The 72,089-nt window shown below is 41.8% G+C and overlaps 1 long non-coding RNA gene across 1 annotated transcript; it reads right to left on the bottom strand.

Annotated features, from left to right (window-relative positions):
- Positions 1-17,289: 17,289 nt before the first annotated feature.
- LOC138787345 (uncharacterized) lies at positions 17,290-48,709 on the bottom strand. The gene is made up of 3 exons (XR_011362346.1): positions 48,620-48,709; positions 19,250-19,284; positions 17,290-17,386 (listed from the first exon to the last, which is right to left on the bottom strand). It is a non-coding gene; the product is annotated as an uncharacterized lncRNA (long non-coding RNA).
- Between the last annotated feature and the right edge of the window lie 23,380 nt (positions 48,710-72,089).

Below are 72,089 nucleotides of genomic sequence, written 5' to 3'. Positions count from 1 at the left end.
AATATACTGTAACGCCCACCATTCTGACATGTGACTATATGAGGTGACATGACCGAAGGGGCGGGATCTGAAGAAATGCCGATTAGGAGGCGTCCCTCTCCCCCTGAATCCATACCAAGCTAATATGAATGTAAGAACCGAATAAAGCAAGTATTTTTCTATTTAACCGGTGAGTGCACTCGGACTTTCTTCCTCTTTGTCAAGTACTATATGAATTTGTTGCACCACACAAGGTTACAGCTGTATGAATGAGCACAGCTAAATGCACACAACTGGTGAGGCTATCATTGCAATAGGAGCCTTAGTAGTGCCGACTCTTTCTATCTATGTATCGACTCTATCTTTGTTTCCTGTGTCTGTGTCTCCTGTGTATTTTCATTAAAAAAACACCTTTATTTGGACTCTGAATATTGTCAAAGAGGCGGAGCCTATTATTCCCTGGGAACTAGCACTACTACGCCTTGCTGTATGTCCGGCATAATCATTGACGTTTACTGTGCATACAGCACAGGGAGACTTGGCAGTGATAGGGCCCAGGGACCAAAAGGTTCCACCTTTTTGACATTATTCACATAAAAAAAGTGAGTTGTTATGAAAATAAAGAACAAACATATGTTCTAAATGTGTTCACTGATATCTATCCAGCTCTGCCGCCAGCTTGGTAAGCAGTTAAGAGGTCAGTGTTTCTTTTTAAGTCCTCCAGAGTGGGAGCTACTATTTGCAATTGACCTGAACATGTATAACAAATTGAATTTTGTGGGGAATAAGCTACTGAGGACAATTTTTTCTGAGCGGTCAACTATCCAGAGGGAAGAGAATTAGTATGAGCTGGTGTTCACAATATATATATATATATATATATATATATATATATATATATATATATATATATATTCCGCAACTTAAACCATACAGAGCAATTATGTTGCTTATTGACTTCCTAGGGGAACATTTCTAAGCTCCTCTTCAACAAGTTCATATCTGACTTTCCCCTGGAGGAGGTAAAGTATTTGAATCCAACACCCACATACGAAGACAAAGTTGCCCGTAGGGGTTGACATTAGCTAGAGGATTCCCCTACAGTGGAAGTGCATTGAGTGAGAGTTGCCTGATAACAAGATCTTATGACCTGTTTACATTTTTTACATTCCTTGCACGCAATAGTCCAGTAATACAATATCACCGAAACCGCAAGTGAATCTGACATATTATGTTTGTTCAACTGGTAAATAATTAATCCAACAGGAATAAAAAGACAAGAACTGTTCTACTGCGGTTGACTGATCTGCCAAAGCTTTGTGCATTTCTTAATGATATGTGGATATGAAACAAAAGCCACATAAGTGAGAAGGCAAATATAATGCAGCTGGGGTTAAGACACCACGTGGTCTATGGATTAGGACTATGTTTATATTAAAAGCTTGTAGCTCATAACTACAGGAGTGCATCAAAGGACATAATTAGAATCCCATCATGGGCCCTGCCCTGGGGCAAACTTTGCAGCTGCCCATATACAGTAGTTTGCCCCCTTTGTGTATCCACACAGTATTTATTTCCAGGGGCATAGCTAGGATTCATTGGGCCCCATAGCAAAATAGAGGCTTGGTGATGAGGCCAAATATAATAAAATCTCCTGTGGCCAGAGGCAGAATCCTGCCTGCAGCCACAAGAGTGACTGACAGAGCAGAGAGCCAATGGCTGCTTGCTTTGTCAGTCCACTATATTCAATTATAAGGGGCCATCGAGAGCCCTTATGGTTAAATACATAGATGCAGGAGCAAGCTACCTTCTACTTAAACCCCTTATATACTGCAGTGTGTAAATGACTTAAATTTCACTTACATGCTGCAACACAAAAGAGGGTTAAAAAGCAAAAGACAATGAGGTCTCTGCTTCACTACTTGTGTACTGATAACCCTTCACTTTTTAACCCCTTTTTGTTATGCAGCATGTAAGTGAACTTTGGCCCACTTACACACTGCAGTACATAAGGGGTTAAGCAGAAGGACACAGGATGGATCTTATCTTCCCAGTGCATGCCTGGGACACGGACCCCAAAGCAGCTGCCTGGCCTGCCATTATGGTAGCTACGCCACTGGTTATTCCAATATAGTAGCTCATTAGCTTAACCCCTTAAGGGCTCCTGCCCTATTCTCCTGCACCATGCAAGTCTGTAAGTGCTGGAGGTATACCATGGCTGTGTTCTGCTGTACACACAGTGACCCCACTCTAAGCGTGGCAACAAGAGTGTCCTACATCTTCCTCCCCTGTCTTAGTTGACCAAGGACACTCAATCTTTGTGCTTGACATCCCTTGGCATGCAGCAGATGCGTGGAGCATTAAAGTGATGTGGTGTGACGAGGTAAGGAACATTTGCACCTCTAGCCTAGGGGCCCTGTTGCAAGTGCGACCTCTGGGACCCCTATTGTTACATCTCTGATTGTATCTAAATAATGTCATCTATGTACAATAGAATTCATTCTTATGCAAAAGAAGAGCCTGTGGAGCCTCATTTAAGAGTCTCGAAACACAGGACTAGCCAGATATCCCTCTGGAAAGGACCCAGCCAAGGGGTGGCTCCTGTAGGGAAACCACCAAAACCACCATGTTAAGTGGCCCTATAAGTCAATGTAATGACAGGGGAAAAACCAAAGCCAGGTAACCATCCACAGACAGCTGTTTCGGGGTGTTTCCCCTTATCAGTGGGGAGCAGGATTCTGGCTAGGTGGGAGCAATGCCTAGTAGAGCCATAAGAGAAACAGATTGCTGATCTCAGGGAGACCAGCCAAATGATAACACTCCCGGCTGCCGGTTAAAGTGCTCAGTGCAGCGAAATTCTAGGTGCATTGCTCCCTGGGAAACATGAATATGCAAAAAAAGAGCCTGTGAAGCCTCATTTAAGAGTCTTGAAACACAGGACTAACCAGATATCCCTTCGGGAAGGACCCAGCCAAGGGGTGGCTTCTGTAGGGAAACCAACAAAACCACCATATTAAGTGGCCCTATTAGTCAATGTAATAACAAGGGAAAAACTAAGGCCAGGTAAGCATCCACAGACAGTTGTTTCGGAGGGATATCTGGCTAGTCCTGTGTTTCGAGAATCTTAAATGAGGCTCCACAGGCTTTTCTTTTGCATATTCATGTTTATCAGGGAGCAATGCATCTACGATTTCACTGCATTGAGCACTTTAACCTGCAGCCGGCAGTGTTATAGTTTGGCTGGTCTCCCTGAGATCAGCGATCTGTTTCTCTTATGGCTTTACTAGGCATTGCTCCCACCTAGCCAGAATCCTGCTTCATACTGATGAGGGGCAACACCCCGAAACAGCTGTATGTGGATGGTTACCTGGCCTTGGTTTTATCCTTGTCATTACATTGACTTATAGGGCCACTTAATATGGTGGTTTTGGTGGTTTCCCTACAGGAGCCCCCCCCCCCCCCCCCCCCCCCCCTGGCTGGGTCCTTCCCGGAAGGATTTCTGGCTAGTCCTATGTTTCGAGACACTTTAATGAGGCTCCATGTGCTCTTCTTTTGCATATTCATGTTTCCCAGGGAGCAATGCATCTAGGATTTCACTGCATTGAGCGCTTTAACCAGCAGCCAGCAGTGTTATCGTTGGACTGGTCTCCCTAAGATCAGCGATCTGTTTCTCTTATAAAATTCATTCTTAAAAGGGTGATGATGGTATGATTTTACATTGATGCTCCCCCCCCCTTTTTTTTTCTCAGCAGTACCCAGTGCAGTGACATTATTTCCTTGAAGTACACTGAGCTGCATTGCCAAGCATAGCTACGTTCCTATAGATGTTAACTCTTTGTACTGCTCATCAGTTAAAATCCTGGGCTTCAGACCCCACCAGTCATACACTGATAAAATCCTAAATAGGTTCACATGATTTGCTATTTTATTCCCCATTATTTATGTAAGATCAAAATATTCTGTACATAATGACCCCCATTAGTCCCAGAACCCTATGGAGCTCACAATCTAAGCTCACCATCTCAGGCATATTTTCATGCAAACATGATATGGTCAATTTCATAGGAATCCAATTCCTCTACCAGTATGTTCTAAAACAGTGCAAGTACTGAAAGGAACTCTGCATAAGTAAAGAAGGGACATGCAAACCTATTGAAGATGCCTTGTTTGTCAGTTCCAAATTAGTGATTTGAGTGCTCCAAGGCTATGCTGGTAACCACTAAGCCACCATGATGTCTATGTATAACTATTCACATAAGAGCCATGGCTCACTTTATCTCTCCCTATACAAATGACAAGTCACCCAAAAAAAGTCTTAGCAAGCTGAATTACTTTAAATCTATGTTCACACAACATACTTTTTTAATGAAAAGAGCATCCGTTGTTTTCAATTCACCCAATGGCTGTTCTTTTCATCATGAAATGACACATTGTAGCAAACAATGGCTGTTGTTCGTCGGAAACACAAAAAAAATGAACATGTAATTTTTTTCCGGCCATTGTTTTTAGTAATTTTTTTTACCTGTCCTTTGCATTGAAGTCAATGGAATTTTGTTACACGACACACCCAAACGGACAGCAGTCAATACTGAGCTAAAATAATATTCCTCCGGCTGATACTGCAATGTCAGCCATAGGAACATGCTAAACAACAGCCACTGCTTGTATACTTAGAAAATGATTTCAGTGTCTCTTAGGCCAGCAATATATTACATTAACAGGGTTTTCCAGAGAAAATCTTTTTTTCTTTCAAATCAACAGAATGTTTTATAGATTTGTAATTTACTTCTATTTAAAAACCTTCCTCTACTTATCAGCTGCTGTATGTGCGATGCCCGGTCCCCTAGGGGCCACTCCGCTGAAAGGTGTTGTTACTGGTAGGAATCGGGGCAGCTGCTGAGCAGAGGATTGTCACGGTTTTGGCACGAGGGCAACACAGCGGAGAACCGGGCTCCTGACCATGCGGAGGCTGGGCATGCGATTCCTAGTTGTCCTTAGTCAGGGCACCAATAATTACACCAATGCCAAGGTTCAGAAACAACGGTAGTTGTATATTTATTGTAACGGTGGTAACTGGTAGCAACAGTCTCTCCGGGTGCAACCGGTAATAAGGCAGACTTGAATAAAGCAGAGTAATGGGTGATGCTGCAATAGGCTGTGCTGATAGCGTACTGAATGATGGGAGTAGTAGTGATACTGAGAATAAGATGCTGGGTGGAATGAGACTGAGATAAATACTTGCTGTTGATGATCAGAGAAGATTATGAGAGGAATGACTGAAGAACGGCACCCAGATCTGGAGAATAGATGAGAATCTTGAGGACTTGAGAATAGCACACAGCCAGGAACACTTCTTGTGGAACTGGAGCAGCAGAGCACACGTATCTCTCTCCTGACAGGGGAGAGAGAACACACACAGAACCTATCCCCCTGATGGTGGAGGACAAGACTGAGGCAGAGAGGAAGTCACATGGTATTCCCCAGCCAAAGCTTGATGGCCATTGGAGTTAGCATGGAAGCAGGGGCAGTCACATGACATCCAGCCATTGCATCATCACACCATTTGGCATATACAGTGAAATATACAAGAGAAGTACCATACTTAAACACTGGTGGGCGACATAATACCCTTAGGCACTGATACCTGAATATGCATACAATAAATTAATGGAACACTGAGAGAAGTTACACAATACACACAGTTTGCAGTGAACCATAGCTTTCCAGAACAGGAACGGTTATAATAAAAGTGTGAGGATAAGAGGGCCTGTTCTGGGACACTGCATATGTCCTGCAGGAGGTGGCATATTTTCCTCAGCTCTCTGCTAACATCTCTGGCTGAGACAGGAACTGTCCAGAGCAGGAGAGGTTTTCTATGGGGATTTGCTACTGCTCTGAACAGTTCCTGTCTTGGACAGAGATGTTAGCAGAAAGCACTGTGCCAGACTGAAAAGAAAATATTTTCTGCATGACATACAGCAGCTGATAAGTGTGGGATATATATAACTTTCTGAAACCAGTTGATTTGAAAGAAACAGTTTATCACTGGATAACCTCTTTAAATTAAGACCAGGGACCATATGAGATACCCATCTTGGAAACTTCTCTCCATGGTCTTTTAAAGAAATTCCACATTTGCTAAGTAAGGAGGGACGGACAATTTTACCCATCAGCTGTATATGTGATGAATAAAACTATGTTATGTTTATACATGGGGATGCATGTCTCTATCTGCCTCACAAAATGTTACGTAATAGTAAACTCAATCACGTAGACCATCCCTAGTATACAGTAAGATATTTAGACTAAATGACTACTGTAGATTTAAATTGCAATAATAATGTTTGCCTGTAATTAGCCAATTTCCCAATAAGGTCTTCAAGTGACTTTTCACATTTGCAAAGATTTGCAAGATCACGTAAGCACATTAGTGCTTGAGAGCTAAGGAGTTACCCATTCTGCTTAGTTTCTGTGAAGGCCATTCAGCATGCATAAGGACATGATCACTGATCAACTCATCATCCCTTCCTTTCTATTGCTATCTCAGCAGAAACTTTAGAGTACCTGCAGTATTTTCTAATTTAGCCTCTTACTCCCGTTTTAATGTCTTCTATTTTAGAAAATAATTGTTTTAAAATAAATCTGTCAACTGCTATTGTTCCAAACGGCTGACACTGTTAAATAGCTGTTAGCGTAAGGAGACACATGGTACCTTTCATATATCTGTCTGTGCTTCCAGAAAAATTTATTTATTTTATTGCGAACAGTAGCAAAAAGGCTTTCCCAAGCCCCTGGAGTGCTGAATGCTGTTACATCTCCTCACATCCCCTCCTATCCTTATTCCTGCTTCATTGATAGTCTCCTACACCTGCACACAATTTGAAGGCACAGCACAGAGATAACATTTTGATATAGGGTTCAGCTTCTAGGTGACTGTCAATCAAGCAGTAATAAGGATAGGAGGGGGAGTGAGAAGGCTATCCAACTTGCAGCACTTAAGAGGCTTTGGAACACCTCTGCAATCCTTTGTACCAGAACCTAAAAACATTTGTCTACTTTCAGAAAGCACAGCCACATATATGAAAGGTACTGTGTGTCTCCTTGACCTAACTGTGAACAGTGTTAGTCGTCTGGAACTAAGATAGAAGTTTATAATACCATCAGCACAGCCGACATCTTGACCTGAATATTAACAGGCATATTCTTATCTAGACAAGTAAAAGAAACAAGTACTATGCAAATGGCAGGAATGCAGCTGGCACATATTTACATGCCTTTTTCCCAGCCTACTCCCATCATACTTTCTCTTATGTATAAAGGTTTTTGACATTCCTTGTGGCTAATGAAGCACCTAATGTGACTCAACCGGTGTTACCAGTCATTCCATCATAATTATTTAGTATACAGAAATCTCAGCCAGGAGTTCTGGGAAGATGATTTAAAATGGCAGAACACCATTCTCATGAATAAAAAGTATAGATGAAGGTATCAATTATTTGTATAGGAGAAGAGTGCCCTGATTTTCATAGTATTCCTGAACACATTGATGATAAAAAAGCAGGCCATCAATATTAAAATATTAAAGCCCCTTTAAAAAAAAAATGAGACATTTCAGTTTTAAGTAACTATGTCCTTCCATGCAAGGAATGATAGAGAGACCAGAGCTTGTTGCTGCCTAACCATCACCTGTATTTTACTAGTTTGGTATTGTTTCTGTAATTCAGGCAGTAGATTATACAGATTCCCATAGCAAAGAGGATCATCTTGAAATTGATCCCCTTTCTGCCTATTCCCATAGCTTAGGCCTCCTCTATATTAGCTCAGTGTAATATTTCAGTATGGGACATGGTGGTGGAAGTGCACATGGTGGTGGTGGGGATATTAAGAGTTTTGTATAATTGTATAAATCATATGAGCAGGGACAAAGCTATAGTGGGTGCATTAGTAGCAATTGCACAGGGCCCAGAGAACCCTATGTTGATTACCAAAACACCTGTATCGGCATATTGCAGATTGGGTCCCATGACCTTAAACTCTTAGAGGACTGGGCCAGTTTTGTTTTTTTCCTCCTTGTGTTTAAAAGGCCATAGCAGTTGCATTTATCCACCTAGAAACCCACATGAGCCCTTATTTTTTGCGCCACTAATTGTACTTTGCAATGACAGGCTGAATTTTTTGTTAGTAGGGACACTGCAAAACCAGAAAAAATTCAATGTGTGGTGAAATTGAAAAAAAAAACGAATTTTTTTTTATTCAGAGGGTTTTTGTTTTTACGCCGCTCGCCCTGGGTTAAAACTGTCTTGTTATATATGTTCCTCAAGTTGTTAGGATTATAACGATATGTAACATGTATAACTTTCATTGTATCTGATGGCCTGTAAAAAATTAAAACGATTGTTAACAAATATATGTTCCTTAAAATCGCTCTATTCCCAGGCTTATAACTCTTTAATCCTTTGGTCTATAGGGCTGTGTGAGGTGTCATTTTTTGCGTCATGATCTGTTCTTTCTATCAGTACCTTGATTGCGCATATGTGACTTTTTGATTGCTTTTTATTACAATTTTTTTGGGATTTGATGCAACCAAAAATGCGCAATTTTGCACTTTTTGCACTTTTTTTGCGCTTACGCCGTTTCCCATGCGAGATCAGGAATGTGATAAGTTAATAGTTCGGGCAATTACGCACGTGGCAATAACAAACATGTTTATTTAGATTTTTATTTATAACATGGGGAAAGGGGGGGTGATTCAAACTTTTATTAGGGGAGGGTTTTTTTTATTATTAATAATAACGCTTTTTTCTTTTTTTTCACACTTAAGCTAGGTTCACATGATGTAACTGTGCGGCTGTATTTTTTATGCGGCTGTAAATGTGCGGGTGAAACTCCGGCCGTGGGAAAAAATAGACATGCGGCTCAAAACATACGGTCATTTACTTGGAAATCTGGTTCAACTAAAAATAACAAATAAAATGTTAAGAAAGTGATGCAAACACCTCTGGATGCATCTGGGAAAGCAGGGAACACAGTTTACATGAATTGCTATTACCGGGGTTTGCGATCCTCTGCACTATAGCCGATGTCTCTCATGGTTAATATATTGAATTAATTAAACACATTTTCTTTCTAATAAAGTCCCTTTTATTGTTCAATAATTAAATGTAAACGATTCCATCATTTTGCAATTAAATATACTGTTAAATTAAATATATATATATATATAAATAAATGTATATTTATATATATATTAATTTTTTGACAGTATATTTAATTGCACAATGATGGATTCGTTAGAATTAAATTATTGAACAAAGAAACTGTATTTATTTCAACGAAAATGTGTTTTATTAATTTAATATTAATTAGTACAGGAAGCTCCATAAGCCGTTAATTCATATTCCCGGCAATAGAGCATTCTGTACTAATCATCACTTTACTTTAATTAAAACATCAAATGTTTCTTCTAATTATGTTATCACAATAGCATTATTAGAAGAAACATTTAGAATTATATGTGCGCTCAGCTGATTGGCTGTTCGGCTGAGCGCACGTATAATGAGCCGGTCCGCAGTACAGTGACTTCATTGTGCTGCGGACCAGCGAAGAGACAACATCGGGACATCGGATGGTGAGTATAGAGCTCTCCCCACCCCCTCCCCAGCACTGCACCCCTCCCAGCAAGGAAGGGGGGTCACTTAACCCCTTCCTTGCTGGTATGGGTGCAGTCTGACATCAGTCTGGCCCCCAGGGGGTTAAGGGGGATGCAATACATCCTCCCTTAACCCCTTGGGGGTCAGACTGTAAGCAGCGATCTGTAAAGATGCTGCATACTGTAAGGAGCACAACACCGCTCACAATGATGGGTGTTGTGCTCCTGTTTGTGTGTTTTTTGTGTGTTTCTCCCTTTTTGTTTTTCAGATATCGGTATCCTGGGGATTACGTCGGATTCCATGGACTACGTCGATGACCAGCGGTTGTTGTTTTAATTTTTTTAATAAAATGGTCAATGAGGGGTGTGGGGGTGTTTTTATTTGAATAAAAAAATTTTTAAACTTGTGTCTTGTCTTTATTTCTTTACTTTATAGACTTAGTAGTGGAAGCCGTCTAATAGACGGAATCCATTACTAAGTTGGGGCCTAGTGTTAGCCGGTATAAAATGGCTAACACTAACCCCCCATTATTACCCCAGTACCCAATGCCACCAGGGGTACTGGGAAGAGCCGGGTGGCAGTGGTCCCGGAGCGTCAATATTGGCGCTCCTGGACCGGGCGGCAGCAGGCTGGTAAGATTTAGGCTGGGGAGGGCCTAAACCAATGGCTCTTCCCAGCCTGGTGTTACCAGGCTGCTGTCGTTTGGTTTTTAACCCGGCTGGTTATAAAAATAGGGGGGACCCTATGCGGTTTTTTTTAATTATTTATTTATTTAAAAAAAACCCGCATAGGGTCCCCCCTATTTTTATAACCAGCCGGGTTAAAAACCAAACGACAGCAGCCTGGTAACACCAGGGTGGGAAGAGCCATTGGTTTAGGCCCTCCCCAGCCTAAATCTTACCAGCCTGCTGCCGCCCGGTCCAGGAGCGCCAATTTTGACGCTCCGGGACCACTGGCACCCGGCTCTTCCCAGTACCTCTGGTGGCATTGGGTACTGGGGTAATAATAGGGGGTTAGTGTTAGCCCCAACTTAGTAACTAGGCCCCAACTTAGTAATGGATTCCGTCTATTAGACGGCTTCCACTACTAAGTCTATAAAGTAAAGAAATAAAGACAACACACAAGTTAAAAAAAAATTTTATTCAAATAAAAACACCCCCACACCCCTCATTGACCATTTTATTAAAAAAATTAAAACAACAACCGCTGGTCATCGACGTAGTCAATGGAATCCGACGTAATCCCCAGGATACCGATATCTGAAAAACAAAAAGGGAGAAACACACAAAAAAAACACAAACAGGAGCACAACACCCATCATTGTGAGCGGTGTTGTGCTCCTTACAGTATGCAGCATCTTTACAGATCGCTGCTTACAGTCTGACCCCCAAGGGGTTAAGGGAGGATGTATTGCATCCCCCTTAACCCCCTGGGGGCCAGACTGATGTCAGACTGCACCCATCCCAGCAAGGAAGGGGTTAAGTGACCCACCTTCCTTGCTGGGAGGGGTGCAGTGCAGGGGAGGGGGTGGGGAGAGCTCTATACTCACCCCGATGTGTCCTCTTCGCTGGTCCGCAGCACAATGAAGTCACTGTACTGCGGACCGGCTCATTATATGTGCGCTCAGCCGAACAGCCAATCAGCTGAGCGCACATATAATTCTAAATGTTTCTTCTAATAATGCTATTGTCATAACATAATTAGTAGAAACATTTGATGTTTTCATTAAAGTAAAGTGATGATTAGTACAGAATGCTCTATTGCCGGGAATATGAATTAATGGCTTATGGAGCTTCCTGTACTAATTAATATTTAATTAATAAAACACATTTTCGTGGAAATAAATTCAGTTTCGGTGTTCAATAATTTAATTCTAACGAATCCATCATTGTGCAATTAAATATACTGTCAAAAAATAAATATATAGATAAATATACATTTATTTATATATCTATTTATTTTAACAGTATATTTAATTGCAAAATGATGGATTCGTTAGAAATAAATTATTGAACAACGAAAGTGTCTTGATTACAAAGAAAATGTGTTTTAGTAATTTAATATATTAACTATTAGAGGCATCGGCATTCGGCATCATTGCCGGCTATTTTTAAAGTACTCCGTACGGACCGCCTGTCAATCCTCGGCCGCATGTCCAGCCGCAAACAATGGTCTTGTTCATTTTTTACGGGTCCGTTTACGATAGGGCCGTAGATTCAGACATAGTGTGCACTGTGCAGCCGCATATCCTATACTTCCAAGCATACACACGAACCACCAAAAATACCGCCGCACAATTACAGCCGCAAATACAGCCGCACAGTTACAACGTCTGAACCGAGCCTTATACTAGAAGCCTCCCTGGGGGACTTCTAGTATAAGCACACTGATCTCTCATTGAGATCTATGCTGTATAGTTATACACAGTGTCGGACTGGAGTGCTTGGGCCCACCAGGGGAAATCATTCTTGGGGGCCACCCTTCTGCCACCATACTTATCTATGGTAACATTAATAAGGGTACATTAACATGGGGTGATATGGGGCATCATAGGGCTGCAAATGATTGCTAATCAGCAGGGCAGGGGATGTGCAGCCGACAGCAATGATCTTAGCCGCACAAAAGATCAAATCAGCCGACTATGGGGCATTTGCTGGCATGTCAGCAGATCTCTGGCACTTTTACATGGGCCGATCATCGGCTGAATAGACTTCCTAGGAGCACTTGTTACCGATTATTGGCCGGTGTAATTAGGCTATAAGACAATTTTTTTGTATGATAACGCTGTATACTTAGATACAAGTCATACAGCTACCAATAACACCAGTATACAAAGAGCAAATATCCCCACACATATTACCGCTATATAGTAACTGACCAAATCCTGTCTATCAAGACCGATATTGCCAATAAACCAGTATACAGGAGGGAAATACTATCACCATACATATTACCGCTATACTGTTACTGACCAAATCCTGTATACCAATATTACCAGTACACAAGGGGGAAATATTACCGCCACACCACAACCATTGCTAATATATTGTTACTGACCAAATCTGGTATACTAAGACCAATGAACACCGCACCAGATTACAAGTAACAAATAATACCACCACATACTGACTAACACCACCGCTGCTACTGAATAAAATCTTCTGAACAAAAGATCAATATCCCCTCATACAGTCATACAGAGGTGGCCCCAGCTCTACACCATATACTTTACAGTGCACATAGATTTAGTGACTCACAGGGGACGTCTTCTCTGATCGGAGTTCTTCCCTTTTCATCTTCTTCTCCATCTGTCCTGGGCCGTTATGAGAACTTCTCCAAGCCACGAATCCACAGAATCTGCCAGAGAAATATATTAGGCTCCTCGCTCTGTCACCATCCTCATCTCTCTACACACTGCACATCTGTACTGTCCCCTTTACACCTTCTCTTAGTGGTTAGCCCTGACTATTTGTAGCGTATATATATTATATATCCTTCCCTGTATACAGCCCCTTATGTTGTCCTTCCCTGTATACAGCCCCTTATGTTGTCCTTCCCTGTATACAGCCCCCCTTATGTTCTCCTCCCCTGTACATAGCCCCCTTATGTTGTCCTCCCCCTGTATAAAGCCCCCCTTATGTTCTCCTTCCCTGTATCCAGCCCCCCTTATGTTGTCCTTCCCCTGTATACAGCCCCTTATGTTGTCCTTCCCCTGTATATACCCCCCTTATGTTGTTCTTCCCCTGTATATACCCCCTTATGTTGTCCTCCCCCTGTATACAGCCCCCTTCTGTTGTCCTCCCCCCTGTATACAGCCCCCTTCTGTTGTCCTCCCCCTGTATACAGACCTCTTAATGTTGTCCTCCCCTGTATACAGCCCCACTTATGTTGTCCTCCCCCTGTATACAGCCCCTTATGTTGTCCTCCCCCCTGTATACAGCCCCCCTTATGTTGTCCTCCCCCTGTATACAGCCCCTTATGTTGTCCTCCCCCCCTGTATACAGACCCCCTTATGTTGTCCTCCCCCTGTATACAGCCCCCCTTCTGTTGTCCTCCCCCTGTATACAGCCCCCCTTCTGTTGTCCTCCCCCTGTATACAGCCCCTTATGTTGTCCTCCCCCCTGTATACAGCCCCCCTTATGTTGTCCTCCCCTGTATATAGCCCCCCTTATGTTGTCCTCCCCCTGTATACAGCCCCCCTTATGTTGTCCTCCCCCTGTATACAGCCCCCCTTATGTTGTCCTCCCCCTGTATACAGACCTCCTTCTGTTGTCCTCCCCCTGTATATAGCCCCCCTATGTTGTCCTGTCCTGTATACAGCCCCCCATATGTTGTCCTCCCCTGTATATAGCTCCCCTTATGTTGACCTCCCCCTGTATACAGCCCCCCTTATGTTGTCCTCCCCCTGTATACAGCCCCCCTTATGTTGTCCTCCCCCTGTATACAGCCCCCCTTATGTTGTCCTCCCCCTGTATACAGACCTCCTTCTGTTGTCCTCCCCCTGTATATAGCCCCCCTATGTTGTCCTGCCCTGTATACAGCCCCCCATATGTTGTCCTCCCCCCTGTATACAGCCCCCCTTATGTTGTCCTCCCCCCTGTATATAGACCCCCTTCTGTTGTCCTCCCCCTGTATACAGACCCCTTCTGTTGTCCTCCCCCTGTATACAGACCCCCTTCTGTTGTCCTCCCCCTGTATACAGACCCCCTTCTGTTGTCCTCCCCCTGTATACAGACCCCTTTCTGTTGTCCTCCTCCTGTATATCCTCCCCCTTATCTTGCCCCCTCTGATAAAAATAAAAAAAAACACAAGACAACTCACCTAACCACACGATCCCCCGTCGGACGCCGGCCTCCTCCAGATCAGCAGCTCCGATGTGAAGTCCCGGCAGCGCCATCACTGAGCTTAGTGTGCGCCGCGGTGGCTGGGACTTCCGGTATGCGCTCCATGACCCGGAAGTCCTAGCCGCCGCGGCGCACACTGAGGTCAGTGATGGCGCTGCCGGGACTTCGCAACGGAGCTTGCGACACTCTTGTGATCGCAAGCAAATCTCTGCTTGCGGTCACAAGAGTGATTGACAGGGCAGAACACTTCCTTACATTTAACTGGAAGCGATTGTTGCGATCGCTTCCAGTTAAAAAGGGAGGTGCGGCCCCCGGCCCCCCCTAGGAGCAGGGGGCCCACTCCTGCTCGGGGCCCACCGGGGGTTTCCCCGGCCCCCCGGTGGCCCAGTCCGAGCCTGGTTATACAGCATAGATCAATAAGATAGGCACTGGATTGCACTGACACTGCTCTGAGCATCCCTAGGGGGCCCAGGACGTACGGGTACGCCCAGGGTTGTCTAGGGGTTAAGATACACCCCTTTTTTTGTCATGTACCTGAAAAACATGGTTTTTGCAGTTTTATTGCATACACACTGCCATGACCCTTTAGTACAGAAAACTGCTGACACTGTTAGATAGCCGTTAGGTCAAGCAAACACGTGGTACCTTTTATATATCCATCTGTGCTTCTAAAATGTAGAAATATGTTTTTATTCTCCTGTGCACAGTGTCAAAGAGGCATTTATGTGCCCCTGATCACCTGCAAATAGGAAAGCTTTCTCATCCCCCACTCCCAGCCCCATCCCTGCTTGATTGACAGTCAGCTGAAAACTAAGCTCCAAGCAAAGTTAGGGATATCCTGTACCTACATGGGTCATGGGGTCCGTTACACCACTACTATCTTTCAAGGATCCCAACCAATATCAGCTGTGAATGTTCAGCGCGCACATAAACTTTTGCAGCAACAAAAAGTATGTTCCCAGGCCTAACAGGGCAAATACATTTCTAACAACAGAGCATGCTATTTCCTAAAGGACCACACAAGAATTTCTCTCAAGTTGTAAGATAACAGAGACGTTACAACAATAACTCACAGAAGACTTGGCAGGTTACAAATAATAACTCTTTCATACAACTTGGTTCTTAACACTCAGGAGGGAGAGGAATGTCTTAAAGGGGTTGTAACTAGGTTTTTAATTAAACATATTTCAAATGGACAAGCATTTCTTAAATGTATCATTTGAGAGATATAGACTCACCAAGCCCTCATGTACACAAAAACATAAGAAATGCAACAGCTTGCTACTAATGCCAAAACATAAACCCAATACAGATATGAAAATTGCAAAATTGCTAGAAACAGCCCCCTCTTCCCAACAAAATAATTAGGCTCTTGGCATACCATTTGCAAACAGTGTGTACAATCTCACCAATGTAAACTGTCCCCATATACGGGATAGAACTGACTCTGGCCTGGCCTGTCCTGGGCTTATACTTAGCCTTTATTCTGGTCATGCATGATCCAATTAATGTTGACCAAAATAACTCCGAAGGGTGGGATGGGTGCATGACCAAGTAAAGAAAGTAAAGACAGTCACTGCCTCCATCCTCCATGTGCCTGCTTTGTTTTGATAACCTGTTGTTCTTGTTATGGCCCACTGGGCATACACCAGGTTGAGTCACTCATGCTTAAAGGGGTTGGCCACTTTACACTAAAATAGTTCAGTATACAGTAATAGTAAGTGTACTCACTGCACTTACTGTGTACCTCATAGAGCTAAACTCAGACTGCTCTCCTCCAGGCTGTACTGTCCTGCTATGTGGTCATTCTGTTCATGGAATGCCAACATCGAGAAGCATTTTGACCATGCCCTGTCCCCAGTGTCCTCCCTCCTTAGGTATATACAGGTTTACTAGGGGGTGGGGCATGGTCATATGCTCCTCCATGCTCGGCCAACTCATGGACAGACTCACCACAGAGCAGGACAGCACAGCCTGGAGGAGGGGAATATGATTTTAGCTCTATGAGGTACGCAGGGAGCTGCTGTCAGTGAGTACAGTGAGTGCACTTACTAGTACTGTACACTGACCTATTTTACTATAAAGTAGCCAACACCTTCAGTTCAACTGAAGTCTCCTGATCTGTCTCTTTAGTATGGCCAGTTGGTTTTGACTTCTCATGCAAGCAAGGGGGATTGTGGGCAAGTGTCTGCGCTGTTGCATGGCAACATAAGGGTCAAAGTTCAAAGAGGAAACACGGAAGTGATCAGATACATTGGGGAGAAAATGGTATAGAGATGTAAGTTACCTTACTAAACAAAGCAAATTAGTTTTCCTTTATATAAATATGCATGTGGTCCACACCTTCTTTGCTTTATGACCCAACCCCTTTAAGGTGTCTGGTGTCTCTACAGTGGCACAGGTTTTACAGTCAGTCTACTGCTTATAGTCCATGTTGCCCTTCAGCCTAGGTCAAGGGGCTAGATCAAGCCTACTGCCTTGGGTGATGTTAGCCCCGAGGCCCCTTGGCACTATTCGATTTCTCTGCGTCTTAACCTTTACCTAGTCACAATTTATTACTGACAGCTTTATTAAACCTATTGTAATGCTAGAGTATAACTAGTCCCCTATACACTATATACAATAATATAACTGATTTATTGGATCAAGTTTTCTCGGACTCAGCATACAGTCTTTTTTATATAAGCACACATCTGGAAAAACAGTAACATAAAACATCTTTGTTCATGATGTATCGCAGTGTGGCAAACATCCATACATTAAAAAATACAGAAGGTAAAATCCAAACTTTAACTGCACATCTAAATTGTTGGATGTCTTGCCAAATCTCCGCTCTGGGAATTTTTGTATGCTGGGAATTTTTCGGAGCTATTTGCACAGTAATTATTCTTCTGCAGACGTTTAAGAAGTAAACTGTGAAGCAAAAAACGAGTTATTAGAATCAAGTTGTTAGATTTCTCCTTGGTTGATGTACTATATTACTTTTATATTCAGGCTTATTCAATGTAATAACAGAAGTTCATTATGCGTATGTTTCCATAGTTACTGGATGCTGGAACGGCGGGTTACCAAGGTCTCCAACCTAAATGTATTTTTACTACAGCAAAACTTTAAAAAAAAAATTAAATGGCATGTTCAGAGTGTTGCTGGGTAGATTAATGCGATCCAGCTTGTAAGAGTTTAGTCCTGTCTGTCAGTCTGGTTACTAGGGATAAACTGTCTCATAATGAGGCTATGTTCCAACATCTTTTTTTTTTTGCTGTTTTACAGACGTGTTTTTGAACAGTCGTCATTTTAAGACAAAATTATTGCTTTATTATTCAAATTGTGGCCGCTATTTGCATAATACAGCAGTATTACAGAAGGGTGACTTTGTTAATGCATCTTCTTGTAAAAGTGTCAAAATTGTTTAATAACAATGTTAAAAAATGTCAATCAGCCAGTCAATCATCCAATCTAATGAAACCCAACTTGTATAACACAGTAGGAGTGGAGTGCGAGCACTGAATATGTAAAGTGCATGCTCAGTTCAGTAATGAAACCAAATTTGTATAACACAATAGGAGTGGAGTGAGAGCACTGATTATGTAAAGAACACGCTCAGTTCAGTAATGAAACCAAATTTATTTAACACTGTAGGAGTGGAGTGCGAGCACTGATTATGCAAGGCGCACACTCAATTCACTGTTCCAAGGTATAAGCCAATAGGTGTTTACAGTGCTCAGTGAGTAAATAATATGGACTGTGTCTTCACTGGTTCCAGTGAATCCCTATAGGCACCCAGTTACTTGGTAAATTGGACACTTAGGGCCACATGTATCATCCGGCGAACGGATGATTTTTGGCGGAAAGTGCCGATTTGCATAGTTTTTTTTTACGCAAATGGCCGATTTGCGAATAATATATATTCGCAAATCGGCACTTTCCGCCGAGTACGCCAGGGGGCGGAAAGTAGGCGGGAAATGGGCGGAACGGAGGGCGCGGACTCAGAGTCCGCACGATTTATCATCCGTTCCGCCCAAATGTACGCCGAAAACCTACTCCAGTCCTCAGTTGGCGTAGGTTTTCGGCGGTGCGCACCGGCGCGCACAGGATTTATGTACAGGCAGTCCGCCTCTACATAAATCCCCGTACCGCCGGAGCTGCGGGGGCATTTTTAAGTCCGGCGTAAAAAACGCCGGACTTAATAAATGCCTCCCTTAGTTGGCAGCTACAACAAACAATCACCCACAATCAGCCCTTCTCTCCTCTCCTCGCTGTCCCTATATCACTGTTAGTCTCTCCCTGCTCTGCTCTAACTGCCTGCTGCCATCCTGCTCTCTCTTCCACACACAGCCGACTGCAATTGTAGAATTGCAAGTGTAGAATGCTGAAGACTGCTTAATATCCTGTTTTGAGCAAAGAATAGACCCTGTTCAGCGCTGTATATTCTTAGGTAGATAAAGCTATGTGTAAAGTTTCAAGCTATTTTTTTTTTATTGTTAATTTGTAAGTGCTATACTCCTATTACTTTCAGCCTTTGTGTAGTGAGTTACCACCATTTGCAATTGTAAGGTTGAAAAGCACAGTTATGTCCTTTTCCCTGCTTCTCTGCCTTATACCCTACTGTTAACTTTATACTTTTCAATTTATATTCACAAAAACCCATAAACTTCTTTTTTCTAATAATTACAGTAAATTACCAAGTAAACAGGAACAGATTTCCCCAGACGTTAATTGTAATGTATGTCAGCAGGCCTGTAATCATTAACTGTTGCTGAGCGCACATGGATTTACCTGGTACAGCATCAAGATTTCACAGGAAAGGGTTTCTGCAGAGGCAAAGAGGAAAACGCTGTGTTTGACATCTCTTTTAGTATTTTGTACAAATATTGGACAACAACTTTGTATATGGCGACACCATTATATACAATATATATAATTTTAATTTTTAAGCATTTTTTTTTAAACAAAAAGGCTATTTTTCAAGAAAACACTTTCAGCCACTTATGCATAAAAACAGCAATGTTTTAAAAAATAACACTGACCCCCAAAATTTGTCATCAACAGCCAAAAAAAAGAACATGCCACCTAATTTAATAGCCATAAAAACAACCTCAATATTGATGCATGTACTGTATGTATGTGTTTTTTACCGGATGGTAAGCTGTGATCACCCCTCTCCTTAGCTGTGACCATCACCTCTCATTAGTTGCCTTTCATGGCAATCCTGCATTAACTTTTTACAACCATAAAATTATGTATGTGTATGTTTTTTGCCCATTTTTTTTTAAAGCTGTAAAATTACTGTTTTAGGCCATGTTCATACACTATATGAGACCGGCCGTTCCGTGACCTGGCCAGATCACGGGACGGCCGGTCTCTGAAAAGATCATCCCGGCCGCTACTGCAGTACCGGCCAGACGATCCTTAGCACCGATTAGTTCTGATGCGGGTGCATTAATGCGCGCTCGCATTAGAACTTTCAACTGCACACTATGAAGCGTGCGGCTGCAGCCGCTCGCTCCACAGTGTGCACTGACAGGGTTTTCTGCGGCCGCTATTCAATGTGGCGACGCTAGGGATCCTGGTCGGAGTGTATTCTATGTGTATATGCTCCTTCCAGGATTCCATAGGCGGCAATGTTACGTACATTTTCGTAATAACAACAGCCGTTGTTTCACTCGGCAACAATGGACGTAGTTTGACGAAAATATACATAGTGTGAACATAGCCTTAGGCTAGGTGTACACACAGAGTATTTTTGCTCAGTATTTTGGTCCTCATTTTGCAACCAAAACCAGGAGTGGATTGAGAACACAAAAAGGCTATGTTCACACACTGTTGAAATGTAGTGGATGGCCGTCATTTTATGAGAAATAATGGCCGTTAATTCATAACAATGGCTGATGGTTTAAAATAATGTCAATTATTTGCCATTAAATGACGGCCATCCCCTAAATTTAAGCAGTGTGTGAAATACATAACCTATCTGTGTTTCCAATCCACTCCTGGTTTTGTTTGCAATATAGGGACCAAAATACTAAGCAAAAATACTGTTTGTGAACATAGCCTTATGGCTAAAAAAAAAAAAAAAATAGCCAATAAAGGTCCTAGTTTTAGCAGTTTAGGGAATGTTTTGGGGCTTTGTAATTTGCAAAAAAAACTTTAGCAAAAATGCCCAAAATGACAGGAAGAAATGGCTTAACATTTTTTTAGCTGTTTTTGCAGGAAAAACTTTGTAAGGTTTAAGATACAGATCAAACACAAAGCCTAAACCAGGAGTCACTGTGAATGAAGATACTCTTTAGGCTTGATTCCGAGCAGTTAGATTTATTTTACTATAAATTCTGCAGTCATCCTCATCAAACAAAAATTCCTGTACTAAAATAGATTTTACAGACAGTTCCCCACTACAGCGTATTCAAGAAGCAGATCAAAACATGAAGCGCTTATCTGCAGACATTCTTCTTGATCATCAGCGTGAGACTGCTGCTCTCTTCAATGCTCTTATTGTGTCTTAGATCTCAGATACTACGACTTCTCTTGAGCCGAGATGGTAATATCGATGACCTGCCCTCAATATCTAATGGGTGGATGTCAGACTCCTTGCTCCGATGCTGATCCACTGGATAAAAGGCCTGTGGAGCTTCACTGACTCCTGTGACCCACAGCACAGTGCCATAGACTTGACTGTGGCAGAGCCAAGTACTGCAGTTTGCCGCGGCTCAGTCTTGAAGGGTTTTTCTCTCAAAGTAAACTTTTAATATGTTGATGCTCTAGCAGACAAGGGTATATTTACCTTTCCACACAACCCCAGTGTCCTCCTATGCCATCTTTAGGTCCCAACTAAACAATCACGCCACCACATCCGAGACTGACTCATCTCAGTAGTGACATTCCTTTTAGCCAATCACTGGCCACAGTGCTGCCCAGTCTCAGTGACTGAGTGGGCTGTCATTGATGAGACGAGTCCATCTTGGAAGTGGAAGAGGGATTGGTCAGCTGGGACCCAAAGATAGCATAGTCTGTTTGTTATCTTCTCCACCAGAATAGCAACATAATACAAGTTAAAATTCAGCAGAATACCCTTTTAAGGACTATGCCAGGAAAAACAATGAGGAAGACACAGCATTTGTTGAAAATACGCGTGTAAGGGGGGTGGATGATCCCTTTCTGTGTACTACACCATGGTTGTCAGCATGCACTTAAAGGGGTTATCCAGCGCTACAAAAACATGGCCACTTTTCCCCCTACTGTTGTCTCCAGTTCAGGTGCAGTTTGCACTTAAGCTCCATTTACTTCAATGGAGCTGAGTTTCAAAACCCCACCCAAACTGGAGACAACAGTAGGGGGAAAGTGGCCATGTTTTTGTAGCGCTGGATAACCCCTTTAATGCTGCAGCTAGGTAGGAATGGAAAGAAACTTTCCCTAACACAGAGCCTAACCCCTACTTTTTGTTGGGGTCGCGTGAATTATGGTCCCATTGCATCTCCATATCCATGGAGACCTGAACTTCCAGATTTGCAGAGTATCTCACTGCTGACCCGGAAACGGACCCTCGTGACAGGTACACTTTAATAGTTAGTGTATAGGTTGTGTATTACCATGTATTCACTCTTAGAACTTTCCTGGGAAACCAACGGAATTATAATTTTATAGCAGAGTCACGTAAGATGAAAGGAGAACTTGAAAAGACTGTTTGCTTGACATTAATGAGAGGAGTCTTTGAGTGCCATGTGTTTTCTCAATGGAGGCCACAGGTTAAAGCTTATGAGTGGGAAATTCAGTTAACACCTGCTTCCTTTAATTTTCCCATGGCTAAAAGAACTGAGTAACCTACTGCACCTCGGGCTGAGAATATTTCCATAAAGAAGGTATTAAAATCTTGAAGCTGTATGGTCTGGAGAAGAAAACAACAAAAAACGTGTTCTTTCTTACCGTTCCATCCCTTCTTCAAGATTCAACATGATTTGTTAGAAGTTTATGAAAAATAAAAGGTGATGTATGATGTCTATTTTTAGATAATGTATGGTACTTTTAACATATTTGTTCATCTAAATAAAGTACTGCTGCAAATAGGGGCTCATTCTTCAGGACTCCATTCTAAGGTGAATGTTAGCATATATGATTCCATTGATTAAAGGGTTATTGCGGGAAAAATGTACTGATAAGCTATCCCGCTCTTCCGCCACCACTCAGTCACTAGGCTGCCCCCACTTCCTCACAAAAAGATTGTCAGCCAGCTCATCTTCAGCTAGGATGAAATCCCACATGCAGAGATGGGGACGGCCAGGTGATGGAGCCATGGTGGGGGAGAGGGGTGAGCACCAGCGTTGCCACAGACACGCCTTTGTGACACTGCCTATGGAAAAACAAAACAATTTTTTTACAAAGATGATGGATGGACCTATAGAAAGGTAATAACAGACAGCTGGCTTAAAGGGGAAGTCAAGGCAAAATAATTTTAAGATATATTATTGCCCAACAAAGGTTATGAAAATGAATAGTAGACACTTATTACGGGAAACGCACCTATAGTGCATTTTCTCTGCACTTACTACAGCATGGTGTGTTAAGGTCACGTCACATAAACTGCCAACTCCTGCTGCAGCGGTGGGACAGACTGGAGCAGCAGGAGTCGTAGCTTATGTGACGTGACATCACCAACTTTGCAGAGACCTGAACACGCCATACTGTAGTAAGTGCAGGGAAAATGCACTATAGGTGTGTTTCCCATAATAAGTGTCTATTAGCAATTTACATACGTTTTCTTGGGCAATAACATATCTTAAAATTATTTTGCCCGGACTTCCCCTTTAATAATTAACTTATAACTGTCAGCACTTATATATGCATATATGTGCTGTCAGTTTCCCTTTCATCTAGCCAAGGCCTTTCTAGTTAGACAGAAAGGAAGTGAGACAGGTTTAGTTCACGCAAACATAAAATTACTGCTCCAGCTGATCTCAAACCTCAGAGAAAGAAAAAAGCATAATTACTCCAACAGCAGGCTGAGAGTATTGTCTGTAGGGGTAAGATGCACAAGAACCTCAGAGTATTAGACTAGGACTCATTTTCAGACAGTCCTAGTACAGTAATCGTCTAGATAAGCAGAATTTTACACTTTAAAGCGTAACTGTCATTTCAGGGTCATTTTTCTGAAAACATTAAATATCAACAGTACAAGCAATTTTAAGAAACTCTGTAATAGGTTTTATGTACTAAAAGAGTTTCCTTCTGTACTGAAAAAGCAATCTCCCAGCCTCCCCCCTCACATCAGATGAAGCAGGATTTCTGTCTCCATTATGTGGCTATGGAGAGGGGAGGGGCTGTTAGGAGTGACTGAGCATGGAGGATTTCTGCAAAGCACAACACCCTGCAATGTCTCTCAGTAAGTTCATACATAAGCACTGACCTTTCTGACACCTGAATTTAGCGTCTTAGGTGCCCAGAGAGTCTACAAACATCTGACCTTCATGTCACCTCTTCCTGCTCCCTCATCTCCCTCAGCCCCTCCCCCCTTCATAGGCTTACAATGGAGAGAGCAGAGCCCGTCTTCACTGGCTTCTCTGTAATGAAGATGTGTTTGCCTGATAATGCACAGATAAGAAGTCAGGGGGGGAGGCTGGGAGATTGCTTCTTGAGTACAGAAGGAGGCTTTTTGGGCTGATGAAACCTATTACAGAGTTTCTTAAAATCGCTTATACTACTGATTTCTGCAATAAAAAAAAAAACATGACAGTTACGCTTTAAGGCTGGGTTCACACTACATATATTTCAGTCAGTATATTTCAGTCAGTATTGCAACCAAAACCAGGAGTGGATTAAAAACACAGAAAGGATCTGTTCACACAATGGTGAAATTGAGTGGATGGCTTCCATATAACAGTAAATAACGGCCATTATTTCAATATAACAGCCGTTGTTCTAAAATAACAGCAAATATTTGCCATTAAATGGCGGCCATCCACTCAATTTCAACATTGTGTGAACAGATCCTTTCTGTGTTTTTAATCCACTCCTGGTTTTGGTTGCAATATGAGGACCACAATACTGACTGAAATATACTGACTGAAATATACATATACTGACTGAAATATACGTAGTGTGAACGTAGCAAGACTAACACATCATGAGAGACCAACACCCTGCAGCTGGGAATTGTAGCACCAGTAAGGACTCATACTAGGAAATAAAAAATTCACTGAGCCACCGTGATAAACAAACCATACATGAAAAGGCTAGGGTTATTTAGAGACGGGGATCCACTCAGCCACAGTCTACAGTAAACAGGAAAACCCCTTTTCCAGCTGAAAATGAATGTACAGTAAGCCTGCCTGTACTTACAAAAAAGGCACCTCATGTATAGAAGTGTTACCAGCATTTGATAGTAAACAGAACTGTAAATAATTTTTTTTTACTTAAGTTATAGTACATACATTGTCTCAATCCACCATCCAGAAGATGTACACACAGGGTGTGCGCTGGGGGACTACTTCTACGATCAACCTAGTACAACCACATCATCAATGTGCCAATCCAAGTAGGAAATCTGGTGAAATGTACATGTACACTTGGCCGAGTCAAGTATATATATGTATTGGGCAATCAGGTATATGGACAGATTTTGGAGATACTGGCATAAATGATGATGCATATTTTGGATGGCTCTAAATAAATAAAAGGAAATAAATGCACACGTCATATAAATGTTTCTTTTGTGGATTAAGATAATTATCTACTGGGGAATATATATGGGGCTATTATATTAAACTCAGCTCTGCTACTTGATCTTGTATTTGCATGGTAAAATTGTATTCTAGGTTTGGAGATGGTTTATTTGAAAGTCATTGAGAAATAAACAAATTACTTTCCAATGACCAACACTTACGTCAAGGCCTACTGCTCATATATACAAAGTGTTGTTTACAGTAATACTAGTGTTTTAGTACAGAAACAAAAAAAAATTAGCCTGGCCATATACCTATTTCCTTTCGCTATTTGAATATCAGCTTTATGAAGAACACATATGGACCTTGCAGAATACTTTTTGAAATACTCATAATCTCTGACTGCAAACTGACGGATCTGTTAGTGGTCCCTCGAATTACAATGACCTCTATACAATATGTTCCCTATACCACATCTTTCTAAAGAGTTGTCATTAAAAAAAATTTACTACCATTTACTGTAACTGCTACTTAAAGAATGATAAGCCTGTCAGGTAGACTTTCTGTTCTCTTAGTATTAGAGATGGCAGCAGGGAGGAAGTAACACCAGCTCAAAGAGTAAAAATGGGGAGAGAAACATTGGAGGACAGCTCACACTGGCGGAAAAGAGATGAGCATACAAACTTTTTGAAACAGTAGAAGAAAAAGTCAGCAACATTTTTAAAGACCTACAGAGAAAACATTTTGTTGCACCATAATGAGTACAGAGTAAGATACAGTGTATATGCTTTTGAAAGGTGTCCATAGCCCTTAAATCTTAATTTGTTCTCATATTGAGTTGACCTTTTAGGGCTTCGGAACCAATTACTAGTTTCTCATAGATTTATGGTCTCAAGTTACAATAGCTTCAATTTACAATGGTTTCCCCAGAACCAATTAATATTGTAACTTGAGGGACCCCTGTATTGTTCATATGCAGACAGGCACCATTCCAATATTTTGGTTCCTAGATGAATGTATTTAGCCCGGTAGATTGAATATTTTCATATCCGGTAATTGGAAGCGTGCACATAACACTTTCATCGCTGAATAGGTGGTGATAAACAGTCAGTGCAGCTTTCTGTTATTTCACTGCATATTTTGCCTGCTGAAGGCGCATGATAAAGTAATCAGTGGTGATGAAATCCTGGCCGTGATTAAATTGTTTATCTATAAGATGGAAAGGGCAAATATAGGGTATGTTCACACATTACAATTATGATGGGGATTTAGGTGCACAGTCAAATCTGTTAACATTCCATGTCCTTGTATGTGAATGGTTTTTTTTTCACATGCTCCAAAGAAAAAACAGGAACTAATGACTCCCTTTGTGTTAATGTAACAGTAAAAATGTCCACCTTAGTGAATCACGCAACAAAGTGACAATGTATCCCTTTTGCCCTTAGGCTGCAATGACGTCCCTTTTGTGCCACCTAGAAAATACCCCCTTTCTGCCCTTAAATAATAAAGTCGACCCTTTTACACTCTCACGATAAAAATGAAGCCATTGTGTCCTTCAATATTGTCCCTAGTGTTACCAGTATTCCCTCTTTCCTTGGAAAATGGCTGAAGCAACTTCCATGAGAAATCAGTTGCCTGATGAAGTCAGAAGTCTGATGAATTGTAGTCAGCCTGTAGCTTATAGGGAAGGGAAGTGTCAGACTACAGAGCCTATAGCTCCCTGCTCTGTCATAGGTTTCAACTATATCCATGTTCTGATCTGTTTAAAGTGGTGCACCCTGATATAAGGCTCTTTGGAGATAGGGGCCATTAGTAACTACCAGAGAGCTCTTGTGTACATCTACAGTATTTGTGTGTCTGTGTGTCTATGCATCTGTATTTGTACAACTGTCAGCTACAAAAGACATCCCGATTTGCTTACATACTGTAGCTATGTAAGTAGTGAGAATATCCATATCTTTAGTGTAGTTGCTTGAGACTGCAATCACCTAAACAATGCTTAATATTTCATCTCTTTAGTTAAATGTCATAGAGGCGTGGCCTGTAGTACATCTCTCTAACACTTGGCACTCATTGATTATTTAAACAAAATGTTACTTTATATGACCAGTATTACTACTAAAAATGATAAGTATAGGATTCCAAGCTGTCACCCATGACTGGCTCTTGGCACATATAAATGCCAATAGATATATATCACAGCATTGCAGCAATCTATCAAGTCATTGCAGACGCTGCATCCGATACACAATGCAATACAATGCTGTTCTGTGGCTGTTTGCAGAATCTGTGAGTAGAAATACAGTGCCAGATCTATATAGGAAAACATGCAAATATTGCATGATCTGCCAGAAAATCAGAGCTTCAGCCAAACATGGAAAACCAAGACAAAAAAAGCAAAATCGATAGTGGTGAGAGCTGCCTGAGATACAATAGGAAAGTCATGTAAGTGTCCCAAAATTGTAAATAAAAACTTTCAAGTGATCTTGAAAAACTTTCATTATTTGTACACTTGACATGACTATTGCGTGCAATTATTACCTATTACCTATTATTACCTATGTATACACTTTTTCCCCAGATCAGCTGTTAATTGGTCACATTCCTTAACCCTTTGAGGACCAGGCCCAAAATGACCCAGTGGACCGCATAAATTTTGATCTTTGCGCTTTCGTTTTTCCCTCCTCCCCTTCTAAGAGCTCTAGCACTTTCAGTTTTCTATCTACAAGGCCATGTAATGGCTTGTTTGTTACAGGAATAGTTGTACTTTGAAGGTATAAATAGGTAAAATCATAAAAAAGAATGCAATATGGTAAAGTTTGGGGGGTTCCTGTGTCTACGTAATGCACTCTATGGTAAAAGCGACATTATACTATTACTCTATAGGTCAGTCTGAACACAACCATATGCAGGTTTACACAGATTCTCTAATGTTATATATATTTTTTTATGCCTTTTTTTTGGCAATTAAATATTAATAAAATGGGCCTATTGTGACGCTTTTAACAGTTTTATTTTTTTACCTATGAGGCTGTATGGGGTGTCATTTTGATCTCTAGTTTTTAATAATGCCATATTTGGGAAGTTCGGACGTTTTGATCACTTTTTATTAATTTTTTATATATAATATAATATAAAATCGGTAATCCGCGCACTTTTTTCCCTCTTTTCGTGTACGCCGTTCACCATTTGCAATGACGCCATAGGCATAGCATTGATCAGTGTTATCGGCACTCTGCTCATTGAGCCTGCCTGTGCAGGCTCAGTGACCAGAGCGCCGATCGGACCGCACGGAGGCAGGTGAGAGACCACCGGTGGTCTGTTTTACCGATCGTACCCCCGCAGTCACACTGCGGGGGTCCCGATCAGTAAGTGAAAGGGGACTCCCCCTGTCACCTACACTTAAACGCCGCGGCCGCGGAGCACGCTTCATAGCTCAGGACATACCGGTACGTCCAGGGTCGTCTGGGGACAGTCTTCCAGGACGTACCAGTACGTTCTAGCTCACCTAGGGGTTAAAGTGTCACTATCGTTATAACTTTCAAAATGTAAATCAACAGCAGATGTGATATAAAGCAAGTCTGCAATATGCATTCATTATTTATTTTTTAGTTATCATTGAAAACACGGCACTTCCTGTTTTCTGACTTTTTTTTCTTAAAAAACAGGAAGCAGTCAGAAAACAGGAAGTCCTGTGTTTTCCAGACCATCTTAGCAGTCATGTGATTGATGGACACATTGAGCTGTGACTCTCTGTACTGGCCAGAATTCCTGTGTTTAGTTTTTTTTCAATCAGCACAAGTAAGAAAATCTATCTTCAGGAGACTTGACCTGGATTTCTGGTAAGTTCAGCTTTCTTTTACAGCATGATAACTACAAAAATATAACGAATGTAAATAGCAAACTCACTTATATCAGATCTACTGTTGATTTACATTATGAAAGTTATAACAACAGTGACACTTAAAGGAATATCTGCCATTAGAAAAAAAAATTGACATGATACTGTGACTTTGATTGGTTGGAGTTTGAGGGTTCAGACCATGACTGATCAGGAAAATGAGCCAGGAGAAGTCCATGTACCGTTTAGACGCGTCTGTAGAAGCGTAGTCTTGATACACAAAACAGCTCGAGGAACATATATAACAAGTCAGTTTTACCCCAGGGCGAATGGCGAATGGGGCGTTTTACCCCCCAAATAAACAAAATGTGTTTTTTGTTTTCAATTTCACCACATATTTATTTTTTTCTGGTTTTGCAGTGTTTTTTATGAAAAAATTCAGCCTGTCATTGCAAAGTACAATTAGTGGCACAAAAAATAACAGCTCATGTGGGGTTCTAGGGGAAAAAATGCAAGTGCTATGGCCTTTTAAGCACAAGGAGGAAAAAAAACGGAAGTGCAAAAATCGAAATTGGCTCAGTCTTTAAGGGGTTAAAGGAGCATTCTGGGCAGAGATTTTTTTTCAGAAGTGCCTTGGGAGGATGAAGAAAATAACATGCACTTACCTCCTGCATACCGCCGCTCCGGTCCTCTAGCCCCCGGCCGCTTCCTGGTTTAATAGGGAAGCTAGGACACAATGGGGAGCTATTTTTTTGATCCTCCTCCTTCCCCGTACTTTGGAAAAAAGATGTCCCTGCCCGGTGCTCTCCTTTAAGTAATTCTACCTTCATTTTACACTAATAGTACAGAAGGAAAACTGTACGTTCTTAGGGTTATTTTATAGACAGTAAAATGTAAAATTTGAAAAACATCACAAGAATATTTTAAGGGTCACTCTTATCCATGAGTTGTGTCTTATATTGCCGTTTATACCCATGCAAGTGACTGGGGCAGAGCCACACACAATACACTGGAGCCAACAATAGCTGGTTCTGGATTTTAATTAATATTGAACAACTCTTTTTACTTGTAGTCTTTAAGTGGAACAGGTCCTAGCAGAAGCCCCCAACCCCTTTCATGCATAAGGCAAATCACGTTATCATTTTATCCTGTAATAAGCTTCCAAAAAAACGAATAAAAACTTTCACACAGTAGTTGAAGAATAATGAATGCAAAATGGTTGACAGAATAAAAATGAGACAGACGTCAGTAATCTATTTTGTACTATATGACGTGTGTGGATTGCATTAAGGGTCCAATAGACCAAATTGTAAGAGAGTTTTGCAGGGAGTGAATCATCTTTTACTACATAATGGATATCTCAAGCTACTTCACCCAAGAATCCCCTCATACAGCAACAAACAACAATAATATTCTATTTTTCTCCAGCAAATGGCAGAGCTATATATAAACATCTCTTTCTAGTGTAGCTGTCAGGCTGGTCCTGGTATTTCTATCTCTTGCATTGAGGAGGTGACGTCACTACTGGGTGACATTTTCAGCAATTTGCCGCTTCATTACATGTGAAAGCATGGCTGATGTGAAGATACAGCAGACAATGTGACTGACTTACTGTATCTATCTAAAGTCATTATAGAAATACAATATATTCATTACCTACATGACTAGACACTGCACTCACCTGCCATATAACTCTAGACAATGGTTCATTCTATCAAAACTTGGTCAAACTTACTGTGCTATAGTATAATATGTGTTGGTTTAGAAACATCACTGAGCCAAATAGTTAGGTGTGGGCACCCGTCATGGGTGCAGCTATAGGAGTTGCAGAGCCCAGGTGCCTTAGGCGCCCTTTATCTGGTAACAAAGATATATCGATTTCAGTGTAAAGCACTGTATCACCGACGTCCTCCAACGTGTTTCTGTCACCTGGAGCGGAGAGGTCATTAAGGGAAATACTTAAAAATGTACATATTGACATTGAATTTAAGCTGCTGAACACAATAAGGCGTGCATATTATAAAATGTTATAATTCATAAGTGCTTAAAGGGGTACTCTGGTGGGGGGTGGGGAATCAAATCAGCTGGTGTCAGAAAGTTATACATTTGTGATTTACTTTTATCTAAAAATCTTTAATCTTTAAAAGTCTTCAAGTACTTTTCAGCTGCTGTATGCCCAACAGGAAGTGGTGGTCTCTTTCAATTTCAATTTGTGACATAAACTGTCCACAACAGGAGAGGTTTCCATGGGGATTTGCTACTGCTCTGGACAGTTCCTGTCACGGACAGAGGAGGCAGCAGAGAGTATGGTATCAGACTTGAAAGAATACACCACTTCCTGCAGGACATACAGCAGCTGATAAGTACTGGAGTACTGGAAGACTTGAGTTCTTTAGGGTAGGGGTTTCCCACAGAGGGATTGCCCATAGGGGATGGGAACGGATGGGAGGGGGGGGGGGGCGTTGCCTATGGGCAGGATTACATATAGGGGTATTCTACAGGGGGATTTCCTACATGGGGGGAAATTGCTGACTGGGAGGTTACTACATTACTGCAGAGGGATTACTAACATGGGGGATATAATTTACTAGGGGGGCTTACTAGGAGGGGGAGTACATACTTGGGTATACTACTTACTGGGGGGGAGGGCTAAAAACTGTGGCAGAAGGGGGTTACCTATGCATAGAGGGGCTTAACCACTATATAGGGCACAGAAGGACCTAACAACTATATGAGGGTACTGTTGCTAACAGTATAGACACACGACAGGAAGTAGTTAAAAATCATAAAAACAGTTCACCCATATATTTTTAATTACATATGTGTTACATATTTCTTGATAAAATGTAAAAAACAAACTTTGGTGGTGGTATCCATCTAAGTTACCTTAGGTTAATGCAGTATAAAAGGCAATGTAGCAATATATGGTACAGTAATTTATAATATTGGCTTCTTTTCAGACAAGCATCTTTTGCCTAGTGACCGCCGGGTGATCTTGAACTGAGCTCCAGCTGTTAGAGGAGGAAGAGGTGTATTCATCCTGTTCCTTCTCTGCGGAATGTGGGATGCAAGTTCCAACTGCACATTAACGGAGGGTGGAAACTGCTTCAAACACCTCTGCTCTTTTGTTGCCGAGTTTAATTACTCACTAAAAAACTTGACAAGGCTAGTCTGTCTATTCAGATATTCACCTAAAGTGGCATAGAAGCTTCCCATGCATGGGATTTAATTGTTGCAGGTAACAAATGTGGAAAAAAAAAAACAAAAACTTAACCTAAACTTCTATATTAGGTAAACTCTAATGCTGAGAGTAAAATCATAAAAAACACTACTTTTAAAGATGTTTTTGGAGTTCTATCAGTGGGAAAGTTGACCAGGACATCCAGACACTGGGAGTATGTAAATGTAAGAGGGCTGTCATTTACATACATACAGTACAAAGCGGGAGCCAAAAAGACAGAAATCGCTGCACATCGCACCCATGGCTGACACGAAAGCTTATTCAGCTACATTTAAAACCAACATCAGAAGTTAGTATATAATTTGACTAAACCATATTGCCTCATGTACCACGTGCAGGTCTTCTGATACACATGAGTCCCTAACCAAAAAACATCACTGTGCCGGTCATCGCCCACAATCCCCGCAAAGCGTGCGCAAGCAGAGAAGGGGGGCCACGGAATGGCCCTGCAACCCCATTGTCGCAGGACCAGACCCTAAAGGGCCCCCCCAGACCCAGCAGGCGCCACTGGCGGAAAAAAAGTGGACACCGAGCAACACAAGTGTGAACAAGCTCTTACCAAGCTCTCTCCATTCCTCTGCAGGTAGAATGGGAGAATACTAGGAGATCCTCCCTTTATGTACACAGGGGCTTCCTGCTAATTTGGATCACATGGGTCTTACAAAGCACGAGTGCTAGCCACAATGAAAAAAGGGACAGAATACATAAAATATGCACAAGCCAAAAAGACAGAAATGGCTGCACATCGCACCCATGGCTGACACGAAAGCTTATTCAGCTACATTTAAAACCAACATCAGAAGTTAGTATATAATTTGGCCAAACCATATTGCCTCATGTACCACGTGCAGGTCTTCTGATACACATGAGTCCCTAACCAAAAAACATCACTGTGCCGGTCAGCGACCACAATCCCCACAAAGCGTGCAACCGCAATTAGCAGGAGACACCTGAGTGCACATGGTTTTAATCCCTCCTGTCTTTTCCCATTCTGTCTGCAGCAGCTATGGTGAGCGCAATACCTCATCCAGACTTGTGCTGTTTGGGGACGACCTTCTCCGCCGGTGGTGCTGGCCGGGTTCTGGTGTGGTGTTTTTGGGTCTGGTCCTGTGACATGGGGGTTGCAGGGCTGTCCCATGGCCCCCGTTCCCCGACTGTGCGTGCCTGTGGAGTTGGTGGCCACTGACCGGCATGGTGTGGACTTAGTGTAGGGACCCATGTGTATCAGATACCTGCACGATGGTACATGGGGCAGTGTGGCTTGATCAATTCATACACAAAATTCTGATGTGTTTTTTATTTAGCCTAGGGGCACTAGTATCAGCCATAGGTGTGAGGTGCAGCGCTCTTTTTCTTCCCTGAGCCGTATTTTGTTTCTCTCTTTTCTCAGTGTTTTTGCACTCCTCCTGGCAACCCACATGACCGCAATTAGCAGGAGACACCTGAGTGCACATGGTTTTAATCCCTCCTGTCTTTTCCCATTCTGTCTGCAGCAGCTATGGTGAGCGCAATACCTCATCCAGACTTGTACTGTTTGGGGGCGACCTTCTCCGCCGGCGGTGCTGGTCGGGTTCTGGTGTGGTGTTTTTGGGTCTGGTCCTTTGACATGGGGGTCGCAGGGCCGTCCCATGGCCCCCGTTCCCTGACTGTGCGCGCCTGCGGGGTTGGTGGCCACTGACCGGCACGGTGTGGACTTAGTGTAGGGGGCAGTGTGGCTTGATCAATTCATACACAGAATTCTGATGTGTTTTTTATTTAGCCTAGGGGCACTAGTATCAGCCATAGGTGTGAGGTGCAGCGCTCTTTTTCTTCCCTGAACAGTACAAAGCGGGATGTGAATCCCACTGCAAGTATGTATTCTCTTTGAAAATGACCAACAATGGATCCGCAGGGGATTTCGATACAAATTTGCAGCGTGAAATCCACTGCTGATCCAGTGTGTGTGTTTCTACCCTTAGGGTGCCCTGACACCCAGCGTATCCACAGAAGATTTCTTGCTGCGAATTTGCAGCTAAATCCGCTGCAGATACTTGCCCATGCATTTTTGGGCTAACAGGGTAGTGCACTGATTGGCTGACCGCCGGGAGATGCCGGAAGGCCTCAAAGCAAGCAGGTGCCTAGAGCAGGTGATGTATGCTCCAGGGCTGCGGTGGTTAATTGCGCTGTAAGCCCATTGAAATACATGGATTTGCAGCAAGAAATCTGCTGCGGACATGCTATGTGTGAAGGAACCCTTAAAGGGGTTATCCAGTGCTACAAAAACATGGCCACTTTCTTTCAGAGACAGCTCGACTCTTGTCTCCAGTTCAGATGTGGTTAGCAATTAAGCTCCATTCACTTCAATGGAACTGAGCAGCAACCCCCCCCCCCCCCCCCCCCCAAGCTGAAGACAAGAGCAGTGCTGTATCTGGAAGTGGCCATGTTTTTGTAGCGCTGGATAACCCCTTTAAAGGGGTTATCTAGCACTACAAAAACATGGCCACTTTCCCCCTATTGTTGTCTCCAGTTTCGGTGGGGTTTTGAAGTAAATGGAGCCTAATTGCAAACCACACCTGAACTGGAGACAACAGTAAGGGGGAAAGTGGCCATGTTTTTGTAGTGCTGGATAACCCCTTTAAGGGTGCCTTCACACCTACCGGATCCGCAGCTGATTTTCATGCTGCGAGTTTGCAGCGAAATCAGCTGCGGATCCTGTACTGTGAATCTCAATGGGTCCCATACACGCAGCGGATCCGCTGCCTGCATGGGACCCGGCCCCTATAACCCCTGCGCCGCCGCCGGCCGCCCGCAGCTTACAGCCCCGGCCCCCTTAAACCTCCGCACCACCCGCACGCCCGATCGCATACATCACCTGCTCGGGCAGTGGCTGTGTGATGGGCAGCGTGGGGAGCATCACACAGCCACAGCCCGAGTAGGTGATGTATGCTCGGGGCCGGGGCTGCGATCGGGCGTGCGGGGGGTCGGGGCAGCGATCGGGCATGCGGGGGGCCGGGGCGGCAATCGGGCGTGCGGGCGGTGTGGAGGTTTAAGAGGGCCGGGGCTGTTAGCTGCGGGCGGCTGGCGGTGGCGCAGGGGTTAAAGGGGCTGGGTCCCATGCAGGCAGCGGATCCGCTGCGTGTATGGGACCCATTGAGATTCACAGTACAGGATCCGCAGCTGATTTCGCTGCAAACTCGCAGCATGAAAATCAGCTGCGGATCCGGTAGTTGTGAACGCACCCTTAGGGGAAACTTCTTTATGGTGACTCTGTCATAAAGCCGAGATTAGTGGATTGCTGCGCTGATGGGTGATCTTCAATCAATTGAATTTGCCACAGATAACTCCAATTAAGATGTGAAAAATATCCCAAAGATGATTAAAAGAAATCGGAGCCCGCCCTCCCCCTCCCCCTCCCCAAGCTAAATTTCAAGTGTCACAGCTAAGGCTGTCTTCAACCATAGCATTTTGCACAGTTGCACATTGCTATTTTGGCACAGTTTGACAACTGCTACAAAAATATCACGTCACTGCACTAAGGGGAGGCTAGGCTGCAAAACAACGTCCGTCATTTTAGACTCAAAATAACGGATGTCATTTTAAACTGAGCTGAAAAAACGTTGTGTGAACATAGCCTTTTACTGCAATTGTGTAACTTGTGGCAAAATAGCGCCACAAGTTTTCCATTGAGTTTCATTATAGAAAAAGGATCAAAACGCATTTGTTGTTAGTGTATACAAAAACGCAGTCAATGACGTTTAAAAAAAAAACGGATACGCCTTTTCCTGGATTCTGGATCCGTTTTCTGATCCATTTTTTTATAATGGAAGTTAGTGAAAAAATAAAAACCGATGCACAGAAATATATCAGTTTTTTCATCTTTTTTTTTTTTTTTTTTTTAATGGATGAAAAAACGAACTGCAAAAACACAGTGTGACCCAAACCTTATAAACATTTTAAAATTCTCTTTTCACATTCAAATTATGGAGTACGATGGGGAAAACGTATTATTTATTTATTTGTATTTAACACAAAACATAACATAAAAAAGTGAAAGGGTCTGAAGATTTTCCAAAGCAGCAACCTTTCAAATTAAATAAGAAATAATAGCTGTCTTACATGTAACATTTGCTGTTTTAAACTAATGGACTCCAGTAGCACTCCCACACTCCCAGAAAAGCTTTGCAGGAATTTGAATTGTAAAATCCATTACTAGAGGCCTGGATGCATTTTAATGAGGTGCATACTCTGGTGCTAAGTCTCAGCATAATTAGATGCAAAGCAGCAGACGCTCTTTATGCAGTCAACCTATATAACCCAAGTGACACTGGCTCTCTGGAGATTACGCTTCCAAAAATACAAAATAAAAAATTGTGATTGGAATACATTACACACACTCCTCATAATATGTGTTCTATGGTGAAGGAGCAATAATGCCAGTCTCATATATCTATCTTTCTTTCTTTCTTTCTTTCTTTCTTTCTTTCTTTCTTTCTTTCTTTCTTTCTTTCTTTCTATCTATCTATCTATCTATCTATCTATCTCTCTACTTTAAAATAATACATACACTAGCATTCAAAAGTTTGGGGTCATATTGAAATGTCCTTATTTTTGAAGGAAAAGCACTGTACTTTTCAATGAAGATAACTTTAAACTAGTCCTAACTTTAAACAAATACACTCTATACATTGCTAATGTGGTAAATGACTATTCTAGCTGCAAATGTCTGGTTTTTGGTGCAATATCTACATAGGTGTATAGAGGCCCATTTCCAGCAACTATCACTCCAGTGTTCTAATGGTACAATGTGTTTGCTCATTGGCTCAGAAGGCTAATTGATGATTAGAAAACCCTTGTGCAATCATGTTCACACATCTGAAAACAGTCTAGCTCATTACAGAAGCTACAAAACTGACCTTCCTTTGAGCAGATTGTGTTTCTGGAGCATCACATTTGTGGGGTCAATTAAACGCTCAAAATGGCCAGAAAAAAAAACCTTTCATCTGAAACTCGACAGTCTATTCTTGTTCTTAGAAATGAAGGCTATTCCATGCAAGAAATTGCTAAGAAATTGAAGATTTCCTACAACAGTGTGTACTACTCCCTTCAGAGGACAGCACCAACAGGCTCTAACCAGAGTAGAAAAAGAAGTGGGAGGCCGCGTTGCACAACTAAGCAAGAAGATAAGCACATTAGAGTCTCTAGTTTGAGAAACAGACACCTCACAGGTCCCCCACTGGCATCTTCATTAAATAGTACCCGCAAAACACCAGTGTCAACATTGAAGAGGCGGCTGCAGGATTTTGGCCTTCAGGGCAGAGTGGCAAAGAAATAGCCATATCTGAGACTGGCCAATAAAAGAAAAAGATTAAGATGGGCAAAAGAACACAGACATTGGACAGAGGAAGACTGAAAAAAAGTGTTGTGGACGGATGAATCCAAGTTTGAGGTGTTTGGATCACAAAGAAGAACATTTGTGAGACGCAGAACAAATGAAAAGATGCTGGAAGAATGCCTGACGCCATCTGTTAAGCATGGTGGAGGTAATGTGATGGTCTGGGGTTGCTTTGGTGCTGGTAAGGTGGGAGATTTGTACAGGGTAAAAGGGATTCTGAATAAGGAAGGCTATCACTCAATTTTGCAACGCCATGCCATACCCAGTGGACAGCGCTTGATTGGAGCCAATATTATCCTACAACAGGACAATGACCCTAAACACACCTCCAAATTGTGCAAGAACTATTTACAGCAGAAGCAGCAGCTGGTATTCTATCGGTAATGGAGTGGCCAGCGCAGTCACCAGATCACCACCCCATTGAGCGGTTGTGGGAGCAGCTTGACCGTATGGTACGCCAGAAGTGCCCATCCAACCAATCCAACTTGTGGGAGCTGCTTCTAGAAGCGTGGGGTGCAATTTCTCCAGCTTACCTCAACAGATTAATAGCTAGAATGCCAAAGGTGTGCAATGCTGTAATTGCTGCAAAAGGAGGATTCTTTGACAAAAGCAAAATTTGATGTAAAAACAATGTTATTTCAAATACAAATCATTATTTCTAACCTTGTCAATGTCTTGACTCCATTTTCTATTCATTTCACAACTTTTCATGGAAAACACAAAATTATTTGGGTGACCCCAAACTTTTGAACAGTAGTGTATTTTTTATTATGACTTTACTTTTATATGGAAGAACTTTAATTTTACATTTGTAAATGATTCATTAAAGAGCTATTCCGCTCTAACATAACTTTTGATATGTTGCTGCCAATGGTGAGACTAACAATTCCTTCCATACTTGTTATTATCTATCTAGTCCACTCCCTCCAGTTCAGATTTGCTGAAGACACAAAAAATATGTGAGAGCTTCTTTTCTGTCTCTCCACTTCTCCCCCCTGTCTTCTGTGATGGCTGATGTAAACAAGTCCCTGGCAAGCTTTATCTGCAACTTTGTAGCTTCTTGATAATGCTGGGAGTGTTGAACTCACTGTGATTAATCCCCATGGCATTACAAAGTTGCTAAAAAGTTGCAGATAGGGACTTGTTTACATCAGCCAGTGAGTTCCTTAGCAACTTGACCTCAGTTTATAAAGAATCTACAAAGTTGCAGATAATGTCTGCCAGGAATTTATTTACATCAGCCATCTCGGAGGGGAGGGGGAGACGGAGAGAAAAGTTCACCCACAGTTTTTTGTGTCTTCAGCAGAAAGTAGCAGATCAGAACAGGGAGAAGACTGAATATATATTAACAAGTATGGAATAAAGTGTCAGTCTCACCATGGGCAGCAACACATGAAAATATGAAAAATTATGTTTGAGTGGAATACCCCTTTAGTGAATGCCTACATTCTTCAATTCATTTTTACAATAGCGTGAGAGGGTCTGTCAGAAGCACTACAGAACATTGTAGTGTAATTGTATCTAGTGCATGTGTATAAAGCAGATTTTACTGTCCTCTTATACATTAAACCTAAAAAGTACAGCTTATAGACAAAAGTATTTGGATACAAACACGTAATACCTACAAGTACATCAGTATGTAAATCCATAGGCATTTATATGGAGGCACTCCCCCCTTTGCAGTATATAGTCTGAGAAGACCTTTGACAAGATTTTGGAAGTGTTAAAGTATACTTGTGAGGTCAGCAACCCGACGTAGAGGAGTCTGGGCCTGGCTCATAATCTTCATTTTAGTTCACCCAAAAGGTGTTGGATGAGGTTGAGCTCAGCGTTCTGTGCAGCAAGTCACAAACCAAAACTTCCTCAACCATGTCTTTATGGAGCTTGTTTTGTGTCATACAAATGTCCATAATGTCTTGGTATGCTAAAGCATTAAGATTTCCACTCACTGAAACTAAGGGACATATGCCAACCCCTGAAAAACACACCCAAGCATCCCAAACATATTTTCATTGCCCCAGTGTTCAATTGCTTTGTTTTTTACTCCACCCCATCCGACACATTGTGCACAGTCATGTAAGGCTTGAATGCAGCTGCTCAGCCATGCAAATGCCACCGGAGGTTTAGAGTAGAACTGTGGTGACTGTTATTCATTAGGCCCCTCAATATTTAGAGGCACCCCTCTGTAAAATACATCTCCATTTTGTGGCTAAATTGTTCTGGTTTGTAAATGCTTCAACTTCTGACTTGTTACAATAGTGGCATCCTATTACAGTATTACACTGTTCATTCTGCCAGAAAATACACAATGCAACTCAGTTCCATTGAAGTGAATGAAGTTTAATTTGAAACCATACCTGAACTGGAGACAAGAGTGGAGTTGTCTCTGGATGAAAGCGGCTAACACTGGATAACCCCTTTAACTAGGCTGAATGCAATAAACATTCACCTTTTTACATTTTTAGGGCTACAGCACATGTCCTGTATGGTACTATAATACATTACTTGTAGGCACTACCATATGATGCCAAGGCTAGACACTAGAGATGAGCGAGTACTAAAATGCTTAAGACGAGTATTTCCTGATGCTCGGGTGCTTGTTTCAAGCATTTTTGCAGGGGACCAAAGCTCTGCACAGGGAAGCGTAAAATACGGACAAGGAGAGAAAGGAGCGCTGCACCTCACACCTACGGCTGACACTAATGCCTTTCGGCTACATTTAAAAACCAACGTCAGGATGTTGTTAAATAATTTGATCAAACCATATTGCCCCATGTACTATGTGCAGGTCCCTTGGTTCACATGAGTCCCTACACTAACTCAACACTGTGTCAGTCAGCGACCGCCAACCCCGCAAAGTGAGCACAAACAGGGAATGGAGGCCATAGAATGGCCCTGCAACCCCTTTGTCACAGGACCAATCCCCAAGGGCCCCCCAAAACCCAGCAGGTTTTGGTTGTTTCCCTACAGGAGCCACCCCTTGGCTGGGCCGTTCCCAGAGGGATATCTGGCTAGTCCTGTCGTTTGAGACTCTTAAATGAGGCTTTTTTGCATATTCATTTTTCCCAGGGAGCAATTAACCTAGGATTTCATTATATTGAGCGCTATAACCGTCAGCCGGCAGTATTTTTTTTAGCCAGTCTCCCTGAGATCAGTGATTTGTTTCCAGTAATCCCCCTCGCGGACTTGGTGCCGAATCCTGCCTCCAATGTCTTTGAATGGGAGGGCTCGCATGTGTCAAAGAGATTGAAGGCAGGATTCAGGAGGGGATTTCCGCAGGGAATTTCGGCGCCAATTCCATAGTGTGAACGGGGACTTAAACTAATAATATTGTGACATTGTAACCAATCATTTACTTCAATGGTGGCCAAATGCAGCCAGTGACTGGTCAAAGCGGTCTCATGTCAATGTCAAGAGGTACTAGAAAGTAGGAATCAATGAGGGACATGGAAAGCATCAGAATGGAAGCAGCTAGGGATCAGTAAGATATGACTTCCACTTTCCGGACAGTAAATTACCACTTGAAGACCTTCAAAAGTTTAAAAGCATAAGGGAAATCATAATGGTAATTCCCATTTTTTTTCTCTTGATCTTAGGTGACCATACACCTTCAATAACACCGTCCAGCTGTCAGTTATTTCTCCCGTTCTCTCTATACAAAGTAAGGGCCCGTTCACACTAAAGAATCGGTGCCGGAATTCCGTGCGGAGCCCTCGTGCCCAGACTCTGCTTTCAAATCCTGCCTGCTATCTGTTTGAATGGGAGGGCTCTCTGTGCCATGTTTTCTTACAGCGCTAAGGGCCTGGGTTACAGTCTGACTCAGTACAACATCTGCATGGACTTTGTATGTTCTCCCTCCCTCCCCAGGGGTGGATTAACTTTACTGTAGGCCCGGGGCTGTTCACCAAGCCTGGGCCCCCTCAACCCACTGTGACTACGGCAGCACTAGCGTGGTGTTCATAGTACAGGATAGATTATGTCATAATAATGCCCTAAATTGTGCCAAATTGCAGAAAAAAGCTGTGATTTTTTGCAAATCATGGCAAAACTGTAGCAGGACACATAACACCACTAAAAGTATAAGTCTTTTTGCATGGCCATGGGCCCCCCAGGAGCTCAGGGCTCCGGGCTACCCCGCGAAACGGACCTATTATAATCCGCTACTGCCCAGACATACAGTATAATTAGCATTTCTCTACATCTAAACCTAAACTATATACATGTTACATGGAAATGTCAATCCTTATTTAAGGTTCTGGGACATGTCTGAACGGTTTTGACTAAATTCCAAGAAATTCAGAGCCTCTATTTGCTAGTCTATGAAAAGCAGCTCTCTATAGGGTGTATCCATCGATCTAGTGTCTGACTGCCCCCATATTTACTCTTACATGTCACTACTGATGCAGAGATATATCCGGATTCACTGAGATTACATTCAGGAGGATGATAAATGGCATATTTCCATAATCCCAAGAGCAATAACTCTTGTGTACATCTATAGATTTCTCTAGGTTGAAGCGAGAGGGAAACAATCACCACTCGTGTTTAGTACATATCAAAAGAAAAGAGAGAAAATGGAACATTGTAAACCTTGACTTTTATGGCTCTTGGGTGCAATATATTTCTGTAGAGATTCAATGGTATGTTACCTTCAGTAAGTGATATCTGCATAATGTTATTGCTTCATCTAGACATGTATACCTCTGTGGCCTATAGACACACTTTAGTATATCAACCATTTCTCTGCAAGATTTCCTCCTGGGGTGAGCTGCTACAAGACATTTAGGAGTATCAATGTAAATGTGTTTGGCCGTATCTGCGCTAGGTCTGTGACCATGTCTGCGCTGGGTCTGGGTGAGTAACCAAAATAAAACTGTCCACAATAACCAAATGTGAATACATTTGTGTCGTCCTACCACAGGTGTTACTGTTCTATACACCCTCCTTAAAAGTCTGTACTTATTGCACTTGTGTGGTGATGAATGTAGTACTAAAGTTTCACCACTAGATGCTGCTCTATTAGATTTGTGTATTCAGAAGCTGCACAGCTGAAGTGTATAAAGGGTTATTGTTTATTTGTGTATCACATGGATCTGTGAACCAACAGGTATCTGTTCTTCTTCTCTCCTATCACCTCTCTCTTTGCTTCTTTTGTTTGCACTCTTCACCCACTCACAGCGCACGTTAGATGCATGAGGGAGACAGGAAGAGTAGTTCAGTCTTAGCTAGAACCGCGTATGGGTAGGAAGCGAGCGCACAGCTCACAGTTTCTTCTCAATGATGCTGCACAACACTATGCAGGAGAAGAAAAGTCAGAGACAACCTTAACCCACGCCGTGGACTAGGAGAAGTAACAGAGCAGGACCGTATCCACAAAAGCCACAGAAGCTAGGAACTGATCCAGATAGAGCAAAAGTCGCAGTAAGCCTATGAACTCTATCTCTCAGCGAGGTTGTCAGCGGGGAACCCTCAGCATTCCGCTCATCACAGGTAACAAGGTCTGGGGCCTGTGTCACCCCCTAGGAAGGTTCACCCGAGTCTAGTGGGCATAAGGTGGTGTGAAGTCTAATTCAAAGTCAATACACGGGCACAGGTGTTCTTCTTCTTCTAAGTATTCTATCTCATCCTCCAACATCCCGGCAGAACACAGCACTACTTGGGTTGAGATTCTCCTGACATCCTCCTCTCTGTTACTCTGCTTCTCTGTACCACTCTACAAGTTACTCAGTCGGCACAACTATATCCTACACTAAATTCCTGTCGCAGATTCGGTTGCTGTATTGTCAAGTATTTATCTACAGTACCAGTGTTATTCAGCCTATTATCAAGTGTTTTATCAAGAGATACTTCATATCTTTGTAACCTGCCTTAAGCACATACTTTCTAGTAAAGATAACTCTATTTATGCTAAAGAGACTTTGTGATCCTTCGCCTTACACCAACACAGTACACACCACAACCTTGGGACATTTCCCCTTTCTGTGGGTGGCGGTTCCGATACTCCAGGAGGGTGCCACCATACCTGTGTGCCCAACCGGCACTGGCATCACGAAACAACATCCCAGGGACCGGCTTTATCTCCAACCACCACAGGAATGGCGTCACACCTCACCACCTAGCAAGTGACCGGCCGATCCTCAGATATAACACCACCGGGGGTACACCACACATTGGTTATTTTGATTTGGTTTAAATAGATGCACATCTCAGTTTCAATGCTGTGGCATTAAAGGGGAACTTCTGTGATTTTTTTTCTTTCAAATCAACTGGTGTCAGAAAGTTATATAGATTTCTAATTTACTTCTATATAAAAATCTCAAGTCCTCCAGTACTTATCAGCTGCTGTATGTCCTGCAGGAAGTGATGTTTTCTTTCTAGTCTGACACTGCTCTCTGCTGCCACCTCTGTCCATGACAGGAGCTGTCCACCAGAAGAGGTTTCTATGGGGATTTGCTGCTGCATTGAACAGTTCCTGTAACGGACATGATGTCAGCAGAGAGCACCTTGTCAGACTGATGAGAAAACACCACTCCTTGCAGAATATGCAGCAGCTGATAAGTACTGGAAGACTTGAGATTTTGAAATAGAAGTAAATTACAAATCTATCAAATTCTAAATATCTTACACCAGTTGTCAGCTCTGTGGTCACTATTCAAGCTGTGCAGACAGGCCAGACTGTGCTATGCAATGAGATCTGAGAGCTTTGTGAACTGAATGGAGAAGTGGCAAATATCTGTGTGTGGGACACTGTAGGGGCATTACCCTGTGAGTGGAGGATGCAGAGGGGGCCTTATAGTGTGTATAGGGGTGCAAAATACTTTATGTGGGGGCACTATATTGCCATTATGCTGAGACTATGGGAACCTTAGGGGCATTATATTGTGTGGGGAGGACACAAGGGGGCATAATACTGTATGTGGAGGTCTGTGAAAGCATAATACTTTGTGTGGGCATTATATAGGCATTATACTGTAGGGGGCCATAAGGAGGCATAATACTGTATGAAAAGCATAAGGGGGTATTATACTGTGCGGAGGCACTATGGGGGTATAATACTGCGTGGGTGCACTATGGAAGCATTATACTATGTGAAGGCTCAATGGAGGTATAATACTGTGTGGAAGGCCATAAGTGGGTATTGTACTGTGGGAGGGGGGCACTGTAGAGGTAAAATACTGTGTGACAGTATAAATGGGCATTACACTGTAAGGGCAGCTATATATCACGTGGAGACACTAAGGGGCATTATATTGTTTGTGTGCACTTATGGTAGCGTTACACTTTGTATGGGCCATAAAGGGCATTATACTGTGTGGGGTCTTTAAGATGGAATTATACAGAGTGTGGGGGCCTAAGGGGTCATTCACACGTCTGTAGAATTCCATCCATTCCAATTGTTTAGCTCCCAGCTCCCATTCTCCAGACGTGTATGAATGATCCCATAAAGGGAAATAATAGCACTGGCCAATTATTGAGAAATAACTGAAACCAAAATGTAATGGCATGGCCTTAATCACTATCAAGGTTACGTGTTTAATTACAAGTGATTTTGATTTAGGTCCTAATCGCCCTGTCTGAGCTAAGAGACTGCATAGCACCCAATTACATGTGTAATAAATGAATGGGCTTCATGTAAAAGGTGATAATGTGCTAACATAGGGCCCCTTAATCTCATAAAACAGATTTAATCTTTTGTTCCCCTTCTCGGAAATTCACTAAATATATGGAATGCGCCTAAAAGGGTATGTAACAGTCATATTATTGCCTCCAAACAAAAGCATCTAAAGCAACATACCAGCTGTGTGATGACTGGTATTCAAGCAACGTTCCCAGTACCTGAGGCCAGCAATGATAACTATGAGAACCCTTCCGTCCACTTCCGACTCATACAGGTTTTTGTTTTAAAAAAATCTAAATAATGTGCTAACACCATCAACTTATCATGACACAATCAATTCTGCACTGAATACACACTTTCATTTAATAAAAAGTCTATTATGTGACTGTATCAAAGAATCTAGCAAACATTGCCCTCAGGCTTTCTTGTGACTTAGTGGGGAAATATTAACAGTATTAGGGGGGATGTTAACATTTCACCAAGCTCTCTGTTTTCCAGAGTGGAATTAATTAAATAAGGTTCAGGGAAGAAAAAGAGTGCTGCACCTCACACCTATGGCTGATACTAGTACCTCTCGGCTGTATAAAAAACATCAGAATTCTGTATGTGAATTGATCAAGCCACACTGCCCCATGTACCGCGTGCAGGTATCTGATACACATGGGTCCCTACACTAAGTCCACACTGTGCCAGTCAGCGACCACCACCCCCGCAGGCGTGCACAGTCTTGTGCTGTTTGAGGGCAGCTTCCTCTGCCGGTGGTGCTGGCTGGGTTTTGGTGTGGCATTTTTGGGTCTGGTCCTTTGACATGGGGGTCGCAGGGCCGTCCCATGGCCCCCGTTCCCTGACTGTGCACGCCTGCGGGGTTGGTGGCCACTGACCGACACGGTGTGGAATTAGTGTAGGGACCCATGTGTATCAGATACCTGCACGAGGTACATGAGGCAGTGTGGCTTGATCAATTCACATACAGAATTCTGATGTTTTTTATGCAGCCGAGAGGTACTAGTATCAGCCATAGGTGTGAGGTGCAGCACTCTTTTTCTTCCCTGAACCATTAAGTAAATAAGGTTGTATAATGGTGCGTTTACACAGAGAGAGTGCCAGGAATGGACGTAAGAAGAAAAGAAATCTCAGTCCTTTATGACTTTATGAAAATCTGTCAGATAAATCTCTCTGTGTAAAGACACCCCAAGGATCCATTTACACAGAAAGATTATATGACAAATTATCTACCAAAGATTTGAAGCCAAAGCCAGAAACAGACTATAAACAGAGATATAGGAATATATATATGGGGGATGCACAGCACTAGGGGCTATATATATATATATATATATATATATATATATATATATATATGGGGGATGCGCAGCACTAGGGGCTATATATATATATATATATATATATATATATATATATATATATATATATATATATATACACAGCCCCTAGTGCTGTGCATCCCATATAGATATATATATATATATATATATATATATATATATATATATATACACATACACACAGCCCCTAGTGCTGTGCATCCCATATAGATATATATATATATATATATATATATATATATATATATATATATATATATATATATATATATGTATGTGGGGGGTGCAAAGCACTAGGGGCTATATATATATATATATATTGTGAGACAGTGACAGGGATTGTGATTGGGAATCGCTATATCTCCCCGAGGTACCTGTCATATGTGAACACTAGGTTCCAGAAAGTCCATACCTCATGCAGGGAAAGCTGGGTGAGATATGGAGGAATCCAGGAAAGTTTAAACCCATAGCAAACTACTTGCTATGGGACTGTTTTAGTTGCTGTAAAAGGGCCTGGATTTTTATGGAATGACAGGCAGGTTGGTAGTGGGGCCTGTCATTCCCTTTCTGGCCAGTCCAGGTTTTTCTATCTGGCCAAGTCAGCCCAGGTGCTGGAGGCCACTGATCACAGGTCTCATAAGAGGAGGCCACAGAGTGTATAGAGCTGTGGCTGTGCATGGAGGTCTCTCCTGGCTGTGGAGAGGGTCAGGGCTGCTAAAGCTTCTGCTGGGACTTGGAGCCACACTGGTATTGTACCAACTGATGTTGTTTAATGTTGGGTGACTGGTAGCAAGTCATCTGTATAGCTAGGATTTGCTGTGTTAGAGCTCAGATGAGCAGGATTTATTTTACTTTGTGCCTGTATGTAAGGCTGAATTTCTTTTGGTTTCAATAAACAAACAGGAGCATCGCTGTTTTATAAAAGTTTGTGTCACTGTCTCTGACTGCCAATCCTGCTGTCTGCCCGGCTCTACAGAGCTAATCTCCCACAATATATATACACAGCCCCTAGTGCTGTGCATCCCCCATATATATACAGCCCCCAGTGTTCCCCTCTGATAAAAATAACAAAAACTCACAACTCACCTAACCACACGATCCCCCGTCGGTCGCAGGTCTCTCCTTCTATCTTCATCTGCACCCGACAGATCAGCAGCTTCCAGGCGAAGTCCCGGGCAGCGCCACCACTGAGCTCAGTGTGCGCCGCGGCGGCTGGGACATCCGGTACAGGGTGCGCGTCACTTCCTGTACCGGAAGTCCCAGCCGCCGTGACGCACACTGACCTCAGTGATGTCGCTGCCCGGGACTTCGCCTGGAAGCTGCTGATCTGTCGGGGGCGGGGGCAACACTCTTGTGATCGCAAGCAGCAAGAGTGATTGACAGGGCGTAAGCCTATGGCTTCTCGCGCTGTCAATCAGAACACTGAACACCCGGGAGGCCCGCTCGGCCACCGGGTGTTGTAGGCAGTAAGCTACGGGGCCCAGGCCACGGGCCCCCCAATGCTAGGGGCCCCGTAGCAGACGCTACGGCTGCTACGGCGGTAGTTCCGCTCCTGCTCACACTCAATTACACTGCTGTATAGAAAAGTTTCTGTCACTGTCCTCCTGCACAGCTCAGTGATTCTCACTCCCTGGTCCATGCTGAACACACCCCCTTCCTCCTTGCTGTCATGTGACCACACAGACCTCTGACAGCAGCCCTGCTTCTCTATTCTAGCCTGTTGTACTACGCTCCTGCATAGTAACAATAATATGACATATTCAGCTGTTTCTCATTGTTAGTTTCATCTGTCAAGTTATATAGAATAAAAAAAAAAATCATTATTTTTGGGGTGTGGAACAAATTGTCTGCATTTCAGTGATTCCTTATGGGAGAATTTGCTTTGGTTTAAGAGTGGATTTGGATTACAAGCACAGTCCCGGAACAAATAATGGTTGTAATCCAAGGCACAACTCTAAATATATATATATATATATATATATATATATATATATATATATATATATATATTTTAAAAGCAAAAGTTCAAATGTGGATAACATCAGTCCATTTGCTAAGGAGTATAAACTTTATGTACCTCGTACGGTCCAGCTGTCTGATCTTGACACATTGATCAGTAGCCGCCCCTGCCAGACAGTCCTCGTAATTCATTACCTCCTGGCTGTATTGTGACATGTTACTTGAGTGTTTAACTCATTTATATTCCTAGTAGGAACAGTGAAGATTATCTGCCAGGCACAGAAAAATGACAACTGGTTAAACCTCTGCACAAGTGAACAAATGTATTGATCCCAATTTAAAAATACACAGATCAAACACAGCACAAAAGCAAACATCAAGGTGAACTGCAATGCCTGGGCTTCACTCATCATCCTGGACAAGTATCATGAGATAAGAGATGTCACTATGTAGGCTGGTAGTAATAAATGAATCTGAATTGTTTGCATACAAATACGTTTAGGGTGAAGCTCAAACTTTGGAATTCCTTTAAAGGAGTACTCCAGCAGAAAAAAATATATTATTTTCAAATCAACTGGTGTCTGAAAGTTATATAGATTTGTAATTTACTTCTATTTAAAAATCTCAGGTCTTCCAGTACTTTTCAGCTGCTGTATGTCCTACAGGAAGTGGTGTATTCTTTTCAGTCTGATACAGTGCTCTCTGCTGCCATCCGTGTCAGGAACTGTTCATGGTAGTGGATGTTTTCTATAGGGATTTGCTACTGCTCTGGACATTTCCTGTCTCAGACAGAGGTGGCAGCAGGGAGCACCGTGTAATCCTTGTAATACGGCCGGAAGCTCCATAGTGTGCTGTGGGAGTTCTGATGCGGGCGCACACGGATGCACCCGCATCAGAACTCTGCGGCTCGAAAAATCATCCGGCCAGTACTGCAGTACCGGCCGGATGATCTTTTCAGAGACCTGCCGTTCCGTTTCCAGGCCTAGTCACGGAACGGCTGGTCTCATAAGCTGTGGAAACATAGCCTTATATAGTATTTTTTGGACCTGAAAAAACACCATAAAAACTGCCAGTAGTTATTCCTGTTTTTTAGCTTTTTTTATGGCAGTTTTTCTGGTGTATTCTCATTTTAGGGTAAATTACTATAGGAGGGTTATTTTTATTATCTGGCGTTTTATCCCCTGCTTTTTTCAGTAAAAATTATGTTATTCTGGGTTTTCTAGTGAAGAATTAGGGAAAAAAACGCCAGGGGAAAAAAAAACTGTATCCACAATATTAGTAGAGCCCGTAACATAGCTGAAAGTCATGACAGAGCATACCACCTTACCGATAGACATAACCAAAGATATCATATAGTTGATCATAAACACACACTCACTTTTTCCACATCATATAGTCCACAATTTGATGCCATTAAAGCTATAGTAACAAAATATTTACCAATCCTTTCTCAGGATAAACAGTGTGAACAACTTCTCATGGAGGGAGTGAGATGTGTAGCCAGGAGAGGCCAAACTTTGGGGAATATGCTGTCCCCATCAGCAATAAGACCTGATCACAATCCTGCCAACATGGGCTGCTGGTTAAAAACGACCGTTTTTTTTAAGTGTGCCGCCCCAAGATGCCCAATGTGCTTTTTTACAGAAAAAAAGTTTGTTTCTTATACCACAGGTAGTACCTTTTTAAATTAAAAGTTTTATCAATTGTGCCAGCACATACATAGTATATCTAGCTTAATGTTCATCCTGCCAGGGGTCAACTATGAGGAAACTCAAGGTTTGTTTTGCTGAACACTTGCGTGATACCCGCTCTGCAATCTCCTTCCCTGGAAATAAATCCATGTCTGGCTTGTCCAGACATTTCCATCAATGCCACGAGGGTGACACGAGCCACCAAAATACGAGCCATTGAAAAAGTTAACAAACCCCAAAGGGGAGGGGATTGGGTTAAACTTCTCAGAAAGAGGGAAACTTATTGGATATTACATCTTGCCACACGTTTTCCACAAGGCATGAATCTTAAGACAGATTTATTCTACATCTTTTGATGCCTATATAATTTATGTACTTATTTTTCTCTTCTAACTTTATCTTTTGCTGATATCACATAGGGTTAATTTTGTACTTACATTGTATCCACCTGTTGTGGATACAATGTATGTGGTTCATGTGGTTCCTCGTCACGCCCCTTGTTTTTTCTCCCGGCCCTTAGCGGGAGGAGCGAGTGGGAGGAGGTACATCTCACAAGAAACAAAATGGTTCACTGTTCAGTATATACTCTTTGCCATGATTAAGGAGGGTTGCCTCTGCAACGCGCCGGCTCGGTTTTAGAAGTTTTTATTATTTTGCATGTACCTAATAAAGTTTTTGATACTACTACAAGGAGCTGTGGAACCTTTCATCGTTTTGAATTTCCCATACGGGTGACGGCCCGCATCAATATCCACTTGCTCTGTTTTTCCGGGAACTGTGTCATACATCTACTACTACTTGCTGAGGGGTGAGCTGATTTCTTTTTCTTCTGCAAAAAAAACCAAAAAAACTATGTATATAGATATGATTTTTTTTCTGGCGTTTTACCTCCCTTTAGAAGTCAATGGGGAAAAAACACCATAGTTTCTGCGGCCATAACAAAAAATTTCCTGTCGCTATTGTGTTTCTTTTTTGCCTATTCATTTTTCCACTCTCAGAATTTTTGACTTCCATGGGCCAAATTTGGTGTTTTTAGTGACATTTGATCCGAAAAACATCTAGTCTAGCCTAACACCTTTGCAGCACTACGTTATCAATATATCTTTCACACAGCCCTATTCCACGGAACGATTATCGCCTGTATTCGTCCGACATGTTGAAAAACAAACGACTTATACAGGAACGATCTGCTGCCGTCGCTCCGGCGCTCCGGTTAAACAAATGGGGAAACCTGCACTTCATGCCAAAAACATTTAGTTTATGTACCAACTAATGACCACACCAAAGTAAACATAAAGCAAGGCGTTATAACTTTACTGACATTAGACACAATAAAGAATCCACAGGATCCTATATTAGCAAAGGTTGAATTCCTTCAAGCTAACCATAAAGGATTGGCTCATCACACAGGTGAATCATAAAAACCATAAAGCAGAGGGATATCTGTGTGTGTGCGGTAAAGAATGATCACATTGTTTTTTTTTTTTTGTTTTTTTTTTTAAAACAGTCCTGTGTGTAGGCATTACTATAACCAGCATGTTATTGTGGCCTTCTGGTGTTCTAGTTTTCCCTCTGAAAGTGTTTTTCCACTTTAATTTTGTTTGTGACTCCAAATCCAGGCCTCCATTGGTTAATAAATTTGATTTCCATTGATGATTTTTGTGTGATTTTGTTGTCAGCACATTCATCTTTGTACAGAACAAAATATTCAATGAGAATATTTCATTCAGATCTAGGATGTGTTATTTGAGTGCTCCCTTTATTTGTTGAGCAGAATATATATATATATATATATATATATATATATATATATATATATATATATATATATATTTCTGCAGCTAACACAAATAAACGTCTGTCTTGTTTTACGTCTAATCAGTCATCTACAATATCTCGGGGTAGTTGCTGGAAGTCTTTCACTTTAGACATGTGTCCACAAAGATTACATAGCAACGACTTCTCTTTCACCAGAAAGTCACATGCACGCTGAATATCAGAAGGGTCCTTGGGGTTTTCCAACAATTTTCTAACAATTGTCCATTAACCGATTAACTTTAAATAAAAACAAACATTTATTTAAATAAAACTGATGTAAAATAATCCAATCATGAGGAGGTGCAGGGAAGAGAAATACTAAGTTATGCATCATTCATGCATCATTTTCTAAATATGGAGCCATTTGAGCCATTTTTGTGACCTCATTAGGTGATAGTGGGCCGGCCTTAGTATGGACTACAATTGAACAGAGATCTAATGCACTACAGCAAGCTGGGAAATTTTCAGTAAAGCTGGAAAACCCCAGTAACATAACGATTTTACTGTTATCTCTTGCTATGACTGCTATCACTCTCTACAGATACACAACACCCCAGCAGAGGGCTGGAGACCAAAAACATGGAAATTCATCATGTGAGTGGTTTAATCTGTTACCCATAGTTTTTTTTCCCATGTTATACCTGTATGTTTACTGCTTAAACACATAGTAAACACACAGTAGGAACACATGGGAAATACTTGAGGATGACATCTAATCAATGTAAAGTAAATTGAGAAACTGTCAGTAATCTGGATAAACCCTAGTAACATACAGAGATGGTCCCACTAACTACATAAGGAAGGCTGTTAGATACCTAATAGGAATTCTTTACCCTACTAAGTACTATTGACTTGGAAGGTTTGGAATTCAAACACATTGAAATTTAACAGACATGGTACTTTGTTGTTATTATTATTATTTATTCTAAAGCGACCTTGATTTTAGAGCACTGCACGTACCATAAGAGGTTAACATACAGAATGTAACATGAAAGAAAGAAAAAATTGTATGAATAAAGCCCTTGTACATAGATAGAGAGGACCGTGCCCGTGAGGAGTTACTACTCTACAAGGTAATTATCATTTTCCTTTAAAATCAATGGGCAGCTGCCTACAGTAGTGGTTTCCAAGCCAAGAGTCTCCAGTAGAAATATGAAATGTGAAATATTCGACTTTCGACAATTCGAATCGAGTAGGCACCGAGATTCGACTATTCAAACGAATACTCGATCCCATTATAGTCTATAGGAAAAAAATAAACCTCCCTAAACAATGTGAACACCTCCGGAATGACAATGTGACATCAGGGGGAACATGCCTGGGTGCACCCAACACCCCAAAATCGCAGTATAATGCCACTCTCTGCAGCTGCGAATGAAAAATCTTTGCGAACGCTTTACGAGTGTTTATGGCAATGTTCACACATTTCCTTCGTATTTCTTGCACAGCATTACATACATAATCCCAATGTGCATCCGTAGAGCATGGTTATTCGCGCGTATCACGCATTAAACTGTGCGAACGCTAGTCCGTAGCAGAGATTAGGAGAGGGAAAATGTCCAGAAGATTGTCCCCTTTTGGCGATGAAGAGCTGAAGCTCATGGTCAAAATTATGGACCAAGTGGATTATGGGCTAGAACGTGTCCCTGTCACTAACCCCAATACACATAAAAGGCGGATAATAAGAAAGGTAGTACGTGCCCTCGAGCAGGATCTCAACAAGAAAAGGACCCCAGCCCAAATCCAAAAAAAAAATGGTCGGACCTGAAATATAAGAGTCCCCGGAAACTTGCAGCGATAAGGCATGGTGAGTAATGTGCTGTGAGCCTGATTGTGGGATGTGTAATATACTGGAGTTGTGATACTGGGATGTGAAATATACTAGATTCCTGAGAGTGTAATATGTAATATACTGGGATCTGCTATTGGGGTGTGTAATGTACTGGGGACTTTCACGACCCTTTTTTAAAAGAAGTAAATTACATTTCTATATGATTTTCTGAAACCAGATGATTTAAAAGAAAAAGATTTTCACCTTTAATAGTGATACATCTATGTCTAAATACTACTGCTATACAATAGTAAGATTTATGGTAGTCACAAGACTCAGGTACAAGGTCACCTATGGACAACTATTGTCTTCTATGTGCGTAAGCACAGAGTGTACAACCCTAATGCCAGCCACTGGCATTGAAGAAGTAGCAAAACTTCAATGTTACAGGTGCACAACCATCTAATTTTTTACATGTTTTTATGATTTTGCCTCTAAGGTTTTTATTTTGCAGGTGACCCTGGCAGGGCAAAGGGGACAGAAGCCAGTAGGAACAGGTTCCTTACATATTCTGCCCTGATATTTGCACAGATATGTGAAGTATATTGATGTGCGTGTAAACTTTATACATACACGTGGCATGTAACTTGCCTCGGTCCCTCAGAAGTGTGCGTGAAACCCTGAGGCCTCAAAGATCACAATAGTTCTTTATCTTTTCTGCGCAGACCTTCTTATCAATTAAGCACAATCCAATAGACATCTTCTGGCATGCCTATCACGGCTGTGAGAACCAGGTCAGAAGTCAGGTACTGTTATAGTGTGGAGGCCTGAAGCTAGCACGTTCCTGGTCCTCTACTATATAGCGCACACACAGACCTATTACACAGGGATAATGACAGATATTAGGGAGACACTCACCTTTTTCATCTTGTAAACTGACTGATCAGCTGTAAAACTTCATAGTGAAGGCCGATGATTCAGCACAGAAAACTTGAAAGCCTCCATATACTGTATTACGTCATTGGGTGCATTATACAGCCACATCAAAGGTCAGACTAGTCAGCCGGGTCAAGGCCTCTATAAGCCGCTTGATCGTTGTCCTAATAGAAAGGTAAATTTCATCTGCAAATGTTTATTACTGGATACATCTCCATTGACTGTCACGGGGCAGGATTTACCAACAGTGATTAGAATACCAATGTAGAGATACTAACTAACTGGAAAGGAGATGGCACTACCTAGTCTATGCATAATAATAGTGAAAAGTTATATGAGGTCACAAATAGGATCAGGCAGGCTGACGGTGATATACATTACTGATTCATGTGAGTCTATGTGTCTATCACATCCGCTTTTTAGTATTCAATTTCACATGCAGTGTCACATAGTCAAGGTTTGCACGCCACCCCGACCTCAACTAAATGCATTGCATAGCAAATGAGATTCACAAAGCAGCCATGAATGTAATGTAGCTACTAGAAGAGATGGAGGATTGAGTTCTTTCTCATGCTCACAACTATAAATATGCTTTACATTGCATTTACAGTAATAGCGTATTGCTCTATATAACTGAGGGTAGTAATGGCATCTAGTACAAGGTATAGGGCAAAGCAAGTATGAGATACAATTTCCAGTCTTATAAACATATTAACATTTCATTTTGTGAATCTAGTTGAATGCAGTCCTAAGAAGTCCTGAAAAACATTGTTATAACCATAGACTAGTGGGGAACCAATGAAGTATACAGTATAAACATAGACTAGACAGTCTAAAAGCATTATGTTTATCAAAGTGGTTCAGGTTGTTTCAGACACGGTGAAATGCAGAGCGGACATGGCCTCCTCCCATGCCTGGTTGGGTTTACACTACGTATATTTCAGACAGTATTGTGGTCCTCATATTGCAACCAAAACCAGGAGTGGATTGAAAACACAAAAAGGATCTGTTCATACAATGTTGAAATTGAGTGGATGGCCGCCATATAATGGCAAATATTTGCTGTTATTTAAAAACAACGGCTGATGTATTAAAATAATGTCAGTCATTGTGTGAGCAGAGCCTTTCTGTGTTTTCAATCCACTCCTGGTTGAGGTTGCAAAATACTGACCAAATACTGAATGAAATATAGTGTGTGTGAACTCAGCCTGATACTCCAAACAGGTGTAAATCATGGGGAAAAAATCTACAACAGCTGCAGATCTGGTGTAGATTTCTGAGAATTGGCAGCATGTTATTCATTGGATTTAGGGTATGTGCACACTACGAAATCCTGATGGAGCACCCTGGCTGACCCTGACTCTGGCAGCCATGTGCATCTCCGCTGCTACCACAGGTTTCATTCGATAATTTGCCAGACTCCGCCATCCGCCAGAAGAATGATCGGGTTCATTCTTCGGGACCTATGGGACCAGCGGAGATGCGCGCAGCCGGCAGAGTTCGCGAGCGGCTGCAAGCTGCGGAATCCGCAGCGGGTGTTCCAGTGGGATTCCCTACCGAGAACACATACCCTTACTGAGAAACGTGCATCTTTCAATAAATCGGGTGTTAGGCATGAGGATGGGGTCCCAGCATACAGATACACAGGTTTTGATAAATCCCCCCACCCCCCCAGTGTCTCACCACAGCTAGGAATCTTAATACATAACTGGGGATATATGGCAAGCCAGAGATCTCTCCAAAAGGAAAGTATACCCACCTGCAGACATCTGATTCAGGGTCATTGCCCAGTACGAAGCACCAAAAATTGTTTCTTTTAAATCAAATGGTGCCAGAAAGTGCCAGAGATTTGTAATTTACTTCTATTTAAAAAAAAAACATCAAGTCTTATCAGCTGCAAATATTTGTCAGCTGCTGTATGTCCTACAGGAAGTGGTGTATTCTCTCCAGTCTGACACTGACAGTGCTCTCTGCTGCCACCTTTGTCAGGAACTGTCGAGAGAAGTAGCAAATCCCCATAGAAAACCTCCCCTACTCTCCAGACTGGGAATACCACCACTTCCTGTAGGACATACAGCAGCCCATAAATACTGGAAGACTATTTTTTAATAGAAGTAACTTACAAACCTCTGGCTCTTTCTAGCACCAGTTGATTTGATATATATATATTTTTTTCTTTTTATGCTAAGCTACCCCTTGGGGAATAGTCTGTAGGGGTTTGTGCAAATTTCTTGTACTTTGTTATACTATTAGCACAAGGAGTGATTGCCAGTGTGTTCACTATGTTTCAGCCATCACTGGTGACTTCTAAAAGTGTCCCAGCAATGGGACATCATACTACTTTAGTTCTTCCCCACTAATAGGGGATTAGCCTTATTTTAGCCTGTATATATGGGGTGGTGTTCAGTATTGGGGGTTAGTTAGTGAGTCAGAAAACATGTTTCTCATCAGAGACGCAGAGAAGCTTCCCTCAGGGCCTGGCCCTTGTGACCAGGTGTCTGATCCTGACCATTTTCTTCACAAATTTCCACAAGACTACTATGGCCTGCTAAGTCTAAAGCAAGGGCAACCACAAGGCAACTAATTGGTAGCCTCCTAGTCCTCTATACAAGTTACAAGTCAAGTTCACTAAAAAGACAGTCCGAAAAGGCTTTTGATAATATCAGCTGGGAGTGGCTGGACATGACCTTAACAAAATTTGTTATCACAGGTCAATTCAAAGATTTTATTTTCACAATATACACATCTCCGAAAGCTAGAATTCATACCCCGGTTTTCCTTTCAGATAGCTTTCCCTTACAAAAAGGTACCAGACAGGGTTGCCCCCTATCCCCTCTATTGTTCAATTTGGCGATGGAGCCTCTTGCTAGATATCTTATTTCTTCTGACTTTTTCTCAGGCATACGGGTTGGTTCCCAAATCATCAAAGTTACATGCTTTGCTGATGATACTTTAATATATTTAGATAACCCAGATCTACATGTTCCAGCAGTATTAGATGCCTTAAAATTTTTTGGTTCCTTCTCTTGGTATAGAATCAATATACATAAAAGTCAACTTCTTTACCTAACTCCACATAAGAGGTCTACTTCGGGTCCTGCGGGGGTCTAAATCCTAAATCGCTAAATCCTATATTACTTATCTTGGAATCCAGATTGGCAGAACTCCCTCCTCACTATATTCCCTGAACTATCGCCCTATAATTAAGAGAATAAAACAAGATCTCCAGAGATGGGAATCTCTACCATTGTCATTCCTAGGCCGTACCCACTTAATCAAAATGATGTGTTTTGGAAAACTGTTATATCCAATGCAAACAATACCCCTTTTACTCAAACATTCTGACGTTTCCCTACTCCAATCATATTTCACTAAATTTATTTGGCAATCAAAGAGACCTCGTATTGCTTATTCCACTCTCTGTCTCCCTACTTCTAAAGGAGGCGCTCAATGCCCAGATATTAGATTATATAATTTAGCCGCTCTCTTTCGCCATGCTAAAGATTGGATTATGGACACGTCATATTTCTCCAATATTTTAATTGAGAAAGCTTTAGCAGCACCTTGGCCTTTACCCACCCTGCTACATGCTAAATTACCAGAACTACCCCCAGAAATTAAGAGAAGTGTTATCTTTAAAGACACCATTGCCACATGGAAGGAGATACGAAAATTATATGGTTTACCCTTTTGCCTATCGAAAAGATTTCCTCTGTGGCATTCACCACTTTACCCACCTGACTCAGACAAATTAGATTACTTAGAGTGGCAGAGTGCACATGTTTCTTCTGTTGGGGATCTGCTGGATACTAATTCCAACACTTTCTTATCATGGGATGTTGTCAGAACACGATTTAAATTGTCTTCATTTAATTTACCTCAATACGATTCTATAATTGAATTTCTTACTTCCAGAGTACGGGACATAGCAGAAGCAGAAAGTGATATAGAATTTGATAATCTATTCCCAACACCACCAGTTCATAATTCTTTATCACATACATATGGAGAACTTAGATCACGCTCTCAAAAGAATTTATCTAGACAAATTTTTTTCAAAAAATGGTCCTCCGTAATTTTTTCAGAGGATCTGACCCAACAAATATTGAGAGGATCTCAACTAGTGCATTCTGCCACTCCTAATGTGGTTCTACGTGAAATACATTTCCGCTTTATACACAAGGCTATATATGCCTTTAATATTCCTTTTTCCAACTCCCACACTTCTCACATAAACAGTTGCCCGAAATGTTCACTTCCTAAAGCAGACTTGTTTCATTGTGCCTGGGCCTGCACGCGAGTGCAGGAATTTTGGGACTCTGTGCGGCTCTATCTTTTGTTCACTTGGGGCCATGCCATACCACTTCTCCCTCTTAGTTATCTTTTTCATTTTATTGATATAGACTCTACTACTCCCTCTCCTAAATTACTTACTTCTAAAGGAATTCATTTAACTCTATTAGTTTCCCTGAAATGTTTATTAGGGTACAAACCCACTTGACGTATTTGCTGCGTGAATCAGTCTTAAAAATAAGCATGCAAAACGCAGGTTGGCTTTATAAAATTGTTCTGCGTTAAAATACGCAGTTGCGTATTTTTGAAGCGTGAAGCTACATGCGTTTTTCGCACAGGTTGTTAACAACTGATGCTTTGCTAACAACAAGCTTCACAAATACACAATTGCGTATTTTAACGCAGAACAATCGTATAAAGCCAACCTGCGTTTTGCCTGCTTATTTTTAAGACTGATTCACGCAGCAAATACGTCAAGTGGGTTTGTACCCTTAAGACACTGGATACTGGATACTCTACCAGACATTTCTGAGGTAATCTCCGCTCTGAAGGAGATCTTTCATTGGGAACTTTTGGATGTATTGCGCACCAAAGAAAAATCAACTAAAACATTTATGTCCAAATGGACACAATTTCTAATTCATGATTTTACTATAGAAGAGAGAGACTCTGTCATTAATCAATTTAAGGACACTGATTGGTATTGCATGGCCGCGCAAAAGGGAACTCTGGGAGCACTCCAAATATCTTAAGCTTTTCCCTTTCTCTGTTAAAGACAATTGTCTCCATTCTATTGGTAGCATATTTGAATATCTGACATCTATACCATGTTTTAAGGTGATATTATAAATTACTGTTTTTCTACTTATGTTTTTGGTAAGACTACGTTGTATTGTATATGATAATATATTTTAAGGTTATTACAAAGGCTCATTGTATCTGTATGATATTGTAAACATACAATCCTTTGTTGCCTGTGAGCGACTTTCTTTTTGAATATGTAATGAATTTTCAATATGTATGTTCAAATATTACATAAGCCACTAATAAAATATTGTTTAAAAAAAAAAAAAAAAAGACAGTCCTATTCAAGTCACCTAACTAAAGTTATCACCAGTATCCTATTATCACTGTCAAACAGGCTTGGACTGGCCCACAGGAGCAGGGGAATTCCCCAGTGCGCCTTACCCCTTGGAGGGCCCCTGAGAAGGAGGTGGGCCTCCCTGTTTAGCAGCTCCAGGATAACATATAATCCCCCAGCACTACTGCACATGCCTGTCACCTAGTTACTCACTGCCTCTATATAGTAACCTTGGGTTTCATCCTATTATATAGAGGCGCGGAGTGACTGTTGTGACAGGCATCAGTATTTAGTGTGCAGAATCAGCGCAGCCCCTCTCCTCTCCCCTGGGACCTTCCCTCACTGCCTTGTCTCAGGCTGCCTCAATCTGCTCTATGTGCTGCTGCTGGCAGCCAGTACACAGAAGAAGAGGAGGGAGAGGGGCTGCAGCCTGCACAGTGTGGCCTTGTAGCAGCTCCTGGAGCTGCATATATGACATTATGTGAGCTGTACCTGGTGCTTTCCTATACCAGAGGTAAATCTGTGTGTACTTGAAATATGTATGTGAGTCTGTGTGCATTGTGTGTATGATGTGTGTATGTATTGTGCATATTTGTATGCAATATGTATGTACATGTTATGTGCTCTCATTTGTAACTCCTCCTCCTATACTGTAGCTAAATCTGCTTCCAGGCCTCAATTAAGCAGGAAGGAGAGGAGGAGACATTCTAGCTTGCAGCTATTCAGGAGCTTGGAGAAGCCTCTTTGACTTTGTACCAGAGAATAAAAGCATTTTCGAAGCTGTGGAAGTACAGACAAATATATTTAAGGTACCATGTGTCTTCTTCACTTAACAGCATTGAAGTGTTACAGGGACTGGTAAGTATACTTGACTGAGTTCCTTGCGTCTAACCTTAACCCCTTTAAATCCACTTTTACCTTTACCCCTCACCAATCCCCCTTCCCCACAAACTCCAGTAGCGTTGAAAAAACTTGCAATAACAGCCTCTTTATTAAAGTGCTTCAAATTAACATTACATGGTCACACACACAGCTCATACACAGTGCAAAGTCACTATAGTAATGTGAAAGGTTTAGTGCTGGTTATATTTGGTGTATGTAGGGCAGGCCCCTAGAATCACATTCCCTGGTAAGCTCAAGGTACCCCATTCTGACATTGGTGGCACTGGCAACCACTTCCAGGTGCCAAAACTACTGTTGTATTCAAACGTGTGCAAAAGACTGTATTATAAGTAAAGCATTCATGTGGTTACCAAGGACTCACTACTAATGCACCCCACAACCAGGGACTATGTCTATAAAGGGTACATGTCAGGGACCCAGGGAGGGCTTACGTTACTTAGGCCCCTTAAAAAGTGTCATAGCGGTACCGCAACTAGCCCTATCTAACACAACCTTGCTCCCTGGTTACTGCAATGTCTGTGCAACATGTTAAAAGTTTCAATAACAGTAATGCTTTAAGGAGCAAATTTCGATACAATTGAGTTTGCTTTGTACTGTCCTGGGGAAATCTAAAGGTAACTAAGTATTGCTTAATAAACTATAAGTTGCATTTACAAGCTCGGATACTCTCTATACTGCTCTATCAATGAATATCACTGTCACCACTTCCTTTTCCTGACATCCTTGGTACCTTCTCTGCTATTGCTGTTTATTGTGGCTTCATTTTTCCCTTCATCGCTTGGTGTCAGAGCTTAGAGTTTAGAAACAGACCTTATAAAACTGTATCAGTAAGAAAAGACTATACTGCAGGCTTATTGAACGCCTTGATACAAGAGGACACTCATCATACTTTAAGCAGAGTAAAATGAGGCTTCATGTCGTTCTTTGGAGAATAATCATTCTTGTAATGTAATTCTTAATGTGGCTTGTTCTGAAGTGTATTAAAAATGTCCTTCTTGAAGCAATTTCAGTTGCAGAGATTAATCTGCTTGCTAACGCCGTCTTCATTGCCCTTATACAATATATGAGTCTAAAATGACTAAATGAGATCAGACTGTGGTATATACAGGAGTTTTTGTGTCTACAGACACATAGCTAGAATAGGCATTGTCGGGGCTGCCACCTTCACCCTGAGAATTCTGGACATAAGCCTTAAGTGAACTACATTTTTTATTTTAAATAATGAGGTTTAGGCTATGTTCCTACTTCAGGAACATAGTGGGGAAAGATGTCCTTCTTGTAATACAGACGGCCTCTAATAACCATAATGATCATTATTATTAGATGGCCGCCTTTCCCCTCTTTGTTCCCCAAGTGGGAGCATAGCCTTAAAGTGTCAATGTCATCTAAAAAGTAAAAAATCTAAAGTTTTCACCTGTCAGGGTCTGGGTGCTGAGACCCCACTGATCACTAAAACAAATAAGGGGAAGCACTAAACACTTCTTCTCCCTGCTATGTCTTTGCTGCAGGAGATGGATGTATCTCCAGCTGAGCACTTCTTCTCTATTGTTCTAGCAATCGGTGGGGGTCTCAGCACACAGACCTTGTTAGAAAGTCAATAGTCTGTATAGCATGTCAAACATTTTATCACCAGTGAGAGCCATAGCCAGGTATTCATTTACCCTGGTTGAAGATTTAGTCCCCTGTCCAAGTGACATATCTAAATACCCTGGACAATGCAAAAAAAATATGTTGCAACCTCCAGTACCAAGTTTTTTCTTGCTTTCTGTGGGGATCTGAATAGCTTGGACTAGCATTGATTTCTAAAATTTAAATCCCACTGATCAGCTATTTATAGGCAGCGCATCAATAATTTTCCATATAGCAGAAATATAGCAGCTTTGTCTCCATTCTACTTGGACATTATAGATCTTTATTACCGTGTTTCCCCCAAAATAAGAAATCCTCCTAAAATAAGACACCCCAGTATCCTACTAACTGGCCGAAAATAAGGCACACCTCTCCTAAACTAAGGCAGCCCCCCAGTAAGGCCAATAACCAACCACCCACCCGACCGAGCTCCACATTGTGCAGGAGGCGCTGAGGATGAAGGTATGCTTCTTACCTTTATCCTTAGCGCCATTCCTGTGCAGTTTTAGGCTATGTTTCCACGACATATTTTTTCCGTAAAAAACGTCCGTCTGTTGATAAAGACAGACCAAAAAAGATGCTGTGGGAAAATAGCATAAATGTAGTCCTATGTCTGGTAAGGCCATTTGACTCCAGGGTGCCAATCCAGTCCACCCCTAGCCAGCTTGCTCCACTTAAAATCATTAGAAGGGGCCAGCTAGTGCCGGATCAGCGCTCTAGGGGCAGGGCAGTACTCCAAACGCCTTATCGGACACAGGAATACAGTAAAACTGCACAGGAACGGCACTGAGTATAAAGGTTCTTACCTTCATACCTTCATCCTCAGTGTCCCATGCGCATTAGGGAGCTATCCACAGGTTAGACACGTCTAATTTGCTAATTGTTCCCCTTAAGGGTAGCTTCACACGTACAAAATCGCAGCAGATTTGATGGTGCAGATTTGATGCTGTGTTCATTCATTTAGTCATCTGCTGTGAATCCACAGCAGAAAAACAGCTGCGATACGGTACGTGTGAAGCTACCCTTAAGCTACGATCGAATGTAACAGAATTGTGGTGTAGATTCCACACAACATTGCACCATGCAATACACATGAATGGGTGTATAAAAATCCCACGCATGGCACAACAACTGTGTCAGAAAACATAAGCATGCTCATCCTTGTATGGAAATCACAAGGATTTCAACCCTTTCAGGACAGATGCGCCACAGCAAATTCTGCATGTACCAATATATGGTGACTGATCTCCACAGCGGTAATAGTCTATTCATTATGGATTGTAGGAATGGTCCGAACCGAGTTCGGTTCGGGTTCGTACGAACCCAAACTCTCGGTAATGATTCCCACTGTCTGCCCGCTCCGTGCAGCGGGCGGATCCAGCAGGAGGTCGGCCTGGAAAACTGGGATACAGCCATAGCCATAGGCCATTTTTCCAGGCGGTCCTCCCACTGTATCTACCCGCTGAACGGAGCGGGGAGACAGCAGGAATCTGATGCCGAGCGTTCGGGTTCATACAAACCCAACGTCGGAGGGTTCGGACCATCCCTAATGGATTGCAATAAATTATCACAGTCGAGCTTATCATGAGCAGAGCACTTTGATAATTTCATCATTTCACAGATCTTTGTCCTCTGGATGTAAACAATAAAAAATTTAATTTATTGACTGTAATCATAGATTCTGAAATTTATGATGAATCACTGAACAGATTATTTTTTGCATATTTGATAACTGCAGAACATGCAATATGCTTTAGTGTCGGGCTACATGGCGAGTATTGAGCTGCTACATTGCAACTAATGATAATGAATGTAGTTGGATTGGAACTCGCAAGTTACTGCAACACAACAGTCAGTAAACCACATTCACTATCATTAGTTGCTGACCTAGGGTGTACACAGGAACAGGAAGTCCATTACAGGATGTGCACCATACAGGAAGTCGGGCTTTGGCGACAACAGAGGAGGCAGTTTGAATTAAAAGCAGAAATAAAGCATGAAAGACCACAAGAAGGTGGTGAAATAACTTTACCAATACAGTATATGGCTGGGTTCACACTACATATATTTCAGTCAGTATTGTGGTCCTCATATTGCAACCAAAACCGGGAGTGGATTAAAAACACAGAAAGGATCTGTTCACACAATGGTGAAATTGAGTGGATGGCTGCCATATAACGGTAAATAACTGCCATTATTTCAATATAACAGCCGTTGTTTTAAAATAACAGCAAATATTTGCCATTAAATGGCGGCCATCCACTCAATTTCAACATTGTGTGAACAGAGCCTTTCTGTGTTTTTAATCCACTCCTGGTTTTGGTTGCAATATGGGGACCACAATACTGACTGAAATATACGTAGTGTGAACCCAGCCAAAGTTTGTAGACACTTGACGATAGGTTTCATTGTCGGATAACCCCTTTAAGAACGTGAAGAATCAGGTGCTTTCTTTACCAAATATGCCTCTGCCTAAAGTATTTTGGCTTCTGGTCATATTCATATTTACAGATAACAATGTAACTATTCAGATTACAAACAACCAAACAACATTACTTATATATATACATTTTAAGTTAGGCAGCTTACATGTGATGAAGAGTGCACGTTGCATAGATGCAGCCCATGTAGCTACTATGGGGTCCCTGGATGATGGCACCCCTCACTGTGAAGAATAGAGGGAATATATGTAGGCTCTTCAGACAGGTATATAGTGAATGAACCCTAGGAGCATGGATCATCTGTTGCGAGGCTGTCTACGTGCTGTCATTAACCACTTACATTGCTTTGATCATCATTCCTCCGACAGTGAGTGACATTACATATTATATCACTGTATCATGTTGTGTTTTATGGACAGTGCATACTTTCATTCCCCTCCAAGAGGGGTTTTGTACCAGCCAGCGCCAGTACAATCTCTATTACAAACAGCACTTTCTAAATCAATCAGGATTCGGCGCTGACCTGTGAGATTTATAGTCTGCACACTCAAAAAAAAAACATAATTTTTCTAAAATTGAAAACATCTTACTCCTGACATTTCTGACTGACACAAGCAATTTCAGACTTGTTTTATACTTGTTTACATCGTCATTCCTTAACTGCAATTATTTTTTCTTCTTTTTACGTCTTAAAGGAGAACTCCGGCGAAAATGAAAAATCTCATGTGGTGTATGGTAACATAATAAAGAAGGTATACTTACTTGTCCCCATGCCCCTGCAGCACTGGGACAGGACACTTCTGTAGTCACTCATAAGCGAGCACTTCGTGCCGAGTTGTGTCCACACAGAAACCTGGGCAAAAACTGGAGACCAGAAGGTGAGAGTGACCATTGCCCACACTGAATTTTTCATTTTGTTTGATTTTTCACACTGGAGTTCTCCAATATTCTATTGATATTTTTAAAAAAGGAAGATACCTAATGGAGGGCTATGAGAAATGTCTGAAACTAAGGGCCGTCTGAAAGATTTCAATAACAAGGGGGAAGCAATCACCTGTCAGGTCAGTGCTCGCTTCCCCCCCAATCCCCGCCCGCTGCCTGTGCTATTACACACACAGACAGCGAGCAGAGTGCAGCGGGAGGGGCTGCCCAGACAATCCCTAAATATCATGATCAGTAATCTGCCTTTTGTCTCATCAAAGCCTCCATACTTTACCCTGCAGAAGAAGTTTAGGAAAGTGGTCAATGTGTATTATAAATGCAATCTAACCAAAAATTAAGGGTTAGACTGCAGTTCGTTGGGTCTTCCAGAGGACATGAGTCTGTTCACCATCGTCCGTGAATACAAAAGACGTACACACAGATAGGAAATATTCCCAATAAGAGCTATTGGGTTATTTGTGAATTAACCAATATAAAATAGACTTAAGTCATTTGCCCGAAATGGAAGTCAGAATCTGGGACAACCAGAGTATCCTCTAGTACCCTGGCAGGCTAGTTTGTGTTCATACAGCTTTAGGCTGTGTTCACACTATGTATCTGTGCGGCTGTATTGCGCTCTGCAAATAATTGGTCGTATTTTTTCGGTTCATGCGTACGCTGGAAAGTATACGATATACGGCTGCACAGTGCACACTACGTATGAGCCTACAGCCCGATCGTAAACGGACCTGTAAAAAATGAACAAGACCATTGTTTGCGGGCGGAACTGTGCAAATTCACGGCCGTGGATTTACAGGCGGTCCCGTACGGAGTACTTAAAAAATAGCCGGCAATAATGCTGAATGCCGATGCCTCTAATAGTTAATATATTAAATTAATGAAAACACATTTTCGTTGTAATAAAGTCCCTTTCGTTGTTCAATAATTTAATTCTAACGAATCCATCATTGTGCAATTAAATATACTGTTAAAATAAATATATATAATAAATGTATATTTATATATATATTTATTTTTTTACAGTATATTTAATTGCACAATGATGGATTCGTTTAAATTAAATTATTGAACAACGAAACTGATTTTATTACAACGAAAATGTGTTTTATTAATTAAATATTAATTATTACAGGAAGCTCTTTAAGCCGTTAATTGATATTGCCGGTAAAAGAGCAAACTGTAATAATCAATACTTTACTTTAATTAAAACATCAAATGTTTCTTCTAATTATGTTATCACAATAGCATTATTAGAAGAAACATTTTGAATTATATGTGCGCTCAGCTGATTGGCTGACCGGCTCAGCGCACATATAATGAGCGGGTCCGCAGCACAGTGACTTCATTGTGCTGCGGACCAGCAAAGAGGACACATCGGGACATCGGATGGTGAGTATAAAGCTCTCTCCACCCCCTCCCCAGCACTGCACCCATCCCAGCAAGGAAGGGGGGGTCACTTAACCCCTTCCTTGCTGGTATGGGTGCAGTCTGACATCAGTCTGGCCCCCAAGGGACCCTATGTGTTTTTTTTTAATTACTTATTTATTTAAAAAAAAAAAACGCATAGGGCCCCCCCTATTTTTATAACCAGCCGGGTTAAAAACCAAGCAACAGCAGCCTGGTAACACCAGGGTGGGAAGAGCCATTGGTTTAGGCCCTCCCCAGCCTAAATCTTACCAGCCTGCTGCCGCCCCAGTCCAGGAGGGCCAATTTTGACACTCCGGGACCACTGGCACCCGGCTCTTCCCAGTACCCCTGGTGGCATTGGGTACTGGGGTAATAATGGGGGGTTAGTGTTAGCCATTTTATACCGGCTAACACTAGGCCCCAACTTAGTAATGGATTCCGTCTATTAGACGGCTTCCACTACTAAGTCTAAAAAGTAAAGAAATAAAGACAAGACACAAGTGAAAATATTTTTTATTCAAATAAAAACACCCTCACACCCCTCATTGACCATTTTATTAAAAAAAACAAACAAAAAAAAAAACGCCGGTCATCGACGTAGTCCATGGAATCTGACGTAATCCACTGGATACCGATATCTGAAAAACAAAAAGGGAGAAACACACAAAAAACACACAAACAGGAGCACAACACCCATCATTGTGAGCGGTGTTGTGCACCTTACAGTATGCAGCATCTTTACAGATCGCTGCTTACAGTCTGGCCCCCACAGGGTTAAGGGAGGATGCAATGCATCCCCCTTAACCCCTTGGGGGCCAGACTGATGTCAGACTGCACCCATACCAGCAAGGAAGGGGTTAAGTGAGGGGGTGGGGAGAGCTTTATACTCACCATCCGATGTCCCGATGTGTCCTCTTCGCTGGTCCGCAGCATAATGAAGTCACGGTACTGCGGACCGGCTCATTATATGTGCGCTGAGCCGATCAGCCAATCAGCTGAGCGCACATATAATTCGAAATGTTTCTTCTAATAATGCTATTGTGATAACATAATTAGAAGAAACTTTTGATGTTTTAATTAAAGTAAAGTGATGATTATTACAGTTTGCTCTTTTACCGGCAATATCAATTAACGGCTTAATAGAGCTTCCTGTAATAATTAATATTTAATTAATAAAACACATTTTTGTTGTAATAAAATCAGTTTAGTTGTTCAATAATTTAATTTAAACGAATCCATCATTGTGCAATTAAATATACTGTTAAACAATAAATATATATATAAACATACATTTATTTATTCAGTATATATACATTTATTTTTACAGTATATTTAATTGCACAATGATGGATTTGTTTAAATTTAATTATTGAACAACGAAAGGGACTTTATTACAAAGAAAATGTGTTTTATTAATTAAATATATTAACCACGAGAGGCATCTGCATTACTGCAGAGGATCGCTAACCCCGGTAATAGCGATTCCTGTAAACTGTTTCCCTGCTTTCCCAGATACATTCCAGAGGTGTTTGCATCACTTTCTAAAGATTTTATTTGTTATTTTTTTTTAACCAGATTTCCAAGTAAATGACCGTATGTTTTCAGCCGCATGTCTATTTTTTCCGCATGTCTATTTTTTCCCACATTTCCAGCCGCATAAAAACTACGGCCGGAAATATACATAGTGTGAACATAGCCGCAAAATTCTATATACTGTAAGTTACAGTGTATGGAGCCATAATATAGTTACTATAGACATCTATGAGCTCATTGTACTTTGTGATGCATCTGATTTTTTAAAAGGAGCCTATCTAGGTGAAATTACTTTTGAACTGAAACAATATCATGGAATATTCCAATGAATGCTATATGTATGGAAACAAGTATTGTCTTAAAGGGTTTCCTTACTGTTCTTAAAGACCAAAATTATTTACCAAGGACATGGCATTGAGATTCCACAGGTTCTACAAGTTCTATCAACCTTTGTGAGAAAAATCTTTTTCATCCCTAAGTTAATACATATTGTCTTGGATCTTTATAGGGTAGCATATAAGCCCTTTCAGCAACAGGTTGGCATGACCAGAAGCAGAGAGGTTTCTGTTTTATAACAAGAGGCCACAAAGAGACAGATCAATGCATCACTGCTGCCTGATGGACCTCACAGACATATCATGGAGCCTTTTGTCTGGTCCAGGGCCTGTACAGGGATAGATTGACCTCCCTTTATACAGAAGTGAGACCAGATTATTATGTAGGCCTCAAATAAATTGCAGTCTAAATACAAAGTCTGGTCTTGGGTCTGTGGTTTGGTCTCTGTAAACAAGGACCAAAACATTAGGAGGGGGGTCTAGGCCCATATTAATTTTCTTTAATTGTTTTGGTCTGCTTTGAGGTCTTCTTTGCCTAGGGTGTCTGGTGTGTGATCTGTATCCATTTTGGAGATGGTGCAATTGCCATCTGCTTTATTTGGGTTGCCTTTCTCAACACAGTCAGGTTAAAATTAATGGACTCTTGTGTTTTTTTAACCTTATTAACTATGTAAATAAGCAAGCAGGTAGCAAGCTTGCAGAGCAGTATTCAAACAAGTTTGTACAGTTTCCTAGGAAAAGACCATTTAATGTCTGAGGTTAGCACATCTAGTTTTCCACTGGTAATACAGATAGGGGCAGATTTACATATTGCATTTCCTACCTCTATGTTTTTCATGGAAAAAGTTTGCTGGTCTTACGTGCTGGGGAAAAGTATCATTAGATAATTTTTTCCATTGGGCTAGCACACTTACATAGAAACTTGGTTAACACAATTAAACAGTCGCCACATCTAATAAATGTGCACAGCGCCTTCCAATTTTTCCATCTCCAGAAATTGATTCTTCATTTACGACTGCTTCTTTCTAGATCTCAATGGTTAAAGCAACATGGTTATAAGTTAAATTGAATGCCCACCTTTAACACCATGTTCCTTATAGGTCTCAGGTTCTGTGCTGATTCATTTCCTAATATAAGCTTATAGGGGTTAGAGCTCCATTTATTTAAAACTGAGTTTCAGACAAGGACATAGAGCTAAATGATGAATTCTGTCTGCCAGCAGCGAGCACTAGGACAGCTTAAGAGCTTACTGCTTACTATTTATTACTGAATTCAATGTATAAATGTATTCCGTAAATTCCTAAGCTACCTGGCAGATAACACTTTATCATTTAACACAGTCTGTCCCTGGGATTTAGAGCTACATATCAGCTCAGAACCCTATAAAGATCATGTAAATGAAGAAATTATTTAGCACAGAGTTTAACATTTTTTATTATAAAAACAATGAATGTGACATGTCACTTCAAGGCAGATGTTAGGGAAGAAGATACGTAAATCAGACGGGTTAAGAAGAGCACACGTGTCAGGAAGGGAGAAACAAAGAAGGGGAATAGAGGAAGGAAAATATTTTACTGATGGATCTAAGCAGGTGGCAACTCCCTGACACCATTCACTGAGTGACATTCATGTAAACACTCCACTTCCTCACTAAGAGTTTAGATATGAGTAAAAGACATTGTGTCATATCCCTCCCCACATCATGGACTGCTTGACTTATAGGACTAAAAGTGAAATTATACTGAAACTACCAACATTTATAAAAACCTAATAGTTCTACGACATGGCTACTGAATGTATTAGGTTCAAAGGGAAGGACAAGAAGGCAGAGTCCAAGGGGGAGATTTATCAAACTGGTGTGAAGTAGAATTGTCTCAGTTGACCCTAGCAACCAATCAGATTCCACCTTTCATTTTTCAAAGAATCTGTGAGGAATGAAAAGTGGAATCTGATTGGTTGCTAGGGGCAACTGAATCAATTCTATTTTACACCAGTTTGATAAATCTTTCCCTAAGTGTCCTCTAAGTCTTCAACTGATTTAAGTTAAAGAGGCTGAACTTCTGTGAGGTCGCTCCTCAAGCATAGTCCTGGTGTGGGTAGTGGCTGGCCCTAGGAAACAAAACTAGCGTGAGGCATCGGAGAACAGATAATGTGTGCAGCCATCCTCATCGTCATCGGAAGAATCAGAATGGTAAAGGAGTAGTCAGTCAGGCGCAGGATCAGGGAAGGTGGCTCTAGATGCAGGTCAGACAGTTCAGGTCTGCAGCAGGAGAGACAAACAGTACAGGAGGCTTCAGGCAGGCAAGCGTACTCTGAGAAACAGGCTCAGGCCAGGATACATGGAATAGTAGACACAGGAACAACAAGGAACCAACAACGCTCAGGCAAGGAGGAACAGGCAAAGCAACTTTAAATGCAAAAGTTGCAGGGGAAATATGATAAGTAGGCAAGAATAGGAGGAGACACATAGGCCCTTTAAATCTAGGAAAGCACTAAGCAGAGACCTGGGAGGAGTGACGATGCTGATACCAGGTTCCCTGGAGTAAGCAGGTAGTGCAGCATAGAGGCGGACAGGGCCAAGACTAAAGCAGTAAGCAGTATGGAAAGGACCAGGAACAAGACACCACCAGACAGAACCCAGAGTTGTAGTATCATTTGGTTACAGATGTTTATGTAGGCTAGGTTATATGCCCCTTTGGATGTTAAGCTGAAAGTGTAAGTTTAAAAGGATATAACTGATACCCTCATTGGGACACCATGGATGTGTCTAGGTTTGTGTAGGAAAATGGTTGAAGGGTGCTCCCATTT

The sequence above is a fragment of the Dendropsophus ebraccatus genome, chromosome 3, assembly GCF_027789765.1.
Source record: "Dendropsophus ebraccatus isolate aDenEbr1 chromosome 3, aDenEbr1.pat, whole genome shotgun sequence".
In the NCBI taxonomy this organism is placed as follows: Eukaryota; Metazoa; Chordata; class Amphibia; order Anura; family Hylidae; genus Dendropsophus; species Dendropsophus ebraccatus.
The sequence above is the reverse complement of the archived record's forward strand: the minus strand, read 5'-3'. Positions and strand labels throughout refer to the sequence as shown.